The sequence below is a fragment of the Tachypleus tridentatus genome, chromosome 5 (assembly GCF_004210375.1).
Source record: "Tachypleus tridentatus isolate NWPU-2018 chromosome 5, ASM421037v1, whole genome shotgun sequence".
In the NCBI taxonomy this organism is placed as follows: domain Eukaryota; kingdom Metazoa; phylum Arthropoda; class Merostomata; order Xiphosura; family Limulidae; genus Tachypleus; species Tachypleus tridentatus.
Window position 1 is genome coordinate 11588324 of NC_134829.1, and position 72089 is coordinate 11660412.

Below are 72089 nucleotides of genomic sequence, written 5' to 3' on the forward strand. Positions count from 1 at the left end.
ATGGGAACATTACAGCCATTTCTTCATGCGTAGAAGACTGTTATCTCTAGAAAATGACCAAGTAACAAAGGATTCTAGAACAAAATCAACATAACTGTCTGACAATATGTTATGTGAAAACTGCACTTAACATAATAACTGACTAATTGATAAAAAACTTGTATTGAAATAAGAAGATAGAAACCGCGTGCTATACTCATGAAAAAGTAGGAACACAAATGTGTTTAATCTATTTCATACCAAAAATGATACATTAAAATCACAGTTTCAATGTGTATTTTATATGTTACAATGAACAATCTCCTTTATATATGTAAAAACGGCTGGTTTGGGTTGAGAAAATTTGTTATCCAGAGGAGCGAACAACGTTTCGCTCCTCTGGATAACAAATTTTCTCAACCCAAGCCAGCCATTTTTACATATATATTTTTCTCTACAAGTGGGTTTTCTCGTCATCACTGATTAACAGTCTCCTTTATTGGGTCCCTCGCTAGAAAAATGTAGTAAATACGCAGAATGTCTATATATCACACGTCAACAAGAAGGTATATGAAATTTTCATTCAAATGTGTTCAGTCGAAAATTGATATTAATTAAATGTTGTGTTGAGAATTTAATTAGTAGGAAAAGTTTTCAGAACACAGAATAAAGATCGCCAATCATATAATATGTATTTTTATGTGTATATAATTATTATACCGTTTAAAACTGATCAATTAGCTGACTTGTTTTGTATTTGAGTAACAGTTTTTAGCTCACATTATAATCTATTATATTAAAATTAAATTATATTAAATTAAAATGAACCCTTATTATGCTAATTATTGAAGCTCGATATTTGCGGTAAACACAGCGCAAATGGATCGTATTTAATTAATTTATTTTATTTCTCATGGCTAAGTTAAGGTTTATACGTCATTTTAATAGAAGTTTTGCATGTAAGATGAATGCAGTTCGATTGATATGTTTGTAATCTTAATAAAATTTATTATAGTGAAATATTATTTTTAAAATATTAAAATAAGATTGTGTTTGCAGTTTTATTTTTAATTATTTAAAACGCGAAAGGTGTCGCGCTAGTCTGTGTTAAGTGTTCAGAACTTTGATTTAGGCTCAGCCGACTAGTTATTTAAATAGTTGTTATCATAAAGGTTAGTAACGGTGTCAGTTGGTTTTATTTAGTGATAAAGTATAATTTAAAGAATGAAAATAGAAGAAGTAAGAAGTACTACAAAAGCACAAAGAATAGCAACTCACAGTCATGTAAAAGGTCTTGGTCTTGACGAAAGTGGAATGGCAATTCCGATAGCGGCAGGACTTGTTGGACAGGAGCAAGCACGTGAAGTAGGCCTATTTTAATTTTAATAATAATATTATTAAGGTTAGTAATCTATACTTTACTATTGGTCCCTCGATATTATACCATACACCAAAACAAATTATAAAATATAATTATTAAATAAAAAATATCCTTAAAGCCAGTGCTTATTTAACTTTAAATGTTTCTGAAACCTTCCTTTCGTTTCCTTAAATTGTTAAAATCTTTTGCCAGGAGAAAATAATTTTACAGATGCTCACTTGTTCTTTTGTAACAAACAGATGTGCTATCCTTGGTATCATTTTATTAATATTGCCTGACTAGTGAAATATGTTATAACTTTTTGATATTTAAATTCATTTCTGTAAATACAAATATAGTTGCTCATAATCGGTATGACACTGTTCAGTAAAATAGTATCCTATATATCATACAGACTACTTTGAAAAAAAATAGGATAATTTGAGAAAGCAACAACAACAAAGAAAAAACATCTAGAAAATAATTTTAGATCAAATAAATACAAATTAATAACTTTTAAGGCTGAAATTAAATACATCAGTATTTAATGTTTTTGCTAGAACTTATGTTGACCAAATAGTACAAAAGTGTTATGAATTTTTAATTCTATGCTTTAATCGTGGAACAATGATAGTTTGTATGGCTTATGATAATAAAAATATTTATCATCACTAACAAAAAATGTTAGTGTACTAGTTATTAAAATATTTTGATCATAGTACTAATAAAAATGTTTTTTGTTAATTTTATTAATATAAACAAATGTTTTGTGTATTTTTGTGTTGAAATCTTTATCTTTCCTTTCTTTTAGTTCAAGTATAGATGCTAATAAGCAGATTAATTTAGTTTGCCATATATTTAGAATGATCATAAGTGTAATTAAAATGAATCTTTAGATTGTAAGAATGTAGAGGTAGTGATGTAAGCTATATTGTTAGTGCTTTAATTTAGTTATTTGCTTGAGACAGCTGATGATGTAATAATTTGAAAAATTTATGGAATTTCAAGAAATGTGAGTGTCTTATAAATGCCAGTAATCAATGTGGGGTGATATAGTGGGAATAAAGTGAAGTATTTAATGACTGACTTGTTTCATTGCTTGTTATGTGCTTGGTTAGTAAGGACATTCTGTAAGTTTTATATGTAAATTAGCATATTATTGATATTGGGCTTTCTGCTCAAATTCAGTATCATTACATGAGTGGATCTCAGAATTAATTTTATCAATTAACCAGAATAACCAACTCAACAATATGTCATAACTTTATATAGCTGAAGCACTTTTGGAAGATTCTTTCTGAAGGGTTAATCAGATTTTTATTATGTAGAACATTCATTGACTAAAACTTTGTTCAATGTTTAATCATATTTGTGTAATGTTGCTAGTAATAGGGCAGTCAGTTCAGTCAACGATGTTTTTGACAGGATGTTTGTAATGGGGAAATTGTTGCATGATTTGTCATTTTTATCTCTATTTCTGTTGTTGAAACTATTAAAACTAAAAATTGCATCTAAAATCTATTGAAAAAATTCTCTCTCATGATACTAAATTCAACTTGTTTTCATTACATATCAATTTTCTATCGATGTCAGAATAAGCAGGAATGCATTATGTATTTCTCGCTTGGATGTGTTGTGGCACCATTTTTTTTGGCTGTGAACAAGAAATGCTTGTGCCTTGCAAGGTTTTATCTTATCTACTTGAAATAAACCCTACTAGATAGAAAATTTTCTCAACTTTGAAATGCTGTATGCAAAATGTAAATCTATTCACTATAGCTTCCCATGTCTGGCCATTAAAATGTTTGTGAAAATTTGACATTTCCAAATTGAGGTCTTGGCTGACTTTGAACATCAATTAAATAATAAATTACTGTTATTTGATCATTATTTCACACAAAACTAAAAGTTGTAGTGTGAAAAGCCAAAAAAAATAGTTTAACTATATTTAAGGATAAAAAAATTGATAAGAAACATGCAGATTTGTTCAGTGGGGTGGAAAAAGGTCTTCATTATAATTGTCCTGTCAAAAAAAACAACCTAATTTTTGACATTCAAATGCCTGTAACTTTTGATATATCCAACATATTTTGAAAAATAGTGTGACTGCCCTACTAGTAACTGTTTTAGGCACTAACAAAAGTTAATAAATTATATTTGGAGATTTACATATAAACACAGCATTGTAAAAAAACAATTTAGGTACATTTAGCTGTATTGTTAGTGTGAGGATTATTTTAACAAACTTAAAGATTTGCTTTATGCTACTTAAATATAACTTATGGTTTTAGTTATTTAATTTTTGTTCTTATACTTATTTATTTTTTTGTTTTATTATAGTACACTAATTTGCTAATGAATAATTATTCTTTTTGTTAATGAGACTAAGAAAGAAGAGAATGTTAATTGTTAAAGATAATACATAATCTTTCTTTCACTTCTGTTTGTTTTTATGGCTTTTGGCTTGCTGTACCCTCTCGGTGAGGATTCCTGTACGTGGTGAGAGGGACCTCCCAGGGAAGGTTCTGTTCTGTCTGGTTACCTTCTCTGGGATCTAAACATCCACCCACGTGTTTACCGTGCGTGGCGACCTGTGAAGGGAAGGAGAGGATCCTGGTGGTTGAGGGGTCCAACCCTAACACACCACTTTGGCCTCAAATTCCTGTAGACTGGTGGCCTTTGGGTGGCCCCCCTTGGTTCAATCAGCTGGTCCACTTGGGCTAGAGTCAACCAAGTACCAGTGTTGGAAGTTCTCAACGGGTGTTGTGGACATTGTACCTGATGCTGGTGTTTGGGTATAGTGCTCACGAAACCCTGGCGTTGCTGCATTGCCCTTGCATGACTTTGTAGTGCGTCCCCTTGTAGGGCTCCATGGTGGGTGGGGTCAGTGGGTACCGAAATTTTTTCTTTTTCCTATGGATCTTCCAAAAAATTTAAATAAAATTGTGAAAAAACAGTCAATGGGTAAGCGACCACATCTTGAAGACTGAACAGCAATCTTCAACATCAGTAACACACGTATCTCATTTTCTTATATTACATTCTCTTTCGGAAAAACCTTTAGGGCAAATGTCCCCTTTTTTTATTCAGAAGGGACTAGTGGGACTTGCTGGCTCTCCAAAGTCAGTAAAGAAGCTTCGATTTGGTGACATATTGGTTGAAACATACACATCCCAACACAGTGAACTCCTCTTGAATTCAAAGGCAATTGGGGATATACCTATTGAGGTTACACCTCATGCTACTTTGAATTCTTCACGAGGAGTTATTGTTGAAAGGGACTTGAAGAACGTTTCAGAGTTGGAGATTCTCGCTGGTCTCTCCACTCAAGGAGTTTCTGCAGTGAGGCTCATCTCCACTCGCAAAGATGGAGTTACACTGCCAACAAATACCCTCGTTTTAACATTTACTTCACCACGTGCACCTGTCCCCATCAAGGCAGGTTATCTCATTTGCAGAGTTCGGCCATACATTCCAAACCCTCTTCGATGTTTTCAATGCCAGAGATTCGGCCATTCAAAGACATCTTGTCGTGGTTTCCTGACGTGCTCGTTGTGGAGGCAAGGACCATGATGCCTATGACTGTGACATGAACCCACATTGCGTCAACTGCCATGGTTCTCACCCATCTTACTTTCATTCTTGCCCAAAATGGTTGGAGGAAAAAGAGGTGCAGCATTTGAAAACAATACATAACATTAGTTATCCTGAGGCTCGGAAATTGCTATCCACCACTCCATCTCGAACATATGCTGCTGCACTTCATTCCACAACTACAGTGGGAGTGCAGACAGATCTCTTTGTGCCTCCAAGAGAATCGTTTTCAAAACAAATGAAAAGCCTTTTGACCTCCGTGGTTAAAAAGGTTGATGAATCGACTTCCACACCCATCTCTGTTCCTCCCATACCTTCCAACAAACCTCAAGATCCACGTCCTTCAGTTTCAAATACAGACATTTCTTCTGATACATCTTCTCCCACCATAAGAGACAAAACAATTATTCGTTCGCATCCTCAGTCACTGGATTCCCCTTCCAATAACAAAAACCTGCCCACTCGACCCAGGGCAGGATCCATGGAGGTTGATAACCTCCTCCGACTGAGGACAGTAAGGAAAAAAGACGTGGTCGTAAACCAAAGGGTTCCTCAGCCACTTCACCTACCCATTCTTAAAAATGGCCACCTTGATACAATGGAACTGTCGAGGTTTACGTTCTAATCTGGATGCTATCAAAACGCTGATTGCTTCCTACCATCCTGTTTGTCTTTCTTTACAAGAAACATTTCTCAAATCTGCTGATACAGTCTCCATTCGGCAGTTTTCTCTGTACAGAAATGACAGGTTGTGTGATGGTCGAGTACATGGAGGGGTGGCACTGTTGGTTGATCAGCATGTGCCCACCCTGTCTTTCTCACTCAACACACCCTTGGAGGCCGTAGCCATCCGTGTTTCCTTGTGTCATACCATCACTGTTTGTTCTCTGTACCTGTCCCCTGGAGAGACATATGATCAATCAGACCTTGATGCTCTCATTGAACAGTTGTCATCTCCATTTCTAATCATGGGGGATTTTAATGGACATCATCCCCTCTGGGGAAGTGTTGTTATTGATGGGAGGGGTCGATCTGTAGAGCGGGTGCTCTCTGATCACAATCTTTCTCTTTTCAATACTAGTTCCTCCACTTACTTTCATGTACCTAGTCAGTCCTTTACTGCTATTGATCTCTCGGTTTGCTCCTCTTCATTATTCTCCCATTTTTCATGGAAGGTTGACAGTAATCCACTAGGCAGTGATCATTTTTCGATCCTTTTGAGAGAGACTGGCCGTGGTTGATGCCACCCTACCCGCGTGCCCTGGTGGAAGCTAAATCAAGCAGACTGGTCCACTTTCACTGCTCTCGCAGAACTTGATCCTGCCATCGTAAATCAGCCATCAATAGACAACTGTGTAGCAGCGGTAACTGACTGTATTATACAAGCAGCTGCTCAGCGTATTCCTAAAACCTCGACACGTTTTCCACGATATCCTCGTCCGTGGTGGAATCCTGCTTGCCACACAGCACAGAAGGCTCAAAAACTGGCCTGGGATACTTTTCGTAGATATACCACACTTTCAAACCGTGTTGCTTTCCAACGGGCCCTTGCACATGCTAGGTGGGTAAGACGTCAAAGCCAGAAGGAATCTTGGATTAAGTTCAAAACTAGCATATCTTCTACCACTAGTTCCAAGATCATATGGGACAGGATTCGGAAAGGTTAATGGGCACTACAATTCTGTTTCCCTCTCGATCTTACTTTCTGATGGTCAGGAGGTGGCTGATGTCTGGAGCATCGCTGACACTCTAGGTGAAAGCTTTTGCCGGGTATCTGGCACTTCTGCTTGTTCCTCCACCTTCTTGGGCATCAAGACTTGGGCAGAGCAATCACCTCTTTCCTTTCGAACTGACTGTTTCTTTGACTATAATTGTCCCTTTACCTTGGTGGAACTAAAAATGGCCCTTCATTGGTCTGTCAGTACGTCTGTTGGACCTGATGATATTCATTATGACATGCTGCACCATCTATCTTCTGCTTCTCTTGATGTCCTTCTGATTGTCTTCAACCGAATTTGGCAGGAGAATGTTTTTCCTGATTATTGGCGCGCCAGGCTATTATTTTACCTTTCTCTAAGCCAGGGAAAGATCCCAAGATTCCTTCAAACTACCGTCCAATTGCTTTGACGAGCTATCTCTGTAAGACCTCATAGAGGATGGTTAATGCTCATCTTGTTTGGTTCCTCGAATCAAACAATCTCCTCTCGCCCACCCAGTGTGGGTTCTGTCGACAGCACTCCACCACAGACCAATTAATTCGTCTTGAAACATCTATCAGAGAAGCCTTTCTCAACTGCCAACATCTTGTATCAATATTCTTTGACATTGAGAAGGCTTACGACACAACATGGAGGTATGGCGTTTTGCGAGACCTCCATACATATGGTTTACTACCCATGTTTATTAAAAAATTTTTAATGGACAGGAGATTCCAAGTTCGTATGGGTTCAACACTTTCCCGTTCTTTTGTACAGGAACTTGGAGTACCTCAAGGCTGTGTATTGAGTGTCACACTTTTCAGTATAAAGATAAATGCCATCACTGAACAACTCCCTCTCACTGTTGTGAATGGGCTGTATGTCGACGACTTTCAAATCTCATATCAGTCGTCAAACACGAGATATATTTTGCGGCCACTACAAACTGCCCTCAATCGTGTACGGAAGTGGACTCTGGCGAACGGCTTTAATTTCTCTCTCTCTAAAACCGTATGCATGCACTTTTGCAGTCGACGGGATATTCATCCTGATCCTGAATTTCATATCAGTGAAGTTTTGCTGCCCGTGGTCCCGGAGACCAAGTTCTTGGGGCTTATCTTTGACCGTAAGCTGACCTTTATACCACACTTAAAGCAGCTACGGGTCAATTGTACAAGAGCGCTGAACATTCTCTGTGTCCTCTCTTCCACCACTTGGTGAGTGGATCAACATTCTATGCTAAAGATATATCATGCTCTTATTCGATTGAAACTCAACTATGGACCACTGGTCTGTGGCTTTGCCAGAACCTTGGCCTTAAAGATGCTGGACTCCATTCATCATCAAGGACTTTGGCTTCACACTGGGGCTTTCTGCACTTTTCCAGTTTAGAGCTTATACAATGAATCTCATGAACCTTCTCTACACCTTCGCCGTTTGCAACTGTCTTTACAATATACTTCGAAACTTCGTTCCTTACCAAAACATCCCACCTGGGAATATGTTTTCCTTCCTCGGTGGGCAGTACTTTTTCAGAACAGACGATCTGTCATTGCTCCGTTTGGCCTTCGCATCCAGGCGCAATTGGATGAATTGGGTCTGTCCTTGGATAACATTGCAGATTCCACAGGTTGGCCCATCCCACCATGGCTTATTACAGCTCCCAAATGTGACTTTTCTCTCAGTCACCTAAAAAAGGAAGATACTCCAGATTGGAAGTACCGTCTTTTATTCAATGAATATCTTTCAAACAATCATTCAGTTCCCATTTATACAGGTGGTTCCAAATCAGGTAATTCAGTGGGCTCTGCTATGGTTTGCTGTGGTTCAGTAGTTGCGCGCAGAATCCCCTCTACAGCTTCCATGTTCACTGCTGAACTGTATGCCATATCTCTTGCCCTGGATCATATTGCATCTGAGCAGTACTCCAACTGCACTATTTATACTGATTTGCTTAGTTCTATACTTGCCTTGGAATCACTACATGTTGGCTCACACCCTATTCTCGCTGATATTCAAAACAGACTGGCACATTTCTCATTAACAGCTACTTCTATCCAGTTTTTCTGGATACCAGGCCATGTTGGTATTCGCGGGAAAGAGCTTGCAGACATGGCAGCTAAATCTGTCTGCTCCAGCACCATCACCCCTATGCCTATTCCGTACATGGACTATGGTCTTGTCTTCAAGGCTTGGCTCCGTGCCAGCTGGCAGTCCACTTGGAGTGAGCAACGCGACAACAAACTTTTTCAAATCAAACCCTATATTGGACTTTGGCCATCTAGCTTCCGTAAAGTTCGGAAGGAGGAAGTTGTTCTCACTAGGCTACGCATTGGTCACAGTTTTTTAACTCATCATTTTCTTTTATCTGGAACTGATGCACCAATGTATAGTTTGTGTAACACTCAAATCACTATCAGCCACGTTTTACTTTCTTGCCATCGTTACAATTCTCAACGACGGCAATATTTTAAACATATTTTTTTCCCAGGGTCAATCTGTAACATTGGACAGTGTTATTGGTAATGGTGACTGTCCACCTTGATAACGTTTTTAATTTTTTAATGGCCATTAATCTTTTTAATCTCATTTAAGTGTTGCATATTTATTCATTACACCTTTTGAATTGTGATTCCTTTTTTAGTTTTAATCTCTCTCATTCAATTTGACATTGGACAGTGGCCATAACATTAAATAACTCGACACCAGGACTGGAAAGGCCAACTTCAGGTGACTAACGCTACTGTTTGAACTATCCGTTTGAACTACTCGTTAGTCGTCTTGGCGAGTTGTTATTATACTTTTGCTGCATATCATTTCACACTTTTACTACTATACCTTTTAGTACTGGCCATATTGACTCATAACCCAGAACCAGGACTGGAAAGACCAACTTCAGGTGACTGGCGGTGGTTTTTATACTTACCTGTTAGTCTTCCTGGCAGGTTATGATCATTACCATTCTGCTACAAGTAGTCCTTTACAACTTTGTTGACTGGATGTCAACATTGGTTTTTGCGCCATTTTCTGTTTTAATTGCCGTTTTGTATTTATCTTCAATTACTTTTACAAATTTTACTCCATTTACTTGACTTTTATCTTTTTACTGGACATTTGGTTACTCATTATTATGATTTTGCTATGTGTTTTTTAAAACTCCTATTCTTTTACATTTTGATAATAGCTGCTATGACATACAACCCGGAACCAGGACTGGAAAGGCCAACTTCAGGTGACTGACGGTGGTTCTTGAACTTACCTGTTAGTCTTCCTGGCGGGTTATGATCATTACCATTTTGCTTGAGTAAATACCTTACAACTTCTTATACTCTGCCTTCTATCTTAACATTGTAGACTAGGTGTCAACATTGGTTTTATACTTTTTTGTTTTACCTTCATTTCCATTTATGTCTTTTACTACATTTACTTTATTTTTACATTTTAACCGGATGTTTGGCACAGATAGCCTCGCTGCTTTGTGCCATAAAACACTCAATCAATCAATCATGGCTTGCTGGATTCCTCTTTTCTGTTATTCTTCTACAGCATTGTTTAAAAGTTAATTACCTCATAATTTGTATGGATTTGCAGCACTAAAATTAATTGGTTCTTTATCAGTTTCCTTATCATATTTATTGTAGCACATCTATATACAGTAAATTAAAAATGATAAAGCTTGTAATGCAAGTTATCTTGCCTTCTCAGCAAACCAATAAGATTATTATTAAATAACTTTCACTTATTTATTTTTTCAAGTTTGTCAAAAACTAAAAATCAGTCAACCTGAAAAGCATGTATTTGAAACCATCAGTCATGCATTTCTTACTTGACAGATAAGTATTCTATGTGAGTAAAACAGCTATTTGTGAAAGGTATAAACATTTCTTGACGTTTGCCATTTAATAATCACTGAATTACTTGGTTCTTTTTAAATGAAATGTAAATATTTAAATACTTTCTTTGTTACTGGACAATGTAAAAATATTAACTGGCAACTGATAAGAGATTGCATACTTAATAATAAACCTGACATTGTAGCTCTATTTTATATTTTCATTGTACTTCTCAAAAAAAGATTGTTAGTCCTATTGATAAGAATTTTATTATGGATCTTTTTCTAAATTTGAAACCTAAGCTACTGGAATACTTCTGAATAAGTCTTTGAACTTAACACTGTACATGCCAGGTAGTACTTTTCTGTATTTCCATGACTTGCCATTTCAAAAGTCTTTCATAATTGGTTACTCAGTTAATGCTAATTTCTGTTTTTCTCTGTAGGCTGCTGGAATTGTGGTTGAACTGATTAAAACAAAAAAAATGTCGGGTCGTGCTGTTCTTTTGGCTGGACCACCTGGCACAGGAAAAGTACGAGTTTTTATTTCATGATTTTTTTTATCACTAAACATTTTAAATTTACATGTGTTAGTATGTGTATTTTGTTTGTTTGCTCATTGTTTATTTGAAGTAGCCTTGAGAACTTCCCAAGGCACTTCCTTTTGCACATAATTATAAAATTAACAAGCATAATGTAAGCTTAATTCATACTAAGCTTGCTTTGTTAAAGCAATGACTTGTTTTAGTGACTCATTTACACAGAAGTTTCTAACATTGCTTATGAAGAGGCTGACCATAAATTACTAAAATGATATTGGGTGTTGTTTCACTGTCGTACATACTTCTATGTCATTATTTCATGAAAGAATATATCTGATATCTCTCAAGCTGGAAATACCAAAGATATTGGTCTTAAATAAGAAAATATCATATTTTTCTCTTTAAGTCAGAAGTGAAGTGTAACTAACATACCTGAATAATAGTCTTATGATATGCACCTTATGTTTTAACTATAGACAGCTGTAGCCCTTGCAATAGCACAAGAACTTGGTAACAAAGTCCCATTCTGTCCAATGGTAGGCAGTGAAGTGTATTCATCAGAAGTGAAGAAAACGGAGGTGCTAATGGAAAACTTTAGACGAGCTATTGGTAAGTGTTTGAATAAACATTCAATATCATAATTTTGAATATATTACTATTTTTCTAGATCTAGATATATAATGTTGGTATTTAGTTTTCAGGTATGTCCATCTCTTCCTGACTTTCATTGTTACTGGAACTGATACAGCTGACATAAGATGTATTACTGTAATAGAGAAAACACCCACAATTTTAGTAATGTAAACAAAAAAACAATTCTATAATTATATATCAAAAATAAAATTTAAAAGAAGCTTAATGTTACTATTTTTACAAATTTATATATTTCTCATTGTATTAATTTGACTCTTGTATAAAACAGCTCACTGTACATTACATTTGTTTATAATTTAAAGAAAATTAAATTATTTGTATAAGTTATACATGCTTCCACTCTGTAAATAGTCTGCAAGTTAAGCAATATCAACATTTGTAAATTATTTTTATAAAATTATTCATATTATACTATTATTTATGCCTTTGTTAACACATGACTGTAAACTATCATTACCTATGCAAACAATATGGTGCTCAGTCCTTTTATTTGCTTTTGATGGTTTTTATCAAAATAATTCTTGTTTCATTCCTGCTTTATGTATTTTGTGCTGAGTCTGTAGCTTTTAAAGGCTGACATTTGTTTTTACACTTAGCCGTATTTTTTCATCTATTTATTTTTTTTCATGAATAACTTTTTGTTGTTGGTCAGTTATTAATTGTATATTTACAGTTGCAAATGGTGGATATGAAAGATTAAAATTAGGTGCTTTACAGCACAAAACACAGAGCATGTGTAAGATTCTAAACACATGAGTTGAGGTAGTAATCTTAATATTTCAGATTTTCTGAATAGTAATTGTATTTTTTTTCTGATATAAAGGATTTTTTAAATAATTTATTTGCTTTTTGTTGTAAAACTGAATAAACAAATTTGAACACAAAAAAACTTGTTCATCCTTTGATTATTGTCAGCTCCACAAAGTGACATTAACAATTTTTAAACTTCATAGACTGAAGTCAAACAAGTTAATGTATAAAGAATCAGTTTAAACTTAACAAATAATTACTTAAGTATCAAACTGTGACAACCCTACTTTTTTATACAGTAATATTGTTATAAATTTAAGCATGTTTGTCACATAAATATACCAAAATAAAAACATTTGAATGACTGAACATCTAAATCTTTAACCACTTCAGTTACACATGTCAAACCTGTTAGCTACTTTAATGTGTTCAAATCAGAATCTATTACCTTAATTTTACCAAAGTTATTTCACTGTCGCAATGAGGTACGAAAACACAGTTGTATCAAAATAGTTGGTCTAAGAGGAAATTTTATGATTTAAAAAAAATTAATTTGTAAGTTTTGTTAAAAAAATCATCATACAGAATTTTACAAACTCAAAAATTGCAACGCTAGTAATGTACAGAATAACTACTTTTTTCACCTCTTATTCTGTTTATATTTTGATGATTTCCAAAGGCTTGAGAATAAAAGAAACTAAGGAAGTTTATGAAGGGGAAGTTACAGAATTAACACCATGTGAAACAGAAAATCCTATGGGAGGTAGGTCAAACATTCTAAAATTAGGTTATGCAATCATATAAGAAACATCTACCAGTAGGTTTTTTTTTGTTTGAACCATAAATGAAGTTTTTCATGTAATTATTTGATATGGACTGAAAATTTTTTTTATTGTATTTAAAATCACTAGTGTTTAATAAAAAAAAATAACTTTTACCTAACCAAAATGTTAAGTCAGAGGATCCTGGTGATTGAGGGGTCCAACCCTAACACACCACTTTGGCCTTGAATTCCTGTAGATGAGCATCCTTGGGGTGGCCCCTTTTGTTTAGTCAGCTGGTTTGCTTGGGCTAGGGTCAACCCAAGTATCAGTGTTGGATGTTCTCAACAGATGTTGTGGACATTGTATCTGCTGGTGTTTGGGTATATTGCTCATGAAACCCTGGCATTGCTGCAGTGTCCTTGTTTGACATTGTAGTGCATGCCTTTGTAGGGATCCATGGTGGGTGGGTCAGTGGGCACCAAGATTTCCCTTTCTTTATTATGGATACTCCAATTAAAAATTTTAATAAAATAGTGAAAAAACAGTCTGTAGGTAAATGACCAGGTCTTGAAGATTCTCACCATCTGTACCACCTGTTGTACCTCATTTTCTTATGTTGCATTCACTTTCAGACAAACCTTTAGGGCAAATGTCTCCCTTTTTCATTCGGAAGGGACTAGAGGTACTTGCTGGCTCTCCAAAGTCAGTAAAGAAGCTTTAATTTAGTGACATATTTGTGGAAACATCCACATCTCAACACAGTGAACTCCTCTTGCATATAAAGGCAATTGGAGATATACCTTTTGAGGTTACACCTCATGCTACTTTGAATTCATCAGGAGGAGTTATTTTTAAGAGGGGTTTGAAGAACATCCTATAGTCAGAAATTCTCGCTGGTTTCCCCACTCAATGAGGTTCTGCAGTGAGGCGTACATCCACTCGCAAAGATGGAATTATGATGCTAACCAATGTCCTCATTCTCACATTTACGTCACCACGTCCACCTGCCACCATCAAGGCAGGTTATCTTAATTGCAGAGTACAACCATATGTTCCAAACCCTGTCCGATGTTTCCAATGTCAGTGGTTCGGTCACTCAAAGATGTCATATCGTTGCTCCTTGACATGTGCTCATTGTAGTGGCAAGGACCATGATGCCTATGAGTGTGAAATGGACCCTCATTGCATCAATTGCAATGGCTCTCACCCATCCTACCTTTGTTCTTGCCCTAAATGGTTGGAAGAAAAAGTGCAGCATTTAAAAACGATTCATAACATTACTTCTCCTGAGGCTAAGATTGGTGTCTACCATCTCATCTCAGATGTATGCTGCTGTGCTTCACTCCACAACTACAGTGGGAGTGCAGACAGATCTTTCTGTGCCTCCAAAAGAATTGTTCTCCAAACAAATGAAAAGTCTTTTGATCTCCATGGCAAAAAAAGTTGATGAATCAATTTTAACACCTCTTTCTGTCCCTTACATACATTCCAACAAACCCCCAAGATCCATATCCATTCGTCCAGGTACAGCCATTTCCTTGTATACATCTTCTTCTTTCACCCTAAGATGTAAATCTATTATTTATTCATGTCCTTAGCTGCTGCACAACAGCAAAGATCTGCTCAATCGATCTAGGGTAGGATCCATGGAGGTCGAAAGACCTCTATCGAATGAAGACAGTAAAGAAAAAAATGTGGTCATAAACAGAAGGGTTCTCCATCCAATTCACCTACACGTAAATAAAAATGGCCACCCTAATACAATGGAACTGTCGAGGTTCATGTTCTAATCTGGATGACATCAAACCACTGATTGCTTCATACCATCCTGTATGTCTTTCCTTACAGGAAACATTTCTGAAACCTGCTGATACAGTCACCTTTAGGCAGTCTTCTATGTACAGAAATGACAGGCTGTATGATGAATGAGTGTGTGGAGGAGTGGCACTGTTGGTTGATCAGCACATGCCCACCCTGTCTTTGCCACTCGACACACCCTTTGAGGACATAGCCATCTGTGTTTCCTTGGGTCGTACCATCACTGTTTGTTCTCTCTACCTGTTGCCTGGATAGACATATAATCAATCAGACCTTGATGCTCTCATTCAACAGTTCGTGTCTCCCTTTTTCATCCTGGGGTACTTTAATGGACATTGTACCCTCTGGCAAAGTGCTAATATTGTTTATGGGGATTACTCCATAGAGCATATGCACTCTGATCACAACCTTTCTCTTTTCAACACTGGTTCTTCTACTTATTTCCATGCACCTAGTTGGTCCTTTACTGCTATTGATCTCTCAGTTTGCTCCCCTTCACTATTCTTCCATTTTTTTTGGAGGGTTGACAATAATCCATGAGGCAGTGATCATTTTCCTATAATCTTGAGAGATACTGGCTGTGGTCGATGCCACCAGACCTGTGTGCCATGGTGGAAGCTGGATCAGGCAAACTGGCCCTCTTTCACTACTCTTGCAGAACTTGATTCTGCCATCGTTTGTAAACCATCAGTAGACGACTGTGTGGCAGCAGTACCTGACTGTATTACACAAGCAGCTGCTCAGTGTCTTCCTAAAACCTTGATACGTTTTCTACTATATTCTCATCCATGATGGTATCCTGCCTACTACATGGCACGGAAGGCTCAAAAACACGAGGTATATTGAGTGGAAACTACAGACTGCTCTCAATCGTTTACTGAAGTGGGCCACAGCAAGTGGCTTTAACTTCTCTCTCTCTCTCTCTCTCTAAAACCATTTGCATGCACTTTTGTTTCCAATGGGGTATTCACCCTGATCCTGAACTCTGTATCGGTAAAGTTATGCTGGTTATGTTTCCTGAGACAAAGTTCTTGGGGCTTATCTTTGACCGTAAGTTGAACTTTATGCCACACATCAAGCAGCTATGGGTCAAATGTACAAGAGCACTGAACATCCTCTGTGTCCTCTCTTCCACCACTTGGTGAGTGGATCAACATTCTATGCTAAAGATATATCATGCTCTTATTCGATCAAAACTATGGATCACTTGTTGTGGCTCTGCCAAAACCTTGGACTAAAAGATGTTAGACTCATTCATCATCAAGGACTTTGGTCTGCACTGGGGCTTTCTGCACTTCGCTAGTTCAGAGCTTGTAGACAGTGTCTCATGAACTTTCTTTGCACCTTCACCATTTGCAACTGTCTTTACTATATTCTTCGAAACTTTGTTCCTTACCAAAGCATCCCACCTGGGGTTGTGTTTTCCTTTCTCAGTGGGCCATGCTTTTTCAGAACAGATGGTCTTCCATTGCTCCTTTTGGCATTTGTATCCAGGTGCAGTTGGATGAATTGGGCCTGTCCTTGGTTAACATTGTTGTATCCACTGGTCAGCCTATCTCACCCAGAAGAGAGTAACATGTTCGTAACCTTACAGGTGCTTACTTCAACCCCAATTTTCCTTATCAGTTTCTGTATGTCATTACATGTTAAACAAGGGTTCCTATAAACTTCTCTGAAAACCATCTTGGTTTTCTGGAATTTTGGTGGGGTGCCCGGAAAGAGGGAGATTAGCAGTTGATCCTGTAAGCTTAAACTTGGCAATTATGCTTTGAACAGTAGATTTCAGCATGTTAAGTTGTGTAGCAATGCTGGAAAGAGACACATGAGACTTGTATTTTACAGTAATTCGGTTTTTTAAATCACTGGACAGTTGTTTCCTGTTCACCATGACGACTAAGCAGATAATGATGGAGATGGCGCTAAATTGCTGGAAGTAAATTTTTTTGCTGGCTAAATTCCAATAATTATAAACCCAGTGTCTAGTTTTGGAATGGTATAATGTAGTTTATCTGGCAAACTAAACATTTTTATGGGAATATCAGTTATTTCACATGTTCTGAAATGCACAAACACTTTTTGCTCCTCCTATTTTTGGTTATTTGTTTATAAACATTTTATTTGTTGTTTAATTTACATAAAAATTTATGTAGATTTGTGTTAGTATAATATTTATAATATGTCTATTAGCCTAATTGATACTTTTTAAGTTGTGAGCAAAAAAACTACTCGGGATGCAGCGGTACAAACACTTTCTGTCATAACTGTATAGGATTCAGAGTGCCATTTGTTGAATTTCAGATTTCAAGATTAGAACCTGATTGCAATTATTTGTTAATCAAGCAGAAAAAATAAGCACAAGTGCACAAAAAATCAGTGAATCATTGTTAAAATAAAAAATTTATTGAAAGGTACTTTATAACAGATTCTGTCTTGATAACGGTTGTAATTTTCAGAAAGTTTTTAACACAGGAAGTTGATTGTATTTATTTTTATCAGGGTATGGAAAAACTGTGAGCCATGTGATCATAGGACTTAAAACAGGCAAAGGAACAAAACAGTTGAAGTTAGACCCTACAATCTATGAGAGCTTACAGCGTGAGAAGGTGGAAGTTGGAGACGTGATATATATAGAAGCAAACAGTGGTGCTGTCAAGGTATGTCTTTAGTTTCGTGACAACTACTTGTTTGGTAAACCTTTTGTATTTCTTTTTTCACTAATTTATATTTTTGAAATAACTTTAGTTGATATGCTTAACATAATCTTATCTGTGTAATTTAAAATTATTATAAAATCAGAAATCTGGAAGTAACTTCTGAAATATCTAAAACATTGCAGTTAAAGTTGCCTTTAATTGTAGGTTTTCATCATATGCATTTTAGTTTAACTTGTTCTCTCCCTTAACCAAAGATGTTTTAGTTGTAGGAGTCGAATATGATTTTACTGGTTTAGGTTAAACACACAGCTTGTAGCATACAATCAGATATGATTACAATTTACTTTTCAAACTGGACAAAAATTGACCAAGTTATGACTGGCCACATCATCACATAGCTAATGATGGTGATTTTTGTATAACTAATGGGTCTTCTTTGTGAACCTTATTTACTTATCATTGCATCTGTTTTTTAAAAACAAAGCATAACAGAACTCCAGCAAATAGATGCATGTGCCATTTACTGTGACTAGAACTTTGTTACTTTTCGGCCTGTTATAACCAATCACCATTACCTCCTTAATTACTTGCATGTGTAAGTTTCTCAGATGTTTAACTTGTAGCCAGTGTAGCTATTGTTGATAAGATCACAATGGAATTTTTGACAACACTTGTTGAGGCAAATGCATCTATAAAGCACTTAAAAATAATTTTGCTGGTGAAAGGATAGCAGTAGTAATAGATGAGAAAACCAAAAACAGTTTCCAACCTCAAATGGGTCATAAAGAAAGGTTATAAGTTGATTTCATGATCAAAGAAGGAGAATCTGTTTCCCAACTGAAATAAGTTACCATCATATAGATTGTATATTTGGATATAGCAGGTTTGTGATTTCTCAATGGTGTATGCAATACATTCAAGAAATTACTGGAATTTCTTGTTCCTAGCTTTGATACCCAAAAATACTATTTCACCTCTGGTTGCAGGAGAGCTCTTGTATTAAAATCATGTTTGTATGAAATTTTCACACTTGACATAAATTTTCCATACAAAGTGAACACTTGGCCATCTTGACTCACCTTATAACCACTACATCACCATGAATGTTACATATTGTGACATTGAATGTATTAAATACATCTTCATAAAATATTGCAAACATATAATAACAATTAGAAGTGTGTTGTAATTAAAACAAATTTTTAAATAAAGTATTTTTACTAAAGATCCAAAGATTTGTCTATTCCTTAAGAAGCATTTTATGAATTAGTTTAAGTGAAATGTGACTTTTATGAATAAAAATAATTTTCATTGTACAGTTTTCATACCTTCTTTACATATCCCCTATAACATCCTGAATTAATAACAAAATTTGTTTTGTAAGACCTTATTTTGTTTTTCTACCCATGTAACACTAACTACATTAAATTCATCTGCAGTGTAATATGAGAAAAACATCAAGTAAAATATTTGCCTTTTCTTAGAATGATAGAAGATTATAAGTTACATTTATTTATTCTACTAACTTTTAAGTTCCTAACAGTTTCACGTTTGTTTTAATTTTGTTTTGTTGCTTTTTGAATCTAACTAATACAACAAACATTAAATTACCCACTTTGAGTGAGAAGAGTTTAAAGATGGTTTCACATTTCATCTTGCAACTTCTAATTACATATGGTCTTTAACCCCTTTGCAACAGACACTATAAAATTCACATGTTTGTGTACACTTTGGCACATGTCAAGTATTTATCCTATAACTTCTAATGTTGTATGTATATCTTCAAAAATTTAGAAGAATTTTAGTAATTATTATAAATTTTTTTGTATAAAAATTCAGACTTTTCAACGATGTATCTTTACTAAAGATTTATTTGTTAAAATATTGATTCTGTTTTGCTACTAGTCTGAGGGCAAAGTGATTTTCGTGTCATGATTGAAAAAAGTATTCTTCATCCTAAAAATCTGTCAAATCTTCTATGTACATTTTAAACATTTGTTTTTAGTATAACTTTAACTGCAGAGGCTTTGTCAATTTCACCAACCTTGTAACCATCATAAAAATAGTAAATAAACATGTTTTATGCTTATTTCATTCTATAATTACTACAGATTATAACAAAAACACATGTTTGGGCTAAATAGTATAAACTTTTATAATCTTTTACATTTATATATATTTTTTTTATTACATTGACTTTCCATTCATGCCTGGCTAACAATACAGAAATTACAATGATGCAGTGCACGTGCACTCATGTTATTGTATCTTATAATATAAATTGGCCTGTCTTCGCTGAGTTTTAGTGGAGTACTGTTTTGTAAAATTATTGCATTTCAATTATTATACATATGTATATCAATTATTACTATTTACAAACAAGTTCTTAAACGTGTTTTTCTTAAAACATTGAACAGTAAATGAGGAAGTAAAGCAAACAATTCTCTTGTTACAATCTCTGTACTCAGTTGCTGATTTTCATAGCTTGCAGAAATTTCACATGTGGAGAATGTGAAATGAAATAATATTTTTAGGTTTTATATATACATTTGAATAACCAAAGAAGTAACTATATCAATATCATAAAAATTCCATTAAAACTTAAGTTTAGTTACTTAGTTGTTTTTGTCAAAAAATATGAAAATTTGAGCAGACTAAAGACAACCTGTGTCCTTGAAATATCATTTTGAAAAAATGAGATGGTGTCCTAACACTTGAAAATGACTGAGAAGGCCACAAGGGGACATCCTGAGCTTTTAGTTATTCACTTGTCATGGAAAAAGTTAGGTGGGGTTACTGTATTTGATTCAGTGGAAGAGTGATATTTCAGCAAGTAAGAAGGATAGGATATTTGTTTTATGTTGTAGCTTGTTAATATTGGTAATTCAAGTTCCTAATTCATCTGAAACTATATACTTTGTACTTTGATGTTACAACTATCTAATTTGAACAATGCTGCATTCAACATTTCGTGACACAAAAATTGATGTAGATAAAGCATTAACTTTTAAATTAAGAAATTGAATGTATAATTTTAAAATTTGAATTAGTGTACAGTTTGATACCAAACTTATTGACATAAATTCATAAAATAGTTTGTTTTTTTTTAATTTTGTGTAAAGCTACATGAGGGCTGTCTGAGCTAGCTGTCCCTAATTTAGCAGTGTAAGACTGGAAGGAAGGCAAGTATTCATCACCACTCACCACCATCCCTTGGAATACTCTTTTACCAATGAATAGGGGATTTGACCATCAGTATAATACCCCCACAACTGCAAGGATGAACGTGTTTGGTGCAATGGGGATTCCAACCTATAACCTTGGGTTATGAGTTGAGTGCTTTAACCACCTGGCTATGCTGGGCCTCGTAAAATAGTAGTTCACTAAGATTTTGAATGCAAGTCAATCAACACGATGATATGGCCTTTGATAAGGTTAAGGAGTGAGCATTAAAACTTTATTCATTAATTTACACTGTATTTGTTTTTTTAAAAGTGCATAAAACAAATAAAAGTATATGTTAAAAAAAATAATTTTAACATGTACATTAGCTCTAGCCTGGTTTGGACTTTGATTTCTGCTTTCATTAGTCTTTCTTTTTTTAACTGTTTGTTTTTAAAAAAATATTTTGTGTAGCTTTCAAATGTACATTTTATTATATAAAATATATCAGACACTAGAATAAAATAAACCAGAACTACTGTTTATTGAATTTTTAACAAAGCAATAAATTGACTGTACTTATTCCATTACACTTTGCAGTGACTTCACAGATATCAAGATTTATTTCTGAAATAATGGCTTTCACTAGGAAAACAAAATAGACCATAAGAATCATGTTTCTCACAAAATGTTTGTTATAAACATGCACCAGTAGGTATGAGTGAACAGGTGACTTAAAAAAGATGAATAGTTTTGAGGACTTTCTCTGGTAGGTGTGATATATTTATCCATATTGTGGAAAATAAAGGTGGAAGAAACATGTTTTATATTTTGGCCTGTCAGTGTCCATAGTTTATGTATGTAATTAGTGGACACTTTGAAACTCCTATGAGGGAAGAAAGAAAACGTAAAGAAGAATTCAGACACACAAGTTGTGTGACAGAAGAAAATGAAGAATGAGGATTCATTTAGATATTTCTTTTAAAACTAAGAAACTAAAACTGATGTCAGAATTGGAACTATAAGCTACATTTTGATGCCAAATGTATTCATACTTTGCTAATAATGTAGCTTAAGTTTGAATGTAATTTTATAAAAAGGCTATGACATGATCAGTTTGAGCCACTAGTATCCAAAATGTTAAAGAACTAGCTTAAAACTTTTGAACATATTTATATGGATTTTTGGGTTGAAGAAAGCAGATATTGAATAGTACTGCAGCTTTCATTTCATTATGGTATTGTTCTTTCGAGACAGGTCGCAGGTCAAAGGCTTTGTTATAGTGTTTGTTGACTTGCATTCAAAATTTTATTGAACTACTATTTTATGAATTTATATCAGTAAGTTTGGAATCAAATTGTAGATTATAATTCAAACTTTATTATATGAGTTAATTTCTTAATTTAAAAGTAAATGTTAAAAGAAATCACCAGTATATAAACTGAAAGAACTTGTTCCTACATATATTTTAAATGCTCTGAGGGAAAAGTACAACGTATAATTTGGTGTGTTAAATGCAGCACTGGTTAGAATTTTGTAATGTCAAGAGGTTAAATGTATGGTTTTGTACAAATTAAGAACTCAAATTAGTGACACTGAGAAACTATAATATGAAAGAAGAACTTCATATCTTTTTATTTTGCTGAGATATGGCTTATGTAATAAATTGAATACAGTTACCCTGTTCATCTCTTTCCATCTTTTAGAGACCCAGCATGACTAGGTGGTTAAGGCACTCATCTTGTCATCTGAGGGTCATGGGTTCGAATCCCCATCACACCAAACATGCTCACCCTTTCAGCTGTGGGGATATTATAATGTGACAGTTAATCCTACTATTAATTGGTAAAAGAGTAGCCCAAGAGTTTGCAGTGATGACTAGCTGCCTTCCCTCTAGTCTTACACTGCTAAATTAAGGATGGCTAGTACAGACAACCCTTATGTAGCTTTGTGTGAAATTTAAAACAAACCAAACAATTTTTAGAAATGATCCATTTTATACTTTTATTACAAGATATGACATGTGAATAACCGCTCGACAGCTTAGAATATCCCCCTAGTGGGTTTCTCAGCCATTTTAACCTATGAAAGGCTACCATATTCTTTTGATTCAGAATTTCAAGAAAGTAGGTACTGTCTTTAATCTGCTCAAAGTTTCATGGTTTTTAAGACCTAAATACAGCTTAGTTACTGAGCTTAATAAATTATAGTGGAAATATATGCTACAATTATAGTTATTTATAGTTTTTGGTTATTAAACTATATAAAACCTGAAAATAATTTTGTTTGATATCCTTTCATGCAAAAATTCAATAATGGGTTTTCCTGCTTTTACATAAACATGATTTAATAACAGTACAATCCTTTGCTTAGATGTGATTTAAAAGGGATGAATTTAATGTACAAGTGACACAGCAATGTTTTCTTTGTTTCTTTTTTAAGGAAACACATTTTAACTGTTTTTTTTTTTTTTTTTTGTTACAGAGACAAGGAAGGAGTGATGTGTATGCTACAGAGTTTGATCTTGAGGTAGGTTGCTACATGGTTGTCCTGTATTATAATAATGTTAAAAAAATAACTTACGCATGTCATTTCAGTATGTTACTTGATAAGAATATGATTGAACATCAGAAGAGAATGTTTTTGTTTTCCACTCCCAAAGGCTGAAGAATATGTTCCACTACCTAAAGGAGATGTTCATAAGAAGAAAGAAGTTGTACAAGATGTCACTCTTCATGACCTTGATGTAGCCAATGCTCGGCCTCAAGGTGGACAGGATATTCTTTCTATGATGGGGCAGCTTATGAAACCTCGTAAAACAGAAATTACAGGTTATGTAGTTTTTGGTCATTTTGTAGTTTTAGCTCTCAAAAGATTTTTGGTAATCACTTCTTACAGGTGAATTTAGTTACAATAATATTATTACTTTGGATGTAGGGATGATTTTAGTTAGTGAAACCAAAAACAGTACCTTACATGGTATGGCTTATTTTCAAGTTTCATGTAAGCAAGAGTTGCTTTTCAAGAAAATGTTATACAAGATGCTCATGTTGAATAATGTTTAGAGCAAGTTTGTTCATTCACTTTTTTATTCCTGCAGATAAACTAAGAAAAGAAATTAACAAGGTTGTTAACAAGTATATTGATCAGGGAATAGCAGAACTTGTTCCTGGAGTCCTGTTTGTGGATGAAGTTCACATGTTAGATATTGAATGTTTCACTTATCTCCATCGTGCACTAGAATCCACAATTGCTCCAATAGTCATATTTGCTACCAACAGAGGGCGCTGCACAGTGAGGTAAACTACATGTGTATGTTTACCCTTGTGCAAAGTAATTGAAACAAGACGGAAACTTAAGATTTTTTCAGTTTTTTGCGTTTTATTTCAGAGAATCAAAAAATTACTCGCAAATTAATACATGATATGACTACCTTTATTTTTCAGAAGATCATTAATTCGCTTTGGTATTGAGTCCACAAGTTGACTGCAATCTTTACTAATTTTTGGATCGCTGTACCACACCTCAATTATGGTCTCAATTAGCTTATCTTTCATAGTACAGTCTTTCTTTACAAATTGCCCAAAGATTTTCAATAGGATTTAAGTCAGGAGAGTCACCAGGCCAGTCCAGCACCTTTATTCGTGTTGTAATCTTAAAATTCTTCAAGTTTCGATGTGTGGCAAGGAGCCAGATTTTGCTGAAAAATGCCAGATCCATCTGGAAATCTTTTTCAATTCTGGAATGACTCTTCTCTGCAAAACTTTGATGTACTGTGGTTCTCGCATCATACCTTCTACAACATGTAAGCCTCTGATGCCATAGTAGCTGAAAAAGCCCCAAAACATCTTCAAGGGATGTTTTTCGAACTGATTGATGTGAGATTCTCGAAGTTTCTCACCAGGAGATCTGTGAACATGCAGACTTCTTTGACCCTGTACGAAGAAATGAGTGTCGTCACTGGATAACACCTTCCTCCATTGTTCTTGTGTCCAGTTCTTGTATTTCAGACCCCATTGATACTGTTTTTTCTTCATTGAGTTGGTAAGTTTTTTTTGACTGGTCTCCTTGCCCTTCTAATGCAATTTCGAATGACGTAATATTACTCAAAATTTCATCATATATCCCAAAAATAGATCGACCGTACTGCAAAGTGTAGCTAATGATGCCGTCTGTGTGAAAAAATGACTATTAAAGGAAATCAGCGAGTCCAACAAGCAAACATTGGCCGCCGTGCTGAAAATATTGTAAAATGACCATTTGTTTCAATTAATTTGTACAAGGGTGTAACTTGTAATTTTTTTCTGATGCAATTACACACAGACAGACAGAGAGACAGTACTGATACTGGAAAATGGTTGTTTAATGGTAATGAAATTTACAGTTTTTGTGAATAGTGTTTAATTGTTTTGGCCATGACTATATCTCAGTATATGATTTTAATTCAAGATATGAGAATAAAGACTGACTCTGTTCAATAAATTGAATAAATCTTGTTCCTATATACATTTTAAATGCGATGATTAAAAGTACAGCATAATAAAAGATTGTTTAATTTGTGAAAGTAAAGCCAAAACTCATATCAGGAACAGGTGAAAGTTGGCTTAATTGTGAAGAAAACTGCTGGACTTTATATTCAGAAACAGATGAAAGATTCTTTGATAGATTGTTTAGGTGGAATCTTCATGATCAAATTCATATGAAGGGATGGCAATTGGCTGTTGTAGGAATAAGTATATAGGACAGCATTTCAAAAGTCTTCTGACCTGTGGGCAAAAGGTGGAAGATTTTCAAAATGTCGATTGTTACACATGGAGATACTCTGATAATTTCGTGTAGGGGAAACAACTGAATTTAATATAGTGTTATGATAGATATTTAGCTCTTTACTTCAATAACAAAGGCTCATCAAGAGCTGTTTGCATATTTATATTCATAAATAATTGAATCTGTTAAAGGTTCATTTTATTTCCTTTTCACATGGTGCTGAAGAGGGACCGAAGATGTCATTTCTCCACATGGAGTTCCCCTTGACCTCTTGGACAGGTTGTTGATCATCCGAACTCTCCAGTATTCTCATGAAGAAATGGTTCAGGTACTTAATGTCTTGACAGTCTTGTTTTTTTTTGCTCATTTTGAAAGGACATAAGTTATGTTTCATTGAGACTTGCTCTTTCATGTTTGGATGGGAGCAAAATTTGAACCACTGATTTAAAAAACTAGAAAACTACAAGTTTGTTTGCTCTGGTTTTCTTAAATCAGTGATGCTAATTTGGTTTTGGATTGATTTTTTAGCATGCTCCTAACAAGAATAATAGTGTATTAATACAACTGTCGTAACTTCCTAGGAGGAAATTCATATTTATAAACAAGATGGTATGATTAAGATTCATTGGTGCTTATGTAATGTTAAAATGTTACATTATATATACATATAAACATGTTTCTTAAAATGAGACTGTTTTCAGTTTCAAAATTACAATACAATGTAAATACCAAATAAATAAATAAGATGAGGCTAAAGTTTCAAAATTACAATACAATGTAAATACCAAATAAATAAATAAGATGAGGCTAGAAAACATTCTCATACATTCTACATATTTTGACATATTTTACCATGTTATTCCCAGGAGTGTAATGTTTTGCAAAAATAACATATGCCATGACAGAATCACCAGTTTACATATTAAAGATTTCCCCTCAGTGTGGTTTCCTGTACGTGGTGAGGGAACCTCCCAGGGGAAATGTTCTGTTCTTTCAGTTTACCTCTTCTGGGATCTAAATATCCACCCACATGTTTGCCGTGCGTGGCAATCCATGAAAGGGAGGAGAGGATCCTGGTGGTTGAGAGATCCAATCCTAACACACCATTTTGGCTTTGAATTCCTGTAGATGGGCAGCCTTGGGGTAACCCCTCCCCCCTTGGGTCAGGCAGCTGGTCTACTCTGGCTAGGGTCAACCAAGTACCAGTGTTGGATGTTCTCAGCGGGTGTTGTGGACATTGTATCTGGTGCTGATGCTTGGGTATAGTGCTCACAAAAACCTGGTGTTGCTGCAGTGATCTTGTTTGACATTGTAGTGCATCCCCTCGTAAGGCTTCATGGTTGGTGAGGTCAGTGGGCACTGAAATTTCTTTTTATTATGGATCCTCCAAATAAAATCTTAAATAAATAGTGAAAAAAAACATTCCGTAGGTAAATGACTACATCTTGAAGATTCTGAGCAGCAATCTTCAACATCTATAACACCTGTTGTGCCTCATTTTCTTATACTACTATTTCAAGCCAGCAACTGATAGCAGTGTTTAGAAACAAAATAAGAAAGATCCAGGCCTGTATTGATGCCAATGGGGGTCACTTTCAACATTGTTTATAATTGTCATTCATATTTACCTCCTGTATTCTATATTGAAACATGTCTGTTAATAAATATATATGTGCACAGTGACTTTCCGAACATGCTGTACATCCTTTTTCAGACAAACCTTTAGGGCAAATGTCTCCCTTTTTCATTCAGAAGGGAATACAGAGACTTGCTGGCTCTCCATAGTCAGTAAAGAAGTTTCGATCTGCTGACATATTGGTGGAAACATCAACATCTCGTAACAGTGAACTCCTGTTGCATTCAAAGGCTATTGGGGATATACCTGTAGAGGTTACACCTCATGCTACTTTGAATTCATCAGGAGGAGTTAATGTTGAAAGGGATTTGAAGAACATCCCTTAGTCAGATTCTCGCTGGTTTCTCCACTCAAGGAGCTTCTGCAGTGAGGTGTATCTCCACTCACAAAGATAGAATTATGATGCTGACCAGTATCCTCATACTGACATTTACATCACCACATCCATTTGCCACCATCAAGGCAGGTTATCTTAATTGCAGGGTATGGCTATACATCCCAAATCCTCTCGGATATTTCCATTGTCAGTGATTTGTTCACTCAAAGACATGTCCTGTCCTCCTTGGATACATCTTCTTCTCCCACTCGAAGATGCAAAACGATCATTCATTCATCTCCTTGTTCTCTGGAATCCTCTTCCAACAACAAAGTTCTCCCTTGAATAAAGATAGTAAAGAAAAAAGACGTGGTCATAAACAGAAGGATTCTCTACCCAGTTCACCAAAACATAAATAAATATGGCCACCTTGATACAATGGAACTGTCGAGGTTTACATTCTAACCTGGATGACATCAAATCATTGATTGCTTCCTTTCATCTTGTGTGTCTTTTCTTAGGGAAACATTTCTGAAACCTGCTGATACACTCACCTTTCAACAGTTTACTTTATACAGAAATGACAAGCTGTGTGATGGATGGTTGCATGGAGGGGGTGGCACTGTTGGATGATCAGCATGTTCCCACCTTGTCTTTGCTACTCAACACACCCTTGGAGGCCGTAGCCATCCATGTTTCCTTGGGTCATACCATCACTGTTTGTTCTCTCTACCTGTTTCCTGGAGAGACATGATCAATCAGACATTGATGCTCTCATTGAACAGTTTGTCCCCTTATTAATCCTGGGGGACTTTAACGGACATCATCCCTTCTGGGGAAGTGCTGATATAGATGGGAGGGGTTGCTCTGTAGAGTGTATGCTCTCTGTTCACAACCTTTCTCTTTTCAACACTGGTTCTTCTACTTATTTCCATGCACCTAGTCAGTCCTTTACTGCTGTTGATCTCTCAATTTGCTCCCCTTCACTATTCTTCCATTTTTCATGGAGGGTTAACAATAATCCACGAGGCAGTGATCATTTTCCTATAATCTTAAGAGAGATTGGCTGTGGTCAGTGCCACCAGACCTGTGTGTCACGGTGGAAGCTGGATCAGGCAAACTGGCCCTCTTTCACTACTCTCACAGAACTTGATCCTGCCATCATTTGTAAGCCATCAGTAGACGACTGTGTGGCAGTAGTAACCGACTGTATTACACAAGCAGCTGCTCAGTGTCTTCCTAAAACCTTGATACATTTTCCACAATATTCTCATCCATGATGGTATCCTGCCTGCCACATGGCATGGAAGGCTCAAAAACGGACTTGGGATACATTCCATAGATATCCCACACTCTTAAACCGCATTGCTTTCCAGCTGGCCTGCGCACATGCTTGGTGAGTAAGACATCAAAGCTAGAAGGAACCTTTGATTAAGTTCACAACCAACATATCTTCTTATACCAGTTCCAAAGGGACAAGATTTGAAAGGTCAGTGGGCAATATAATTCTGTTCCTCTCTCGATCTTGCTCTCTGATGGCCAGGAAGTAGCTGATACCTGGAGCATTGCCAATACTTAGCTGAAAGCTTTTGCCAGGTATTTAGCACTTCTGCTTTTCCTTCCATTTTCTTAGCCATCAAGACTCGGACAGAGAGTGATTACTTCTTTCCTTTCGAGCTGATTGTCTCTGACTATAATCATGAAACTAGCTCTTCATCAGTCTGGCAGTACATCAGTTGGACCTGATGGTGTACACTATGAAATGCTGCACCATCTATCTTTTGCTTCTCTTGCTATTCTTCTGATTGTTTGTAACTGGATCTGGCAGGAGAATGTTTTTCTTAAGCTTGGTGCCAGGTTATTGTCCTACCTTTCTCTTAGCCTGGGAAGGATCCCAAGATTCCTTCAAACTACTGTCCCATTTCTTTGATGAGCTGTCTCTGTAATACCTTATGGAGGATGGTTAATGCTCGTCTTGTTTGGTTCCTTGAATCAAACAACCTCCTCTCGCCCACCCAGTGTGGGTTCTGAAGACAGTGCTCCACTGTGGTCCATCTGATTCGACTTGAAACGTCAATCAGAGAAGCCTTTCTCAAATGACATCTTGTATCAATATTCTTTGACATTGATAAAGCTTATGATTCAACATGGGGGTATGGCATTTTACAAGACTTCATATACATGGGTTACATGGTCATTTGCCTATTTTTATTAAAAACATTCTGATGGACAGGAGATTCCAAGATCATATGGGTTTGATATTTTTCCATTCTCTTCTACAAGAACTTAGTCACACATTTCAGTATAAAGATTGATTCCATCACTGAACAACTCCCTCTCACTGTTTCAAACAGGTTCTATGTCGATGACTCTCTCATCTCGTGTCAGTCGTCAAACATAAGGTTTATTGTTTACTGAAGTGGACCACAGCAAGTGGCTTTAACTTCTCTCTCTCTCTCTAAAACTGTTTGCATGCACTTTTATTGCCAACGGGGTATTCTCCCTGATCCTGAACTCTATTGGTGAAGTTGTGCTGCTTATGTTTCCTGAGACAAAGTTCTTGGGGCTTATCTTTGGCCGTAAACTGACCTCTATACCACATGTCAAGCAGCTATGGGTCAAATGTACAAGAGTGCTGAACATGCTCCATGTCCTCTTTTCCACCACTTGGTGAATGGATTAACATTCTATGCTAAAGATATATCATGCTCAAAACTATGGATCACTGGTTGTGGCTCTGCCAAAACCTTGGCCTAAATGATGTTAGACTCATTCATCATCAAGGACTTGGGTCTGCACTGGGGCTTTCTGCACTTCGCTAGTTCAGAGCTTGTAGACAGTCTCATGAACTTTCTTTACACCTTCACCGTCTGCAACTGTCTTTACTATATTCTTCGAAACTTCATTCCTTACCAAAGCATCCCACCTGGGGTTGTGTTTTCCTTCCTCGGTGGGCCATGCTTTTTCAGAACAGATGGTCAGCCATTGCTCCTTTCGGCCTTTGTATCCAGGTGCAGTTGGATGAATTGGGTCTGTCCTTGGTTAACATTGCAGTATCCAGTGGTCAGCCCATCCCACCGTAGCTTCTTACAGTTCTCAAATGTGATCTATCTCTGAGTAATCTGAGAAAAGCAGACACTCCCGATTGGAAATAGTCTGTTATTTGTTGAATATCTTTTGAACCATCCTTCTATTCCTATTTTTACAGATGGTACAAAATCAGATGACTGTATAGGCTCTGCCATGGTTTGTTGTGGTTCAGTGGTTGTGCACAGTATCCCTTCTACAGCTTCTGTGTTTACTGCAGAACTGTATGTCAATTCTCCTGCCTTGGATCACATAGAATCTAAGCAGTACTCAAACTGCACTATTTATACTGACTCTCTTAGTTGTCTACTGGCCCTGGTATCTCTTCACATTACTTCACCCTGTTCTTGCCAATATTCAAAATCGACTGGCCCATTTTTCTTTTATTCAGTTTTTCTAAATACTGGGCCATATTAGTATTTGCTGGAACAAGCTCGCTGACACTGCAGCTAAATCTATCTGCTCTGTCACTATCACTGCTGTGACTGTTCCATACACGGACTATGGTCCTGTATTCAAGGCTCAGCTCCATGGCAGCTGGCAGTCATCTTAAAGAGAACATGAAACAAGCTTTAATAAAAAAAAACCCTATATTGGACTTGGGCAGTTTTGCTTCCATAATTATCAGAAAGAGGAAGTTGTTCTAACTAGACTACATTGGTCACAGTTTTTTAACTCATCATTTTCTTTTATCTGGAACTGTGTGACACTCAAGTTACAATAAGCCACATTTTACTTTATTGCCTCTCAACGACGGCACCATTTTAAATATGTTATGTCCCAAGGTTTGTCCATAATGTTAGTGTTATTGGTGACGGTGACACTGTCCACCTTGGAAATGTTTTTAGTTTTTTAAAGGCCTTTTATGTTTCTAATGTTAAGTTTTTTAACTTGTACACTAGATTTTTTTAATGCAATTCCCTTTTAAGAATCACAGTCCATCTAGTTTGATTTTAAATTAGAAAATGGCCATAATGTCAAATAACTCAACCAGGACTGGAAAGGCCAACTTCAGATGACTAATGCTGCTGTTTGAACTACTTGTTAGTAATCCTGGTGAGTTATTATTAAAATTTTGCTATAAGTCTTTTAAAACTTTTATTACATTTTGAAAATGGCCATAACGTCAAATAACTCAGAACCAGGACTGGAAAGGCCTACTTGATGTGACTGACTGTGGATTTTGTACTTACCTGTTAGTTTTCTGGCGATTTGTGATAACTACAATTATGCTACAGAAAGTCTTTTACAGCTTGTATTACTGTAGTTTTTTTTTAATGCTGTAGACTGGAAGTAAACATTGGTTCTATGCTATTTATGTATTTTTTTAAACCTGGTTTTGTTTTACCTTAATTTCCTTTTATGAATTTTACTGAATTTACTTTAATTTTAGCTTTTTACCAGATGTTTGGCACAGATAGCCTAGCTGCTTTGTCATAAAACACCAAATCATCCAATTCCATGCCATCTCTTGACAATGTTTCCAAAAGGTCTATCACCTGCATTCAATATTTTAAACTTTTTGTTTATCTCAATAGATTTGTGTATTTTCTTACTAATGAAATTTAATGGTTGTGTTAGAGTAACAGTTTTTTTCCCATTAAATTGTGTTGAGTTTCATTGATATGTTCTGCTGAAGGTGAAATAGTAATATTATTGTTTTTAACATTACTTTTAGTTTGTCCTTAGTAATGTTTTCACATTCACATGTATATCAATGTTTTTGAGTTAAATCAGTTTTATATTTATTTATGTTAAGGACTTGGCTATCTTTCTTATTAGATTATATATAAAATATTCTGAATTTTTGTCATTTGACAAGATAAACCATGTATAAATGACAGTTACAAACATTTTTTTAAAATTTTTTCAGCAAGTGGTTTTTACTTTATTTTTATTACTTTTTTATTCACTTGACAACTCCTTCGACAAAATAAGGACTAAAACCTCTTTCTACTGATGTATTTAATTAATATTAGCTCACTATTACTATCATCCTATTTACAACATAGTTTTAGTATCCTTTCCACATAACAGTAAAAAACAGTTTTCTGAGATTGTGTGACGGAACTTTTGGTGTGGTGGAATGATTACAAAGAAAAGTTTTTAATGAATAGTAGTTTTCCAATTTAACCTTATGTTTACTCACTAAAACATCCATAAAAAAATGTTAACAGCTATTTGTCTGAACTTCATAAGTAAATCTGATAGCATTATTAATGTTATTGAGGTAACTTACAAAATGTGAATTCCTCTTTACCATGCTACATGTAAAAAGTGTCATCATAAGTGTTCATAAATAAATTGCATAGTAATGAATCTTGTAGAGTTAAGTTATGTAAATACTTTTTAGATGTTTTCTATGAGAAAAACTTAGTTCTTGTGTGCAATGTATTACATCCTATGAAACTGAAGCTTCCTTTATAAAAGGAAATAAACCTATAGTTGTTCACAACATTCATACTTATCAGTCTGCATTCACTGTTGATTTGGAATATTAATAAGAAAAACATGTCAATTCCTGGTATTTGCACAGTTTGTACTGAAAGGAACAGCTATGTAATTAAAATTCAAAATATTTATTTCCATAATTAATTTTGCTCAAGGAAGTATGTTAAGAAATCATCTGTCAGAACTTGAGATTCAACTCAGCTTGTTTTAAAATATTTTTATGCAGATTTTGAAAATAAGAGCTCAGACTGAAGGAATTGAAATTGATGAAGAATCCGTCATATCGCTTGGGGAACTTGGAACAAAGTCAACATTAAGGTATTGTTCAAAGATGAAAAAGCTTTATGTGAAAGTTTTACAGATGTTTTAAGGTTTTTAAGTGTGACTGTTTTCAGATGATTATAAAATTATAAAACCTATGCAGTTATTTTATATTGTTTAATAAATTAAGCAGAGTATTAATATTCTTGATTCATCTAGGCTCAAAAACTTGTAAACCCCATCAAGGAAGACCCTCCCATATCTGTCTCTCTCTCTCTCATTAACTTTCAAGAGAAAATTCTTAACATAAAGCTCAGTAGAACTGTTTGATTTTGGCACTCATATAATAACAATCTGCAATATTTTCTTTACATCTGAATATAGCATTCCCACTCTAAACATATTTTGAAATTTTTTTAAACTATATATAGCTTCTGTAGAAAGTCAGATGAATTGTAGTAGTTTTGGGACAGTTTATTGTAGTGAGTTATGTTTTATTTGCTTTTAGAAAATGTATATTTGAAAAACTACTATTTTTTGTTTCAGACATAAATATTTGAAAAAACAAACCAACAGTTAGTTTTACTGAAAAATCTCCTTCAGTTTTTTGTTTGAATGCAAACAGGTTCTAGGAATCTGTCAGTGCTACAAATCTTTGTTTCTATGCATATGTTTATTTTAAATAAAAGTAACTAAAATATAAAAAAGTTGATAGAATGCATGGACAGAGTTTTAACATATCTAGGAAAAATTTGGACATAAATACTGTAATAATATACAGGGGTGAAATGTAGCACAGAGATATGGCTCTAAAATATTCCATCCCTAAATGAGAATGAAGAGACTAAGTTTTATATAATTATCAGCAACTCCACTGTACTACATAGAAGTGGTAATTAAAACGATGTCACAATATTTGAGTGGTGTTCCTTTTATGGGCCTTTTTTCAGTATTTGGGACTTTGTTGACATATTTGGACATTTTTTTGATAATACAGTTGTTTCAAAGTCAGCTTTTGATTTTGAGAATGGGGAAGTAAAGTAACTAGTAGCTAATTTTTACTTGAAGTAAACTGAATTCCATACTGCACTAAAATGGTTCATGTTCTTTAAGATAACTAATGTTTTGTGAAAAGTTTAAGTTGAGTGTAGAAGGTATTTTCTATCTCAAACTGAGAATTAAGACTGGAATATATTATTCAGTTGCCATCAAAATAAAACATTTAGTGACTGTCCCAACAACACAGTAGGGTAATTTCAGTTTCATAGAGGTTCCAGTGACTAGTTGGGTATGAATCATGAGATAACTGGGGAATTTCTATAGAATGTATTGAAGAGTGGAAATCTGAGTTTGATACCAAGAGATTAGACACAAGCAGTATGTAATAAAACAACAAGGGTAAAGACAAATCTTAGGTGAGGCACCTATGATGTTAGGTTCTCAGAAGTTTAGCATTGAAACTAATTTTAATGTTTAAGTTAAATAATAAATTAAAGCTGAGTTAAATTATAATCATTCAGTGGAATATTCTTCAAAGTTATTTAATTATTGAAAGGCAAAGGCATTTTCTACAGGAAAAGTGTTTATTTTTACTTCTAAAATAGGGGATGATATATCACTGGGACATTACCTGACTTTCCAGTGGGAATGATCATTGTCTATTTATGTATATTGTGTTAGTTACAGAACTCTTTTCCAGAAGAAAGTACATAGGACACCTTTATTGACTGACTTAAATCCATGAGTAACAAGGGTGAGAAGAGTTTAGTGGTTCCTTTTACACCTTCTATATTAAAAACAAACTACTCAATATGCAGATGAATTTTGAAAGTTTTATTTTCAGCTATGTAGGTAGGAAACATATGCGTATACCTGCAACCTTTGTTAAGCAACATATAAAAACAAGTTTGTTGTGGGAAGGTATGGCTATAGTGACTTGTTTATGTATAACAAAAACATGAATCTGTGAATATCACATCTTTATACAGATGAATATGGTGTTCTACTTTCATAAAACAATAAATGACTTAACTTATTTAATTTGTATTTGTACTTGTTTTTGATATTTATTCAAACTCAACTGTAGTAAGTTGTGAATTTATGAGAATAAGGAATGTAACAATGTATCACACTAATGTGAGAGTCAATATAGGTGGATTTGTGTATAATGAAGAAACCCATTGTGTATTTTTTTTTTGGGTGTAGTGCATTGATTTTTGGATCATAACATTTGACATTAAGGTGTATGTAATATTGCATTATGGTATGACTGATATTTTCATTCACATCATTCTATATTGACCCTGTATAGGTTTACAGAAGGAATAATAGTAATTAACTTCTGTAGCTGTCTCATGTTGCTGATAAGTCCTTTTTGCTGAATGCATTGCAGGTTAACTGAATTACAACATACTATCTTAATTAAAGGATATTTGTTCCCACCCTTAAGATAAAACTTTGTTCAACATCCATCATACAGGTGAAATTCTCCTATATACATGTTATTATCAGTCTTATTGTAACTTAATATCACATACACGTGTTACCACATTATGTTTATTGTTGGATAAAAGTCTGTTTTAAATTTCTAAAAAATATTAATATGCATCCATAGAATTATACATGAGTATTTAATCTATAATACAGTTTTTATTAGGAATTATAAGAGTTAAATATTGTTTCTTCCTTGTCCAGTAAAACCACTGTTTTTTTCACTGTCTAATATTTTAGTGTTACCTCAACAATAATTGCTACATTCTATAACATTGTGTTCATTAGGTATGCTGTGCAGATGCTAAGTCCAGCTTCGTTGTTTGCTAAAGTCAGTGGTAGAGTCTCCATTAGAAAGGATGATATCAGGGAGGTTTCTGAACTTTTTCATGATGCAAAATCATCAGCTAAGATACTAGCTCAACAAGATGACAAATATATGAAATGAAACATTCCTTCATTTTACTCAAATATTTTAAGTCACTATTCTTTACAGTGTTCAGTGTTTATCCTTTCAACTTTTGAGTTTGTTAAAGGTAGTTTTTAAATGTAATGTTGTAGTATATCCTGTGATACATCTGTTACAGAATAATACTTAATTTGTCTGAGTTCATAAGAATGAAATAAACAATCTGGACACAATTTAAAATGAAAGCACTGTCTTTATTTTAACAGTAAAAACAAACACAGCAGGTGTACTTACTAAGATGGTGGACTGTCACTTCTGTGATGGAACTGTTCTTTCCAAGCAGAACTCAAACTTCTATCAGTTTGCTTAAGTTTAACATTCTTAATATAACTGGTAATAAAAAATGTATTTAAAGCAGCTAGTGCTACTTTGTTATTATTCTCATTTAAACATAACAGAGGCTGGAACCTAGAAATAACACTTATCATTGCTGTCTACTGCTGTCTACATTTTTGTACAAGGTGAAGCATTAAAACTGTCACCTATTGGAAAAACAGTTGTTACCTCCAGAGAATGATAACAGAACAAAGGCAGCTTGAACAAAATTCACTTGATGATTTTCTTGACTACATGCACTTTATCAACTAACAAGTTATTTCCTATAAATTTTGTAAAACATTTTTATTATAAGTGTATGTTAATACAATTGACATCAAAACAAAGTAATTTTTAATTCAAATTTTAATCTCATGTTTTAATTTTTTTAATTTAGAAAAATGCCAAATATCCTTTATGTATCATCTTGTTTTATTTGTCAATTTATATTGTACTACACCTACCATGTATCTTTATTGGATTATGAATTAGAACCTTATTTCAGACATTGACAAACTAGAATATAAAATAAGAACTTCCCACCCTTTTTGATTATCTGAGATAGTATATTTATTAAACCTATCAGAGTAGCCCCTCCCATTGTTCCATTTTTTTGAAGTCTTGTTTACTCGTGCCTACATTTATTATGTACATATATATAACTAGTAGAAAAAGAGTACATCCCAAACTACTAAAATCTGGCAATTGTTTGTAATTGGCTTCAAAAATAAAGTTGAATTTTTAATGTAAATGTTGAAGTTTGTTGATTAAGTCATTTCTCAGAACTGAAATGAGGTTTTCTTAAAACTCTCATAGAGCTTAGTTAGGAAACCAGATACATTACAATTATTCTATGTGTAATTTTATAGTAATTTAGTTTTGTAAAATGGAGGAGAGGATCCTGGTGGTTGAGGGGTCCAACCCTAACACACCACTTTGGCCTCGAATTCCTGTAGACGGGCAGCCTTGGGGTAACCCCTCCTTCCTTGGGTCAGGCAGCTGGTCCACTTGGGCTAGAGTCAACCAAGTACCAGTGTTGGAAGTTCTCAACGGGTGTTGTGGACATTGTGCCTGATGCTGGTGTTTGGGTATAGTGCTCACGAAACCCTGGCGTTGCTGCATTGTCCTTGCGTGACATTGTAGTGCGTTCCCTCGTAGGGCTGGGTGGGGTCAGTGGGTACTGAAATCTTTCTTTTTTCGTATGGATCCTCCTTCAAAAAATTTAAATAAAATAGTGAAAAAACAGTCAATAGGTAAGCAACCACGTCTTGAAGACTCTGAGCAGCAATCAGTAACACACGTACCTCATTTTCCTATATTACATTCTCTTTCAGAAAAACCTTTAGGGCAATTGTCCCCCCTTTTTTTATGCAGAAGGGACTAGAGGGTCTTGCTGGCTCTCTAAAATCAATAAAGAAGCTTCGATCTGGAGACATTAGTTGAAACATCCACAACCCACCACAGTGAATTCTTCTTGAATTCAACGGCAATTGGGGATGTACCTATTGAGGTTACCCCTCATGCTACCTTCAATTCATCATGCGTTATTGTTGAGAGGGATTTGAAGAACGTCCCCAAGTCAGAGATTCTCGCTGGTCTCTCCACTCAAGGAGTTTCTGCAGTGAGGCGCATTTCCACTCCCAACAAATACCCTCATTTTGACATTTACATCATCACGTGCACCTGTCACCATCAAGGCAGGTTATCTAATTTGCAGGGTACGGTCATACATTCCAAACCTTCTCTGATATTTCCAATGTCAGAGATTTGGCCACTCGAAGACATCATGTCATGGTTCCCTGACATGCTCGTTGTGGTGGCAAGGACCACGATGCCTATGAATGTGACATGGACCCACATTGCATCAACTGCAATGGTTATCACCCTTCATACTTTCGTTCTTGCCCAAAATAGTTGGAGGAAAAAGAAGTGCAGCATTTGAAAACGACTCATAACATTAGTTATCCTGAGGCTCTGAAATTGCTGCCCACCACTCCATCTCGGACATATGCTGCTGCACTTCATTCCACAATTACAGTGGGAGTACAGACAGATCTCTGCCTCAAAGAGAATCATTTTCAAAACAAATGAAAAGCCTTTTGACCTCCATAGTTAAAAAGGTTGATGAATCGACTTCCGCACCCATCTCTGTTCCATGCATTCCAACAAACCTCAAGATCCACATCCTTCAGTTTCAAATACAGGCATTTCTTCTGATACATCTTTTTCTCCCACCCCAAGAGGCAAAACAATCATTCGTTCACGTTCTCAGTCACTGGAATCCCCTTCCAATAACAAAGACCTGCCCAATCGACCCAGGGCAAGATCCATGGAGGTTGATAGACATCCTCCGACTAAGGACAGTAAGGAAAAAAGACGTGGTCGTAAACAGAAGGGTTCTCCAGCCAGTTCGCCTACCCGTCATTAAAAATGGCCACCTTGATACAATGGAACTGTCGAGGTTTACGTTCTAATCTGGATGATATCAAAACACTGATTGCTTCCTACCATCCTGTATGTTTTGCCTTACAAGAAAGATTTCTAAAACCTGCTGATACAGTCACCCTTCAGTATTATTCTCTTTTCAGAAATTACAGGCTGTGTGATGGACAAGTACACGGAGGGGTTGCACTATTGGTTGATCAGCATGTGCCCACCCTGTCCTTGTCACTCAACACACCCTTGGAGTTCGTAGCCATTCGTGTTTTTTTGGGTCATACCATCACTGTTTGTTCTCACAACCTGTCCTCTGGTGAGACTATTAAACTCGTTGAACAGTTGCCGTCTCCCTTTCTACTCCTGGGGGACTTTAATGGACATCATCCCTTGTGGGGAAGTGCTGTTATTGATGGGAGGGGTTGCTCTGTAGAGCATATGCTCTCTGATCACAATCTTTCTCTTTTCAATACTGGTTCTTCCACTTATTTTCATGCACTATTGATCTCTCAGTTTGCTCCCCTTCATTATTCTCCCATTTTTTCATGGAGGGTTGACAGTAATCCACTAGGCAGTGATCATTTTTCTACACTTTTGAGAGAGACTGGCCGTGGTCGATGCCACCCTACTCGCATGCCCTGGTGGAAGCTGGATCAGGCAGACTGGTTCACTTTCACTGCTCTCGCAGAACTTGATCCTGCTATCGTGAATCAGCCATCAATAGACGACTGTGTGGCAGCGGTAACTTGCTGTATTATGCAAGCAGCTGCTCAGCGTATTCCTAAAAATCTCAACACATTTTCCACGATATCCTCGTCCGTGGTGGAATCCTGCTTGCCACTTAGCACGGAAGGCTCAGAAACGGGCCTGGGATACTTTTCGTAGATATCTCACACTTTCAAACCACGTCGCATTCCAATGGGCCCATGTACATGCTAGGTGGGTGAGATGTCAAAGCCAGAAGGAATCTTGTATTAAGTTCACAACTAGCATATCTTCTACCACCAGTTCCATGGTCATGTGGGACAGGATTCAAAAGGTCAGTGGGCACTACAATTCTGCTTCCCTCTCGATCTTACTCTCTGATGGTTAGGAGGTGGCTGATGTCCGGAGCATCGCTGATACTCTAGGTGAAAGCTTTTGCCGGGTATCTAGCACTTCTGCTTGTTCCTCCACCTTCTTGGCCATCAAGACTAGGGCAGAGGGTTCACCTCTTTCCTTTCGAACTGACTGTCTCTTTGACTATAATTGTCCCTTTACACTGGTGGAACTGAAAATGGCCCTTCATCAGTCTGGTAGCACATCTGTTGGACCTGATGATGTACACTATGACATGCTGCACCATCTATCTCCTGCTTCTCTTGATGTCCTTCTAATTGTCTTTAACCAGATCTGGGAGGAGAATGTTTTTCCTGATGCCAGGCTATTATTTTACCTTTCTCTAAGCCAGGGAAAGAACCCAAGATTCCTTCACACTACCGTCCAATTGCTTTGACGAGCTATCTCTGTAAGACCTCACAGAGGATGGTTAATGCTCGTCTTGTTTGGTTCCTCGAATCAAACAATCTCCTCTCGCCCACCCAGTGTGGGTTCCAACGACAGCACTCCACCACAGACCACCTAATTCGACTTGAAACATCAATCAGAGAAGCCTTTTTCAAATGCCAACATCTTGTATCAATATTCTTTGACATTGAAAAGGCTTATAACACAACATGGAGGTATGGCATTTTGCGAGACCTCCATACATATGGGTTACGTGGCCATTTACCCATGAGATTCTAAGTTCATGTGGGTTCGACACTTTCCCGTTCTTTTGTACAGCAACTTGTAGTCCCTCAGGGCTGTGTTTTGAGTGTCATACTTTTCAGTATAAAGATTAATGCCATCACTGAACAACTTCCTTTCACTATTGCAAATGGGCTGTATGTCGACGACTTTCACATCTCACGTCAGTCGTCGAACATGAGATATATTGAGCGGCAACTACAAACTGCCCTCAATCGTGTACTGAAGTGGACTAAGGCGAACGGCTTAATTTCTCTCTCTCTCTAAAACCGTTTGCATGCACTTTTGCTGCCAACGGGGTTTTCACTCTGATCCTGAACTTCATATCGATGAAGTTTCGCTGCCAGTGGTCCCTGAGACCAAGTTCTTGGGGCTTATCTTTGACTGTAAGCTGACCTTTATACCACACTTAAAGTAGTTTTGGGTCAAATGCACGAGAGAGCACTGAACACCCTGTGTCCTCTCTTCTACCAGTTGGGGAGCAGATCGATGTTCTGTGTTAAAGGTATATCGTGCTCTTATTCGATCGAAACTCGACTATGGATCAATTGTCTGTGGCTCTGCCAGACCCTCGGCCTTAAAGATGCTGGACACCATTCATCACCAAGTACTTCGACTCTGCACTGGGGCTTTCCACACCTCTCCAGTTCGAAGTTTGTACGTTGAATCTCATGAACATTCTCTGCACCTTTGCTGTTTGCAACTATCTTTACTATGTTTTTGAAACTTCGTTCCTTACCAAAGCATCCCACCTGGGGATGTGTTTTCCTTCCTGAGTGGGCCGTACTTTTTCAGAACAGACGATCTGCCATTGCTCCATTTGGCCTTCGCATCCAGGCGCAATTGGATGAATTGGGTCTGTCCTTGGATAACATTGCAGGTTCCACAGGTCAGCCCATCCCACCATGGCTTATTACAGCCCCCAAATGTGACCTTTCTTTCAGTCATCTGAAAAAGGCAGATACTCCAGATTGGAAGTACCGTCTTTTATTTAATGAACATCTTTCAAACAATCATTCCGTTCCCATTTATACAGATGGTTCCAAATCAGGTAATTCAGTGGGCTCTGCTATGGTTTGCTGTGGTTTGGTGGTTGCGTGTGCAGAATCCCCTCTACAGATTCTGTGTTCACTGCTGAACTGTATGCCATATCTCTTGCCCTGGATCATATTGAAGCTGAGCAGTACTCCAACTGCACTATTTATACTGACTCGCTTAGTTCTATACTGGCCCTGGAATCGCTACACATTGGCTCACACCCTGTTCTCGCTGATATTCAAAACCGACTGGCCCATTTCTCACTAACTGCTACTTCTATCCAGTTTTTCTGGATACCAGGCCATGTTGGTATTTGTGGGAACGAGCTTGGAGACACGGTAGCTAAATCTATCTGCTTCGGCACTATCACCACTGTGCCTATTCCGTATGTGGACTATGGTCTTGTATTCAAAGCTTGACTCCGTGCCAGTTGGCAGTCAATTTGGAGTGAGCAACGTAACAAAAAGCTTTTTCACATAAAACCCTTCATTGGGCTTTGGCCATCTTGCTTCCGTAAGGTTCGGAGGGAGGAAGTTGTTCTAACTGGACTACGCATTGGTCACAGTTTTTTGATTCATTGTTTTCTTTTATCTGGAACTGATGCACCAGTGTGTAGTTTGTGTAACTCTCAAATCACTATAAGCCACATTTTACTTTCTTGCCTTCGTTATGATTCTCAACGACGTCACTATTTTAAACATGTTTTTTCCCAGGGTTTATCTGTAACATTGGACAGTGTTATTGGTGATGGTGACACTGTCCACCTTGATAAAGTTTTTAGTTTTCTGATGGCCATTAATCTTTTTAATCTCATTTAAGTGTTGGATATTTATTCATTACACCTTTTTAATTGTGGTTCCCTTTTTACAGTTTCTTTCTCTCTAGTTCAATTTGACATTGAAAAATGGCCAGAACATTAAATAACTCGACACCAGGACTGGAAAGGCCAACTTCAGGTGACTAATGCTGCTGTTTTTACTAGCCGTTTGAACTACCCGTTAGTTGCCCTGGCGAGTTGTTATTACACTTTTGCTGCATGTCATTTAACACTTTTATTACTTTACCTTTTAGTACTGGCCATAATGACACATAACCCGGAACCAGGACTGAAAAAGCCAACTTCAAGTGACTGACGGTGGTTCTTGAACTTACCTGATAGTCTTCCTGGCGGGTTATGATCATTACCATTTTGCTAGAGTAAATACCTTACAACTTCTTATACTCTGCTTTTTCTCTTAACATTGTAGACTAGGTGTCAACATTGGTTTTATACTTTTTCTTTTTTTCCATGATATTTTGTTTTACCTTCATTTCCTTTTATGTATTTTACTACATTTACTTTATTTTTACCTTTTTAACGGACGTTTGGTGCAGATAGCCTAGCTGCTTTGTGCCATAAAACACTAAATCAATCAATCAATCCATCTTTTTGCTCTGTATGTCCATCTCTCCCCTCACATTTTTTATTCATCTTGGGATACATTGGTAGCTCCTCACAGTCATTCCAAACTTATATCTCTTACTCCATCTCTGAGTCTCAACCATCTCTCTTCTTTCTCAGCTTTCCATCACTTCTGATCCACTAAATCAGACTACTGTTTTTTTGGGATAGGACATTCTTTTTTATCATTTCATGTGAAATTATCTAGTCTACCTGTGTGTGCCATTATATGGGATGTACTTACAACCTTGATCAATCTCTCACCTTTGACTTCATTACTTTGTCATGTAATCCATTTCTTTCATGAAATTGTTCTTCCATGATCTGTAAGTTATTTCCTGATGTAACAGTTTCTTCTTTCTACCCTCTTTCATTCCTTCTTTATTGACTACCCTCCATTTTCTTTGCATGATGGATTATTATTGTGCTCTTACTCAAATCCCTATCGAACATCCTATTCCTCATTGCCTTTGTATGGATTTTTACACTGTTGTTTCTTCCTGCTTTCTCTCTCTCTCTCTCTCTCTCCACTATCACTGAAATCCACTAGTTCCTACACCTTGTATATGCTTCTCCAATGGTGAATGTTTGCTGTCTTGAGTCTATCTTCAGGTTTTCTGCAGGCTGGCATGTGAACTACCTTACAATTGTTAGTTCACATTAAACCATATATGCCATCTGGCTATTTCGTTTCCTGTAGTGTACAGACTTCCACCAGTGGGCATTTTTCTATTTACCCTGAAACTGTAATGTGTATGAATGCTAGTTTGCTCATTCAGTACCAACTGTGAGATGTGGTTCTCCTCACTAAAGCTAATGCTATAATACTTCAGTAATCCATTCCATTCACTATCATAGAAATATTCAGTAACAGAATTTGGCATCTGTCTGATTCTTTGTCTAATGCTTGATGGCTTTTTATATAAGGTTTTGCAGTCATTTACCACACTGTCTCTAGAAGACCTTTCTGACAGTCCTGTGGGTGTGCAGCAGAGAATTGGGTACATTTTCTGGGATTCTCCTTCTAGTGGAACATGGAAGACCCTTGCCACTTACCTGCTCCAAACCACTTGGTTGGGGAACCATGGAGAGTCCTTACTAATTGGGATCTAAACTGGGGGTTAGAAGAAGTGTCACTCTACAGTCTGAAGGGGACTTATCTATACATCACAATCTCCAAGTGCAATTTAAACATGTATTGCTATCTCATGCTCAGATATTACCTCTGCAAGGACCTGAATCCTTTATATCTGATGTCAGAATAGAGGATATTCTTATTCATTTGTGATGTATAACTCACACACTTTACTTCCACAGCATAGCACATAGTGTCTAATGGTTGAGTTGTGGTCATATGAGTATCCATACTAATTGTATTCAGTAAACCAGTATGTATGCACTGTTCCCTCCTTCAGTGAATGGCGAGGGGTGCAAAGTGTAAACAGTAGAGGAGCTGTGTACAAGTACTTGGTCCGAATGCATTTCTCTCACAACTGATTTTAACCTTAAAAAGCTGATGTTTGAGGAGGTCCATGTTGCAGTATGAATGAGCCCCAACCTATTCTACCCATACTTAAAACACCCTGCAGGCATTGAGTGAGATGTCTCCCACAGGTGGAGCCTCTGCCATAGGATGTCTAACTCCATGAACTTCATTCAGACACTTGCTAAAGAGATCTCATCTGGGTAATTTTCACACTGGTCCCTCCACCATTTCAGTGTGTGATTTTAGCTTTGTGTGTGTGTGGAGGTCGGTGATTGTATCAAAAGTTATTTCCCTTAAGTGAAAAAGTATTACTGACAGATACACAAATTTATAGACTTCACCATCCATCATACCTATTTTTCTCGTACACCTACAATGAGACTTTGTCAAATAATGTAATATTTCGAGTGTGAATCTATAAAGTGCATTTATGTAAGAAAGTGTGTTGCATTTATTTTGGTAAATTTTAGGTAGGAGTTTTCATCACGCTGGTGCAATGTAAGTCTCTCGGTTAGACTGACGTCATTTCAGGGAAAAATTAGCTTTGTGTATGGAGGTGAACACTTATAAGATATACGTTTTGAATTGAGGAAAATGTGAACATCAATGTACAATGCAGTAACAAATCCATTCGTAGTAAAATAGTTACACGTATAAAATAACCTCAAATAAAGAAACGCAAATTCAATGTAAAAAATTAATCTTAATACTGATGTTACAAATTTACCAGCAAATAATACTTTTTCATAAAATAATTATTTAATAAACAATTTAACTTAATGCAGGACACAAAATGAAAAATTTCTTTATGGCTCGACATCAATATATTGTCTCAAAATAACTTTTAACATTGAATACAACTGAAGAATAAAAAGCAGTATCTAACACCAACAGTTAGATTCTTAAAGGTAGAGATTATTATACTATTAGGAACTTAAGTTCCATCTCTAGATGTATTTACACTCTGTCTCTCATCCAAGTTAAAGACAGCTTCCATATTTGCATCTAATTGTAGATACGAATGTGACTGGTGTAGTTTGTACATGTTTTGCATGCCATCATAGCCATTTTGGGTAATGTATCTGAAATATGAAACTTGTTCATGTTCTTCATTTGTATGTAGTGGGATACGTCATCCTTGTAACTGACTAATATTGCCACACTTTTTATTCTTGTGCCAACCATAAGCTTGTGAGATTAGCGTGGCTGGATACTTCACTCTATTTTATATCTCGTGCTTTGAAAGTTTATTATCTTTATTATTCTTGCTTCCTGTACCTGAGTTTGATCATAACTTATCTGCTTGAACTCAGTCTGAGTGCTGCTTTCCACTGTGGAGTGTTTTTTTTACAGAAGTTGCTGTCTTGACTATGCACAACTGTACACGCCCTGTGGTTTGTGTTGAACAACTTGATAACTGGTGACCTCCTAGTGTTGATGGTGGTTCTTCTCGAATGGTAACTCTATATTGCTTCCATCTTCTAATGACAGTATGGTCCACAAATCTACCTTGTACGTGTGGCACTATCATATCTAGCAATCAGTTCAGACTTGAGCCCAAGAGTTGGCGATGGGTGGTGATGACTAGCTGCCTTCCCTCTAGTCTTGCATTGTTAAATTAGGGACGGCTAGCGCATTTAGGCCTTGTATGGCTTAGCGAGAAATTCAAAAACAATTCTTAACATTTCGACACTTATTAAAAACGATTATTAAATTTACATAGGTGACTAAGCTATATGTTTGAGATTTTGTAACACTAAAAATCTAGTTTTGTTATTGTAGTGGTAGAGCATAGATAGCCCATTATGCAAATTTGTACTGAATAACATATAAAACAAAACCCTATATTTTGACCAATTTGGTGAAGTTAATTTATGCACTTGTGAAACTTCACTGTATAAAACTTAATTTATTATTTTATTATAAAATAGGCGACAAAATATCGGTAATTAACCAAGATAAACCATATATATTTTAATTTGTGTTATTTACAAATATGTATTATCGAGCTGCCAATTTGTCAGAGGAAATTAGCCGTCAGATAAATTTGAAGAACGTAGCCCAGAATGTAAGATGTTGGACTAAAATATATATGAAATACCAATGTTAATTTAGCTTTCATAAAAATATGGTACAATGAAGTTAGTATACAATTTTTGTTACACTTTCTACTCGGATAAAGGCTCTTACTGACCTTTGTTCATTACTATGTTGGTTAATTAGAGCTTCTTGAGGAAAATTCAGTTTATATCATTTTGAAACGAAGAAATATTACACTTCATCTGATATATAATAACACAGAATACTGATTGTGGCTCTTGTATGATATAAAGAATGGAGAATACCTTGATAACTTTGTTAGGCCTGGCATGGCCTAGCGCGTTAAGGCGTGCGCTTCGTAATCTGAGGGTCGCGGGTTCGCGCCCGAGTCGCGCCAAACATGCTCGCCCTCCCAGCCGTGGGGGCGTTATAATGTGACGGTCAATCCCACTTTTCGTTGGTAAAAGAGTAGCCCAAGAGTTGGCGGTGGGTGGTGATGACTAGCTGCCTTCCCTCTAGTCTTACACTGCTAAATTATGGACGGCTAGCACAGATAGCCCTCGAGTAGCTTTGTGCGAAATTCCAAAACAAACAAACAAACAAAAACCTTGATAACTTTGTTACATTACTCTATCATTGGAACAATAAGTATCACTAATATATAGGTAAACGTTTCTCTATACCGTGACACTCTTCTAAGTTTCGTAATCTCACAACAAAAGGTATAGTCTACAAGAATATAGTATCTGTCATTTACATTAAATCACATTATAAAGAGCATTTCTATAAGATAATATTTAGTAATTTGTGTTCTCACTTGCCTTTTAATTTTTATTTCTGATTTCCTTTTTTGTATAAATTGAAAAGATTTCAATCAGAATAATTTATTAATTATAATCATACTTTTGTTGTTAAGTGTCAAGTCACATTGATAGCATAACGTCAAACTGATGAAAATGTAAGTTTTAATTAATGCATAATATTTCATGATATCTCCTTTTTAGGATGATTCAAGTGGTTAGGAAATGTAACTAATGATTTAGTGTTTTAAAGCTTTTTGATTAAATATAGTCATATTGAGACATCAAGCAGTAAGTTTTAATTATTATATTGTCCTTGTAAGAGCGACACAGCGGTATGTCTGCGGACTCATACTGCTAAAAACCGGGTTTCAATACCTTTGTTGGGCAAAGTACAAATGACCCATTTTGTAGCTTTGTGCTGAATTCCAATCAATCCTTTTAAGATAATTTAACTGGTCAGGAAATTTAATTAATAATTTAATGATAATCGTGTATATTAGTATGATTTAAATAGTTAGGAAAATTAATGAATTAATTAATAAGGGTTTTATACCAATTAAATACATTCTTGTTGAGACATGTTATACTGGTTCCACTTCGTGAAATTATGATGCCATGCTCTCTAATTGTAGAACTAATAGTTAATCATCTGTTGTGGCAGCCTGGCAACACGTACATAACAATGCACCCTTTGGTGACACGTTGTGGAACTATGATGTTGTCATCCTCAATAACATAATGTCACTTCCCTTCCCTCCCTCTCTCCTGAAGTAGCCGTGAGGCAGCATCATTTGGTCGGTATGGTACACCCCTAACTACTCATGCAGGTGTTTTTACACTTAATTAAAATTTTGCCAGTAAGTTGTATTCAGTTCTAAACTTGTGATAACCCTCACTTCAGGCTAGGTTGCATATTACAATTTCCATTCTATAAAGTTGGCTTGATTTGCATCTCTATTATTTAATATGTGAGACTTAGACGATACTCAAGTGAAGAAGTGTGACAAATGAACTTGTAGTAAATCTCCCATTGAATATGTATTAAAAGTGACCACTCATCTATTTAATCTAGATACCATCTTGAAAGTTTAGTATACAATATATCCGTCACTTGTGTTGAAAATATAAGCAGTACTTATAAGGTTACTAACATAAATAGTACGACCCTAGTATTCTTCATACGTGGTTGTACAAGTAAACTGAAAAGAGAGAGAGAACAGTACACTCTGGTTTTAACGAGGACGGAAGTAACAAAGATTTAGTTACAAATAATACGAGAATTAAACTTTCAAGTTAGTTTTCAGGGGGAAGGTATCAAGAAAAGCTGTTGTTAAATGCTAAAAAAAAAATGGTAATTTTTAACGATAAAAATAAAAAGGAGAAATAGGTGCTACTAAATTCAAAGAGTTTGGTTGTCGTTAAGCACACGTAAATAGCCCCATGAGCTATTTGTGCTATGTCTACCACAAGTATCGAACCCCAGTTTTTATCGGTGAGAGCCCCAAGATTTACCACTAGACTGTGTTCCAAACACAGAAGATAAGATTATTCTCACACACAGTTGAAGATAAAAGTTACTACCAACTTGCTTCCAAGGGCAAAAGTTAAAGAAAGTTGTAACTAGTTCCATCACAAAAAAGAAGGCAGAAGAAGGAGGAAAACTGCCAATAAATTTTATAGGAGAAAGGTTTCCAAAAGTAAAGCCGAAATAAAAATTGCTTCTCTAAATATTATAGAATAAATTAAATTATTGCCAAAGGGAGGAGGATAGTGAAAACTGCTGATACGTCCTAGAGAAGAAGAGGAATTGTTTCCAAGGGCAGGCAGGTAACAACTACTACTTAATCTAATGCATACAATACATGAGTATATGTTTAAATCGCCCTGAAAATGGCAATATCACACAATAGTTAAAGTTATATTTATACAACATTTTACATCGTCAACAAAAGATTTATTATGCAATAACACTTTCACTAGTTTTTGAAAAATTTACAATTTTGCAACATACATTTAACAGTATAAATATATATTTAACTGAAACGAATATTAATGTTTATTTCTGTTTCTTTAGAATTAAGCACAAAACTACACAATGGACTGTGTTCTGACTGTCACGGGTATCGAAACTTGGATTTTAGCAGTGTGAATTTGCAGACATACCGATGTGCCACTGGGGAGCAACATCAATATTAAAATCAATATATAAAAGTAAATTAATTCACCATTCTGACTGTAGGTTTAAATCATCCTAAAAGTGGCAAATTCATACAATAATTAAAACTTGCACACTAAGTTGAGTTCATACAAAAAATAATTTACACTTTACATTATCTCATGTTTTTCAAATGCAGAGTCCTAAAAGAAGTTATTACATTTTCTTATTATTAATTAGTCCTACAAGGATAGTACAATAATTAAAACTTAATCAAATGATTAAAGATTTTTAGTATCAAATTATTACATTTCCTGTCCTAAAAGGACTATATCTTACTCAATCTAACGCAGACAATACATGGCTATAAGTTTAAATATATCATACAATAGTTAAAACTTATATTTTATACAACATTTTAGATCGTAAATAAAACATTTCTTGTGCAATAATATTTTCACTAATTTGTGAAAACATAATTTACACGTTTTACAAGGGCTGACTTTCATATATACTTAATCACTATTATTATCGTAGGATTTTAAGAAATATACTGTAACAGTACAAGTTATCAACGTGCAAGTTTAATTTCATTAAGATTCATTACTGTTTTCACGTGAATGAACTTCAAAAAATCTTTATTAGTTTTTATTTTTTCAAAGAACTCGCTGCAACTCAAGTCAATATTAAGTTTACAATGCAACGGTCCTTTTACTGCTGATTCATTCATTAGACTTCTTTCTTGAGACCAAATGCTATTTATCACTGAAAATACTCTTTCGATAGGGCAGAAGTGCTTGGTAAACAGAAAATGTACTCTATAACTTGCCTGAGATTAGATACAGAAATACTTTGCTTTTTGAAGTGGTTGAAAAGTTTTACCCATTTTTCTTCACAACTTATTTCTTTTGCTATCCACTTGTCACATTTTGATGACCAGAAGAATTTACCAAGAACAACTTCATCAAACAGATCATCAACATTAGTTGCAGCATTTCATTAATTTTTTTCAGCAGCTGTTTCTATGTCAGGCCACACAAAAATACTGTTTTTTATCCAAACAGAGTATTCCTCACCACCAAAACTTTTCCTACAGCTCAGTATAAGACAGGCAGCAATAATAAAAAGTGGTAAATTCCTTCCTAATCAAGTCTACCTGGCATCTTCCTCTAGCACACTGAGTACTTTGATTGTACCAAAGGGAGTAAAGTTATTGTATTAAAGTTATTTCTTTCAGATTAGTTTTCAACTTATTAAGTCGTGCAACAATATTACTGGCAGTTCTTTTGTTTTCTCCATGGCTGAAATCACTTTGTTGAACAAGCCTAGTTGTCCATAAACAAACCATAGATACATTTCTCCACATTTACTCTCTAAAAATTTTTTTTATCAACAAGTGACACTGTTCTTGTGAACGAAAATATGATTTCAGTCCTTCAGAAATCTGGAGAATTCTCTCAACAGCTGGTTAGAAAGACAGAAGTCGCATACTTCCATATTGGAGAACCTTCTTACCTGTAAAGTTTGACCACCAAACTTTCCACTTCAATAGGAGGGACATTAACTACAGGTTGGAGATAGTTATGAGCACCACAACCAACACCCACAAGTTCCTTTTTCAATCGATTATATACATTGTTTTATCCTTTCTCTTTACACCTCCAAAATTTGTATTGCAGTTGTCACCATAATAAGCAACAATATTTTTATGATAAATCAATTTTTTTAAAGTGGAGACCAAACAATTCGTCAAAATTTCTTATGTCACTCCAGAAATCGACTGAAAGTCTAAAAGTTTTATTTTTACTCCTTCCTCTGGCAAAAAATATCACACCATGACAGGTATAATTTTGGCATATTTTCGGTTTGAAGCATCTGCTGCAAGTGAAACGAATTGAACATCTGTTAAGTCTCTCTTCAATTCCTTTGCTGCTAAAGGAACAATTGCATTCAAAATAATAGCCTCATTATTCGTTTTGGAAGAACTGAAGTTTGGTTCAAATAATTTTTGCTGTCAGTTTAGAAGAACAATCAGCTGTTTTAAAGCTTATGGTATGGACAACACTGTGGTGAGCAAAGGTTGGTTCTTTAGCAACTATTAACAAGTCACTCTCTTCAGGCACAGTTTTTTTTAAAGAACACATCAACTCTTGAACTTTGAGCAGCTACTGAAAGACTAGATGCATGTTTAGCGCTTTTTAAATGGTCTTTTGTGCCTGAGCTGGCACCATGTGAAACAGAGAACTCAGATGAACACTGCAAACATTTGACTCTGTCCTTCTTGCCACAACTTTTTCAAGAATGGATATTCTTTTTGTAATTCACTGTTGAATGTGCACTTTCTTCTACAAGCTTTGGACATTATGACTAGGATTAATTTATAAAATAAAAGAACTGTATGACTAATGTAATAAATAAAGCAATAACAAAGCACTAACACTTGCTCAAAGAAAGCTTTGTATATACTTTTTTATATGCAAAAACGGCTCGTTTGGGTTGAGAAAATATTTTACATAGAAGAGCGAACAACGTTTCGACCTTCTTCGGTCATCGTCAGGTTCACAAAGAAAGAGGTAACTGTGAACCTGACAATGACCGAAGAAGGTCGAAACGTTGTTCGCTCTTCTATGTAAAATATTTTCTCAACCCAAACGAGCCGTTTTTGCATATAAATTTCTCAACTAGTGGGTTTCTCGACATCACTTTGTATATACTGTCGCTTTCCGTTTGTGCAGCTGCCGTTATGCGCGTACCCCAATAGTAGCCTATTGATGAATCATTATACTTGTACAGGTACCATATTAGCTGTCTGTGAATTTAGTTTGAAAATTTGCATGTTACAGCACTATGGCTCCCTTAATCCGTCAACTAATAAAATGAAAACATAAAAATTATTTTTTGTCAACATCAAGTCAGGACTCTATGCAGATTTTAACATTTTCGGTTTATCCTTTTTGGAGTTTATGCCTTTTCATCAAAAACCAGGACATTCCGAGACAGTTTAGTGTCAACCAGGACAAATTAGTAAACCAGATTGGACACCGGGACAAACCCTTCAAACTGGGACATATGGTAAGCCTATATATTCTTACAGCATAAGTATCACTACAGGAAGCCAAATGTATATTCACAATACATGATGGTTCAATAGGAAATCATTTTCTACTTCTAGGGTAATATTTTCTGTTTTTGATTTAGAACTCATATATTTGTCGTTTAAATATAATAGATTAATATATATAGAGATGTAATCATTTAGGCACTTATAAAAATATCAGTATCATCCATCTTACGATGAAAAATTTTATCTGAGGGTCAAATTCCTGTTACAGCATAATAATATTTAAAATCTACAAATAACACAATTGAAACAAATTTTTATATTAATTAAATAATAAAAGGTGACTAATACAGAAGAAAAAACTTTTACAATAGTTTTATGATTGTTGATATCTCTATATCACAATACAGTACGTACACCAATTCAACGTTGAGCAGTGTTTAATTTTATATATTAAGTTTTGTTGAAATGTCATGGTCCAAAAAAAATTATCAGCAGAGTCTAGAATTCGCAAAATAGCTTTACGTGATGCAAGTTGGACTTCCTGACAAATGACTGCACATTTGAAATACTCCCCGAACACTGTTAAGTACATCCTAGGTCATGAAACCTAGACAGGCTAATTTTAAAATAGAAAATGAAGAAATAGAATACCTAAACTCAGTGACAATGATATTAAATATCTCTGTTTAAGAACTGCCACTGATTTTAAGCATGAAATAAACAACCATGTACCAAACGACAGAAAAGTGTCCAAATCTATAGAATCAAGGAAAGTCAGCGAAAATGGGATATTTATTTTGACCTCCAAATATTGTAGGAGACTGAAATTTGCTACAAAAGTACAAAAACTGGACTGATGATGATTGGAAAAAGGATGTTATGGACAGATGAATCCAAATTTGAAATGTTTGGTTCAAAGCGTAGATTGTACGTTCGGCGGAAGGAAGGTGAATCATACTTATATAAAACATGGAGGAGGAAGTGTGATGATGATTTGGGGACGTTTTTCAGTTGAGGACAACAGGTATTTGTAAAATAGGTAGAACAACAGACCAGCGCAAGTACCATCAGATACTGATCCATCATAGTGGCTTGCGTATTATTGGTAAAGGATTCTATTATCAAGAAGATAATGACTCCAAACACTCATCCATCCTATACGGACATTATTTAACTATGGAAAAAGCTGCTGGAGTCATTCAAGTAATGTAATGGGCCCCAGAGAGCCCCGATCTCAAACCAATTGGCATTTGATAGATCATAACTTGCCAAATCAAAAGTTATTTGAATAAACTTTATGTAAGTGTATTAGATACATTTGGAGTAAAATCCCATAAGGAAACTTTGATTAAATACGTTACAACAATGATTCAAAGATTGCCTGCAGTTATTACAGCAGAGGGGGGTAAACACAACATATTAACTGTTTACTGAAGTCAAGTACTTCCACTGAGTTTCTGTAGTACTAAATATGAAAAGTAACAAAATGTTGATGGTTTACCTGTAATTTAACTTCCATTTTTCTTTGAAAGTAGCCTAATATATAATTTTTGATTTTATCTTAACACTTTTGCACAATGCTTTATATATATATAGAGAGAATATTAATACTGAAGAGTTAAGTGAAATAAAATTAAACAACATCGAAAGAAAGAACTGCGTTGAAAACAGCAAATACAGACCTCTGACTAACGTTAACTTGTTATAAACAAAACAGACGGAAACAAAAATAAAAAAAGTGCTGCATCAATTGCAATAATTCCCAGGGTACAGGCTATAATGTGGGATATAAAATTTACCTTAGGTTTTGGAGGTAACTGAGGAAGTAGGACCCATATTGTAGCAGGGATACACCGTTTATGAGAGCTCAAGCCCACATCTATACTTACTGTCTGTAGACAGTTGTGGGAAGGCTACTGCTCTCCCAAGTAAAGAAAAGGAAGAAAAATGAAAAAAATAATTCACAGCTCATCACGATAGAATTAACTATATGTAATGTATATCAATTTAGCATAACTAGAGAATACGGTAGAGTTATAGTATTAAAATAATGTGAAATTCAGTAGCTGTTAACTTGCACTGACTACAGATTGTTTATAGTTTACAGTTAGTAAGACTTGTAACAGTATTTCCATCATTAAAATACAGCATATATTATTCATTTGATGCAGAGTCTCTCCAGTCTGGTGTATAAATAGTGTAACCATTAGAACAACTTTAGTAATAATACCGCAGCGTTTAATATAAAAATATTATATATGTAATTCTAGTGTAGAAAAAAAATCGAAAATTAGAAAATTGTCAGTGGTAACACCGCAGAGTTTTATCTAAGATATAATATATTACTTACATAGACTTTTTCCAGTCTATTGAAAGAATAATGTTACGAACTAGAACAGAGAAACATCCGTCATAACAAAAGACCGTTTTTTTTTTATATAAAGTATACTATTCTTACAAAATGGGGCCCGTCATGACCAGATGGGTTAAGGCGTTCGACTCGTCATCTGAGGGTCGCGGGTTCGAATCCCCGTCGCACCAAACATGCTCGCCCTTTCAACCGTGGGGGCGTTATAATGTGACGGTCAATCCCACTATTCGTTGGTAAAAGAGTAGCCCAAGAGTTGGCGGTGGGTGGTGATGACTAGCTGCCTTTCCTCTAATCTTACACTGATTAGACATCCTTAATTTGGACGGCTAGCGCAGATAGCCCTCGTGTAGCTTGTGCGAAATTAAAAAAAAATCTTATAAGATAGACTGTCTCCAGCCTGATATAGGAAAAGTATGAAAATACAAAATCATCAAGTTTGATACGTGTGAATTATGTACTTGAAGTTTACTTTCTGTATGGTACCAACAATCTCCTGGCAAAGCGTAATTGCACAGTTTTAAGAGGCTTGTCTGCCTTATCTGAAGGATAATTAAATTTGGTTTGTTTTCTTGTGTTTGTGTAAGGAGAGAATGTAAATACTTCATTATTTAAGGTTAACGTTTGAGAAATTATCTAATCAAATGCAAGCGAAGGTCCCTGTAAAACAGTATTCCTCTTTGTATATAACTGTATAAATAAGAAGTACACTTTATTAAGCACAAAGATTCATGATTTCAAGTGTAATAAATCGCCAGGTTATTTATCTTTAATTTTTTATGCTTTCGAAAGATGGATTTTTCTTCTTCAGGGGGAGTACATACATTACTTGTTAATGCCTGTAAAATATGTGGCCATTATTCAATATCAATAACGTAAATAATAAATGGTATGACACATTTTTCAATATTTAATGTTTACAAAAAGTTTCTTTAAAAATTATTTTGATGCCTTTCACACACACAATGTACACTGCAGATACTGTAATTTGGTAAAAAGATATATCCAGGCTCTGTCTATTGGTGCACCCAGAAGCGTAATACTAGTGGAAAGGCATTTTCAAGGTTTGTTTTTTTTTGTTGTTTTCACTGTAAAAGATACATATATATATATATATACACGCTATTATATAATATGGTAATCAATACGATGAAACAATAAAGTCACTTGATGTTATAACGCTATTTTGGAAATGTATACGGGCTATTTGCGCTCTGTCCACTGGAGGGTATCGGACTTTGTAAGTTCGTAAAATTAGTGCTAGCCTCAGGGAGACGCCTTTAGAGGCAAGTGTTAGCTATTCAGGATTCGTGAAAATTGCGTAAAACAGCAAAAAATTGTCAATAAGTCATAAGAGTTGTCATCAGCAATAATGTTCAAACATTGTAACACTTCCTTTTCATTACTTCTACAAGAAATAATCTTAAGAGCAATCAGATTAGCATCAATACAGTAAGTCCTCTACGGAAACCCTTGTGTAATATAAAAAAGTGGGAAACGTTTCAAGGCACAGTCTCGCATTTCCTGTTTCTTGCATGCAGCACTATTTCTCTTCTATAAACTTATTCCAACTCACTTTCTTTGTCACAAGCTATTTTTACAGTAATTTACTGATTTTAATTCGTCTCTCTGTGTGATTATGTTTTATCATCAGTATTCTAGATTTTTCCAACGATAACCTTTTGAATATTTTTTCGCTTTCTTTTATGCACCGTTTTTTAATTTTGGTCCCATTTTATCGTCGAATTCTCCATAATTCTATTCATTCGAGAATGGATTTATTTATAAAGTTTGCTTTTTTCTTAAATTTCTCATAACCTTTATTAAAGTTTTCACTGTTCTTTATCGCCTTCCCATTATTTCATTTTCCTTTCTTATTCTTTTCTCTCCCATCCAGTTCTATGCTTCTTTGTCTTTATTTCCTCTTTTCTCACTTTTGTGTTTAATAGTTTTTCTACAATTTTTTTCCTCTCAAAATCACAACACCTTATTCGATGAATAAGTTACATATTGCATATAAAAATGTTGACGGATTTATTTCAGTCATATTTGTTTCACCTTATCAATATTTATTATTTTTTGCTTATGCCATTGAAGGTGAACGGAGGTTATGTTTTCATTCCTGTGTGTGTATTTATACGTTTCCCAAAAGAGATTTGTCAAAAACAGCTGAATGGATTTAGATGAAAGTTGGTACACCATTGAACTATGATCCAATTTAGAAGTGATTAGTTTTGTAGGGTCAAAGTGACATAGAGATCACGAAAATAACAACAACAAACAAACAAAAAATGAAAAAAATAGTAAAATGTCTCTAAACAAATATGATTGATTTTTTTCCGAGTTTCACGTCAGTAGGTATTCTAATAAAAACATATTTTTAAAATAATCATTCACAATGCTTGATGTGTTGTCAAATAATTAGCATATAATACCCTTTTAAACTCTGTTATAGTAACTGGGGCAAATTCGGACAAGACATGAAGTTTGTTTTATCTAAAAAAATTATATTTCATCCAAGTGTTTGACGTTCTAATACGTATATTTAATCGATTCCAAAAATAAACCCTCGGTGGCGCTGTGCTTAAAATCAGATTTCAATATCCATTGTGGGCACAGAACACATGATTAATTGTGTAGCATTGTGATAAATAATATAAAATCTTAATTTTTTATCCTCTCTACGTATTGATTAAGAGAATATGTTTAATCATTTTGCAAACTCTTCCCACATGTAGTGGAGAATTTGGACTCATACTAGGTTAGAAAAAGTCGTTGAAAATAATCTTTTTGTGAAACAAATTCGAACTCTTTATGCCTTTAAAGAAATGTATTATCATTTGGGCCTCTTTATTATTGAGTAACTACAGTAAATGACTGAGGATATCAGTACTTTTACTGGAACATATAAATAACTGTCTTATTTTAGAAATTCCCTTCCTGAGTGTCTACATTGACCTAGAAAAAGAAAGACTTTGAGGCTTGTTATTGGTTCCTCGAATCTGGTTGAAGTCAGCAGTCTTGTTTTCATTGTTTAGATAAACGAAAGTGTTGTGATTCATCTTTTATCACCTGAAGAACCCCCAAGATCAGAATTCTTGGAATATAGCACCTAAACACTAGCAATGAACAACTTTATTAACTTTCTGTCAGGTTCTGTATATGGGCCTGATTCTTTGCAGTAGATGTCTGTGACTGGTTAGCGATAACTTTCAAGAATAAACAAATAATGTACATTCCACTTGTTTTAAAATTACGCATTAATATAAGTAAAACGTATATAAAAATGTTCATCACATTGTTGATTATCACTTTATATCCAGAGTTTTACACACTTTTCTTTTCTTAGTCAAATTCCATATACGTTAGTTCAGATGGTTTAAAAATACAATTTGACAAGACAATTTATTCTTTCTAGTCTGTTATTACAATACAGTCGGTGATAATTTCACTTTAAAATCACCAATATAACTGTTAGGTACCAAAGTTGTATCCAGAACTTTAAATAATTGTCTCTTCGTTGTCAAAGACCACACAGCTGGTTCAGTTGCCTAAGAACACAATTGACAAGACAAAGTATTCTTCTCAACTCTATTGTTACGGTACAACTGCGATAGTTCCACTTTAAAAATAACCATCATACACTCTTTATGGTTAAACTCACAATAACTTAGTCTAGATCTATCTCTATGCTCATTTATATACCAACAGAGGTCTAGAAAATTCCACATACTACTAGATATTGTGATGCAGTAATACTTAATTGTTACGATGAGAAAGCTCAGAAGGTTATAGTAACATACTGCAATAGTGTAAAAATGACAAATTCACAACATTTAAGTTACAAAACGTATGATTCATAAATAGTCACATGAACAAGCCTGAGCTAAACTATCGCTTCTAAAAATAACTAAATTTAACATTCACACTACACAAAATGTCAAAATCATAATACTCACATTAAACTGGAATAGCCATGTATATCTAAAAATAATCTCATTTTACAGGAAAATATTTATAATATTTCTTATACAATGTACAAAGATATATTCATAGAGTATGCACCGGCATTTACAATCCTCTTAATGGCCTCAATAGCTGCACATGTTAGATCTCTTTCCCTCTCAAAGTACTTCTTCAACAGATTAATATGGTAGATTTTGATCTCCCTGTCCACTTTCATCTTGTAATCTATTCTGTTAACCGTTTCTTGCACTACAAAAGGCCCTTTTTATTGCAGTGTGAGTTTGTTTTGTTTCTCCGACCTTGAAACATCGAATTTTGGCCTTCTTGTCATGAAAGTGCCTTTGATTGCCTTGAGCTCGATACAAATATACTCTCGTGTGTTGACAGGCTTTCTTAGTCGATTTCTAAGGTCTAGCACATTTTGATACGTGTTCATCCTTCTGACTCTTCTCCTGTTCACAGTTCTTTCAATATCTACAATGAACCTCCTATTGTTTTTCCATGCAGTAACTCTTATTTGTAGGACTTCTTGGTAAACAAATAATACTACTTGTCTTAGTCATGTGGTCTCTTCTGGCACATTTTCCCCAGCATGCTATTTAAGATTTTATTGATTCACGGAGTCTATTATATATCGGTTGTTGTGGCTTAAAACTTTTCAATGTAGTATGGAGTGGCCACTTGTATTCTTACTATGACAAATTTCACACTGTCTCATCAATCATCACACACAGATCTATCTTGCCCATTATCTGAGTTTCAAATACTAGCCTGATTCTTACTACAGCACCCAATGCCTCATGGGAGTTATGCTTCTTATTCCGCACATATCCTCCACCTAAAAGCATGTTATAGTTTGTTAGCACCTCTCAAGTTTGTCTTATGCTTCAGTCACTACTGGAATTGATGATCAGTTTCACACTATCATTATGTTAATACCCTATTAACACATGATAATAGCACTTCCTTTTTGTGATGGATCTAACAAGTAGTCTCTTTTCTGTTTCTTCTGGCAGTATCATTTATGGTGACAGTCACATTCTTCTTGTATATTACCAACATCATCTTTATAGGTATCTCCAATTGTTTCTGATGAGTTTTTTGCTCTTACTTGTTGTTGACAGTTTCGCACTTGTTTTCACTGCGCCCCACTTTATAACAAGCATAGCATTTCTTTTCCCTTTCTATGTTGGCTTATTGTCACCTTTAGTGGCATACTGCTTCTGGTCAGTCGCTCCTGGTTTTTGAATGATCATTCTTGTGCTTACCAATTAAAGTCCCTCCACGAGCTTCCATATACTGTTCTGCCAGCTTGACCATCTCCTCTACGCCTTTTGGTGTTCTCTCCTTCAGGAACAATGACATGCCAGTAAATCAGTAAATCATAAGCAATTGAGATTGCTTATCTCTAAAGTAAATAGAAAAGACCTATTTTTTCTTTAAGCTTTGCTTTTGTGACCTGGGTAATGAAATTTTTAAATTTACCAATTTTCTAGAACATTCCAGGTAGATTCAGTGCTGAGTAGCTGATAGAGAATTTTCTCGAAGTTACAAGAATTTTCAAGAACTTTCTGGAATGTAGTAGAACTTGCAATATTTTTCTAGAATGTTGTAGAACTTACGAGAATTTTCAAGAACCTTTTAAAATTTTCTAGAACTTTCCATAGTAATATATATATAGGGGCTCACCACTCACCACTTTAGACGCATTTTGCTATGTATGTGGCCAATTTATCAAGAAAACAACAAAAAAGTATTCTGTGGCAGCATCTGTTAAAATGTGTGAAACCTACAAGGCATATTTCGACATGCTTGTCAGGGATCAAGGTAAACCCTGGGCATCTCATTTTACCTATGAACACTGCAAAAACACTCTAGAAAGTAAGAGGGACAATTTTTGTTTGCTTGAATAGTAAGATTTTATATTATACAAATTTTAGACCTTTTAAAATTTAAATATATTTTAATTTATTTTTTAATTTCCAATTTTTGTTCATTTCTGTATAACTTTAGTATAAATACATGTAAATATTGATTCATATGTTGTTTTATTCAGATTTTATGTAAATAAAAATGTGCAAATTTGTCTCTTTTTACATAGAAAATAGGTTAATTTTTAAATTTCATTATCCAGGTCACAAAAGCAAAGTTTGATGGGAATAATGGCCATTTTCTGTACTTTTACAACATAAGCAATTAAGAAATAACACATACTATCCAGGAACAAAATTTGTGTTACACAGTGTTATTTATTATATATTCTGTTATCACAATACATCTTTCACTTTAAAGATCGCACTATATGTTCTTGATGGCGAAATTCACAAAATTGCAGTATAAGTCTATCTATCTTTTGAACTAAAATTTTGATGCATATTTATAGTCTGAGTGAGGACTAGAACGTTTGACACACTATTAGATATCGTGATGCAATAATACTCAATTAAAACAACAAGAAAACTGAAAAGGTTCTAGTAACATGACGCGATATATAACAATCATCGGTTCATAACTATTGAACTACACAATGCATGATTGGTAACAGTTATTTGAGGAAACGTGTGATAAACTATCGTTTCTTAAAATAACTAAACTGAGCACTTGCGCTGTATAAACTACATACATCATAGCACTCGTATTAAACTGAAACACATATTAAACAAACACAAATATCTGATATTTCATTTCTCAAAGTTGAACCCAAATCCAGTTGCCATTCCCATAATCTCTGATTTCTGAACAAAAATGTTTTTGACATAATCAGACACAGAATTTTATCATCCTTGATTTTGTGTGTCTGTAAACCTTTGACATGACCCGGCATGGTCAGGTGGTTAGGACACTCGACTTGTAATCTGAGTGGCGCGGATTCGAATCCCCGCCACACCAAACGTGATCGCCCTTTTAGCTGTAGACATGTTATAATGTGACGGTTAATCACACTATTCGTTGGTAAAATAGTAGCCCAAAAGTTGGCGGTGGGTGATGATAACTAGCTGTCTTCCATCTAGTCTTACACTGCTAAATTAGGAACGACTAGCGAAGATAACCCTCGTGTAGCTTTGCGCGAAATAAAAACAAACAAACATACAAGCAAACCTTTGATATGGTCACGAATGATAGATTTCTTAATTGTGTATTCCTAACCAGTATTTTGAATGCCCCAAACTCTTCCGTTTATGGCTTCAAAGGCTGCTTCTAGTTGTTCAAGATCAACAGTTTTCACTGTGCATTTTCTAAAGACTTTCTTGTACTTTTGAAGCATGTCTGCAGTAGAAAACTGTGACAACACTATAAAATTAAGAAAACAACTTAATTGACGAGAAAGATTAACTAGGGTATCATTATCTTGTATGTGGACATTGGTTTAGGAATTTATATTTAAGCAAGGATTCATTTTCAGTTGGCAACAGAAGTTATTAGAAAATTAAAAATTGAAAAATAATAACTACTTATAATAAATTATCAAGCAGAGTAGGATACTGCTAAATCACTATTTTCAGTATTATTAAGAAAACTAGAGGTAAAAAAATCACCAACACAAAAATATCTTATTTCATGAAAAAATACAACTCCTTTAATGTTCTCACTTATCCACATTTAACCTAATTTACTCTGCTGAACCTGCAGAAAGTAATTCATAGGTACAAGGTAAGAAATTTTATACAATGTATAACTGTAAACATGAAAGCTATTGGTAAAGAAACACAGTGAAAATTACTGGGTTTCTACTTTTTTCCATTAATCCTAATCTCAGATTCAGTTTTTGAAATAACTTTCTGCTCATATTACATACATATGTATCTATGTATATAATTTAAAGACAAAATTTGGACTCCTTCAAAATGTATCAACACTTTTTCTTAAACCTTCTTAAATAACCGCAAACACCAAACCTAAAGAAAATTCAATCCAAAGGTCAACTATCCTTACAGAAATAATAGGGATTTATTAGCTGTAAACGACTGCTATCCTGCTAAAACTTTTATTTGTGTCCCATAATCCTACAATTATCGTCAATAAGTGCAAAAGTACGATCTATCGACATTATCATTTGTTTAAAAATCTTAACTTCAATCAGATCCCCTTTAATTCTTATTTTTCAGCATAAAATAGTTTTAGAAATTTTAACCCAGGCTTATATGGCAGCCTTTCTATCCCAAATATCATCTTAATAATTCTCCCTGAACCTTTTCCAATAATTTAGTCTTTAAGGTAAGACAGTCAGAACTGAACACAATACTCCGAATGTGGGCGAACCGATGATACACACGTTGCAATTGTAACCTCTTTAGACTTGTATTAAATATTTATGTAATTACAACCTAGAAATTACATTTGTCCTACCGCAAGCAACAGCACTCTTCATGAATGACTTAAGGGGCTGATAAACCAGGACACCAAGGTCTTTTATTTTCATAACAATGTTAAGATTATTCCTATTCAAATCATACACATAATTTAAATTATGATAAGCTATGATACAGTACGTTGTATTTATTTTAATTAAAAAACTATCTAACGTCGCCTAGCGCGTTAAGGCGTGCGCTTCGTAATCCGAGGGTCGCAGGTTCGCGCCCGAGTCGCGCCAAACATGCTCGCCCTCCCAGCCGTGGGGGCGTTATAATGGTACGGTCAATCCCACTATTCGTTGGTACAAGAGTAGCCCAAGAGTTGGCGGTGGGTGGTGATAACTAGCTGCTTTCCCTCTAGTCTTACACTGCTAAATTAGGGACGGCTAGCACAGATAGCCCTCGAGTAGCTTTGTGCGAAATTCCAAAACAAACAAACTATCTAACGTTCATTCACCCAAGTCTTCAAATAATCCAGATCCTTTTGTAAGACATTAACATTGTTTTCATAGCTAGCAACACTAAAACATTTATATCGTCAGCAAATTTAAATAATTTCTTGACTATTCCTTCATCCATATCTCTGACGTAAATACCAAAAAAGAGCAAAGGGTGCAACACTGAATCTCGAAGTGTTCCACTTATCATAATAATGTAGTTTTACTGAATTCCATGTGTAACAATAAAATTCAAGAAATTATCTTACTACTAATCCTGACGAGGTCGCAATAGTTAAACGTTGACTGAAATAAAGTTATTCATTATTAACTAGAGAGTAAATGTGTGTTTTTTCTATATATACTGCCATACTCCAGAATATTTTCATGCTCAGATGAGATAAATAAAGTTTTTTTAATTATTCAAAAAGAGTAAAACATTATAAAACCAGAGGGGCACTCAATGGAGTGCATATCTTCTCCACGCAGTGTTGACCATATTCGGCCCTCGAAATATAAAAAAAAATACTGTCCGTATGTCCGTCGTTACAACGATCACGAACCATTTCTGGCAGGACAGTGATAAATAATATTCTAAATAATTCCGTCAAATTGCATTAAAATATTATTATTTTTGACTAAATTCTAAAGAGAAAAATAGGGTTAAAAATAAGAAAAAATCGTTTCTTATGTTAGCACAGTGATTCCCAACATTTTTTATGCCCCGCACGCCTAAAATATTTTAATATGTTCTCGCACCCCTCACACTAATTATTTATTCAAGAATAAAGATGAAGGTGGCCAAAACAAATTTTTAAAATTAGTTTTAATGATATATAAACAAAACCGAAACATTTGAAAAAGAAAAAATATTACAACAAACTAAAAGTTGCATAAACCCTACATGGTCTACAAAAAATAAATGTTCATCCATGCATGAAATGAAATTTCTTTGAATTTGAAATGTTCAAATGTTCATAAGCCAATTTAAATTTAATGACTCTTTTGTTCCTGTTTATTTCTTACGAGTTTTTCAAAGCGTGGCACTTTGCTGCTGATAGCAATCCGCAAGTCTGCCTGTTCACTCAAGCGATTTCTAGATTTTGTCTTGATGGCCAAAAGGGCACTAAATCCTAAATCTCATAAGTATGTCATCGCGAAAGGGATGAGCACATTTAATGCTTTTTTACAAAGTCTTTGAAACATGTCCATTACCGAACACCAATATTGTTCCAAAGTTTTGCTTTCAAACTGCATTTCAAGAACTCGATTTGGCGGTGGTTCAGAGCGCGACCCCTAATCCAGTTGACGGTCTTCACAGAAGTGTCAAGGACCTTTTACAACTTTGGAAGCAATGTTTTTGATGCCAAAGCATGTCGATGAAAAAACAGTGAGTTCCTTGCATGTGCGGAATCTTTTGTTTCATCAGTGTCAAAAATCCTGATTTATTTCCTAGCATAGCAGGGCACCATCGGTACATACAAAACCAATAATTTGGATATCTAAATCATATTTCGCAAAGAAGATCTTCACACACTGGAAGACATCTTTCCCTTTTGTGGTTGTTTTCAGATCTTCACAGAACAGGAAATCTTCCATTATGGCACCATCATGGACATACCTCACTAATGCGATAAGTTGACTGCAGTTTGGAACATCAGTTGTTTCGTCCAATTGGAGAGAGATTTTCAAGGGACCAGCCCTGATATATAACGTGGTAATGTCCGAACACAAATCACCAATTCGGTTTTGAATAACATTATTTAATAACGTCACTAATTTAAGCTTGTTTGAGGCTTCTTTTCCCAGAACAATTGTTGCCATTTCTAATGCACATGCTTTATCACCTCTTCTGCAATTGTATGGGGCTTCTTTGATTTGACTACTTTATATGCCACGTGGTAGGAAGCCATCACCTGTGGTTTGTCAGCAGATATAAAACCTAATTTTGGAAGGGTTGCTCGAGAATCAAAGTGGGCCATTTTACCTTTCAACAATTCAACATCACGGCCTGCAACAGCTGCTGCACCATGCCGGTTGTTGAAGTGTTCCTGCAGCTTAGATGGCTTCAAATTTGTGTTTGAAAAGACATCGTCACAAAGCATGCACTGGGGTTTTTGCAGATCCTCAGTTGTTCCGATGCAAGTGAAACCAAACTTCACATAATCATCATTCCATTTCCTTTTCTTTGACATAATGAAGTTTTTTGCACGAATACAGAATCAACAACGCATTGACTACCATAGCATCACGCATTGGTTTATATAATATGCGAAACTTTCTAGAACATTCTCGAATATACGTCACATGACGTCATCGATTAATTCTGGATACTTCTATAAGTTTCTCGAGTCACGATCAAGTGTATACATAACATAAATAAATAATATAACTTTAAGACGGCGTTCACGAACGTTACCTAATTAGTTGTGCCGAGTATTTAGGTCACGTTTACGTTTCGTGTGTTGTTTGTTTACAGTTGTACATTAAGATTTCGGTCTGCGCCGGTGACGGTAATAATTGATTCCTTTCATTACAACCCACGATCCCTACCACACCTACATGATTTCAGAGTTCATCCTCTATTGTAGCGAGAATTGTACACCGATACCACAACACATAAATACAGTGAAATTCAGTTTTATCAGCATTTATATCATAGTTGTTTCTCATCTTATCATTAAAGGATCTAAGTATTTCCTTGATAAAGCCATGTATAACCTCATTGGCATTTTTATGCAGTTTTACACTCTGCTGTATGGCTATCACCCGGATATGAGTACAGAAGGCTCAATGGCTCATTAAGATATCTTCCAAACATCAGTAATGATGGCGTGTTACCTGAAGCTTTCTGTTATGCCGGTTGATAACTTATAAGTATGAGTGAGTAGTGAACTGATTTGAAATAACAAATGACATTGTAAGTGTTTTTAATTCCAAAAATTAACCATATTTGCACAAACAAAGTTGATTCAAAGTTTCATCCCTGATTTGAGCAAAATTCCATAGGCATCCCAAATATTCAAACAAATTAATTGACAAATCTCCTTGCTATAGTTTATTTTTTCCTGGCTAGAAACACCATATCTTCTGGTCATTTGGTGAAATAGCCCATCATCATCACAATGTAGTTATTTCCATTGTTATTCTATGGTAGAGGGCCAAGCTCATAAACAGCAACTATTTCATGAGGCACTCCAACACAATACTACTGTAGTTGTTTACATTACTTCTTCGACAGACCTTTTTGTTCACAACATGGTTCACACCATTTAATCTAATTCTTATAGGTTTCTCGCATCAACCTTATTAAAATGCTCTCTTACACACTACAGCATCTTCTTAATATCTAAATGTCCTGCTGTTGGAAGGTTGTGGAGATCATGAAGTACTTTTGAATGTAGTGACTCTATAACTATCATTTGTAATTGTTGTTTTTGTCACTGGTAGCTTCCCATTTCTGGCAATAAAATCCTTCTCATGGCGTTTTCTGAATGTATGGAACAATTGTTTGACAGTAGATATTTCGGCACTATTCTTGATCCACTGAATAATGGTTTAAGACTCATACTGTTTGAACAAATGTTGCTTGAGGTTTGATCCATGTTAGTTCTTCATCATTTGCGAATGTTCTATCTTGGAATATATTCTTTTGTAGCTTAGGTTAGTAGTCCTTAATACCTTGTGGTTATCACAATGTTTATATTTTTCATTAATACATTACTTCTGATCTTTGGGATTGTTATACTTCACCAGCCATTTTAAAGCAGCATGATCTGCTTAGAATATAAACTTTTGTTACATAAGTAATGATGGAAATGACTTAGGCCACGAAGAGTGTTCAGTAATTCATTACTACTGGTATAAAACCTCCTTTCTGAAGCATTTATTGATTTGCTGTAACAGACAATTTCTTCCTTTTATGTTTTACTTTTGCTTCCTTTGCAAAATTACTGGAATTTTTATCTAATACGAGTATGCTAATATAGAAAGAATGGCTCACTTCTTTCAGTTTTTGAATGTTTCTTCAAACTCAGGAATCAAACAAAACTTGTATATTTTTCAAGTACTTCGTGCAGAGAATGAAATATATCAGAGAATGATTTCAAAGAATCATAATATTAAGAGCACAGTCCAAAAAAACCTTCTTACTTCACATAAGCTTTTTAGTGTTGACAAATTTTGGACATATTCAATTTTATACGAGTCTGTAGAAATTCTCTTTTCACCTCTATGTGTTGCAGAAAACTCACTGGTTGATGAAACAGCCTACATTTCTCTGAATTAGGTTTAAGGATTTTTTACCAATCCAGTATCTTTGGTAGTCCAAAGAGTGTATACTCTATTAGTCATTGAAATGTATTCGTAGACTGTGAAATTCTTTGAAGCAAGTCTAGCCTTATATCAATGTTTCTGCATGAAGTCAGATCCCATTATATATTATTTTTACGTCATTTACCTATATACCTTGTTCTTTAGAGAAGCCTTCAAGAATGAGAGTTCTTCCAATTTTCTTCTTGTTGGAACTTTTGAAGACTTATTATTTGCTTCAGTTATTCTTATTACTTGATTTGTAGAAGTAATTTCCTATCTTTCTTCATCCAATAAGGTTGAATATGCTTGAAGATTTCCTGTCAATAAATTCTATAATTCTTGGACCAATTTCTTTGATAGTGAACTTTTTTTCAACTGGAACATACAGAGTATTCACTATTGAGCTTTGCTCCTTAACTACAACTTATTGTCTTCTGATGTTTAATTAACTCTCTGCTGCTCGTTTGGTCTGATTGGGTCTTAAACTAATTCTGAGGGTATTTTGTCCGTAGTAAATTATGGAACTGAATTAAGTAGAGAAAAAACTTTAGAAGAAGAACAAGGGTACTCAACTGAACACCAAGAGCACTCTGGTTTTAGATGTATTTTGTAGTTTACCTTTTACTTATAATTAAAGTTACTTGCAATTACTTGTAATTATTATTGTAGAATTTTAGCAGCTTTTCTAGTTGACAATATTACATAATGTCACAACAGCACTAATCATAATTGAAGACCGATTGGATTTTTCTATTCCACATTCTATAGTAAGTGATGTTTTAATTTGGAATTCTTCGGCGAATGCAGAAGAAACTGTGGCTGGCATTTACAAATTAATTTTGCAGGTGGTTTTTTTTGTGTCATTCATTTTTTCTACCTCGTGCATTTTCTGTTGAAAACTTTCTGTACTTCCTCAAATTTGTCACTATTGTCTTTCACACCTTTTTTTTTATACAAAGTGGGTTTTTCAAATTCATCACAATGATTACTTCAAAGTTGTGTTAACCTAAACGTTTTTCTGTTATTCTACTTATGTCTTTCCAGTATGCTCCCTTACTTGTCCACTACCGTAAATTTATCTTATGTGCAACTATTTCCAAATTTTGTAAAACAAATGCAAAAATCGTCGAAATTAGAAATAATATTTCTTTTCTCAGACAATTCCGCTCTGAACTGTTAATTCTCAATTTTATCAAAGCCAAGTTATTCAAAAGCTTGAACCAATTTAGAGGTGTTGTCCAAAACATGCAACAAAAGCTTATAAAACCTTTCCTAAATACCAAATATCAAGAACTAAACTACTTATTAAAACGTAAACAATAATTACACCACCAACTTGCTTGCTACCCCACACCAGATGAATATAACAAGATACCACGAACCATCAATCAAAGCACCGTCGTATTAAATGAAGAAAAGAAAGCTGTATGGAACAAAAAACTGAACAACTGAGAAAACTACAACATGAGAGAAAATACAACAATGAAGCCCAACCTAATCCATCGATCAAATTGTCCACCAAACAAAACTAAACTAAAACTTTTGAACAAAGATCTATTTAAAAGACTAGTGGTTCACTACACAAAAGAAGAAAAAGCTACTTTCATCTTTTATATGCAAAACCGGCTCGTTTGGGTTGAGAAAATATTTTACATAGAAGAGCGAACAACGTTTCGACCTTCTTCGGTCATCGTCAGGTTAACAAAGAAAGAGGTAACTGACCGGAAGCTGACCACATGTTTGAAAGGGGTTGTGTAACTGTGTGTCGAAATGTAGAGGGCGGTATTAGATGTTTGAATATATAATTTTATTTATTTTATTATATTAATATAGGTATAAAGGCGTTCCTTTATATTGGTTTATTTTGGGTTTAAGTTGTTGTATAAGTAAGTCTTCTTTAATTTTGCGTTTGTTTTATAATATAAAATATTATAAAATATAAATATCTTGTCTTTAATAAACTTTGCTTATTAACTCTACTTTAAATGTCAAATCTTTATTTGAACTCATTTCTTAGATTCCTGTCTTTCTACCTTTTGACCTTGCTTTATTTATCTGATTCTCTCTTCTTTGTCTTTTTTAAATATTCTGTTGATGTCTCTTTGTTTTATTTTTATTTTCTGTAAATTTGTTCTTCACTTCCTTTTGATTTTTAATCTAGTTTTTCTAATTTTCTATCTCTTTCTTTGTCTTTTTTAAATTTTCGATCCTGTTCTTCTAATTTTCTGTTTCTTTCTTTTTAGACTTCTTTGATGTTTATGTCTTTTTCTTTCTCGTCTTCTTTTGAATTTTTACACTATTTGTGTATATGCCTTCAATTTAAAGTTGATTCTAGATTCCTTTATATTTTTACTTAGATAATCCTACTTTTGATCCCAGTGAGGTAATGTATTTAATCCTTTTCGGCAGGTTATTTTGGATTTTTCGATAAAAAATGTGCAAAGTCATTCTACTAGAAGGTTGAAGTTAGCTTCCCTTGCTTATTGATCGACTCTTAATCTGAAGGTCGTGGGTTCGAATCTCCGTCACACCAAACATGCTCGTCCTTTCAGTCGTGGGGGCATTGTAATATGAAAATCAATCCCAATATTCGTTGGTAAAGGAGTAGCCCAAGAGTTGGCAATGGGTGGTGATAACTAACTGCCTTCCCTCTAGTCTTTTACTGTTAAATTAGGGACGGCTAGCGCAGATAGCCCTCTTGTAGTTTTGCGCGAAAGTCAAAACAAACGAAACCCTTTCTTATTGGAGGAATGATTGTGTACAAAGGGCATAGAATTAAAAAACAACAATGTATCAAGCATATCTACCCAAATTAAAAAACAACAATCTAAAACCCTTAAGCACAGTGAGTAACACTTTCTATGGCTTCTTTAACTCAAGTTTCAGAAATTTTCAAATACACTTCAATAACCACAAGTACAGACGAAGCAAAGAAGTTTTCAATACACTTGAAACATAATAAATATTGTCAAATTCAGGAATTTCCCAATGCACTTTAAATACCATAAATATACTCATGACAAAATATTTTCCAGTATTCTTAAAAAAAATCACATCATATGAATCCACAATCTTTATTTTGTTTTTAACATTTCTTCATTCGATACACTTCCTAATATGTTAAAATTTTGGGCAATTGAAATAAAGTCACAGTCTTGTAAATAATGGCGAAACATTTCTGATTGATTGTATGGTAAATAGTATGCATGATCTTTATTTTTTAAACTCATACACTAAGTTGTAGGATTCACGTAACCAGGATTTAAATGTAAATTGTTAATTTATATAAGAGCAATGCATTTTCGGAATTCTGTCTTTATACTTTCGCTTGAAGTAGCAAAATATTTAAATAATAGTTCTTATCCTGGTTTATTACGTATTCAAGAATTTATGTGAGGAAGTTCAAAGTGTAAGAAAACTTCCAGCCAATGATATAGATCTCGAATTAAAGCAGAATGGAATTGCTATACTTAACAGGCGACAATTCACTCAGAATTGAAAGTTAAAGTAGAAAAATATTCATATAATACGAGGTCTGTTCAAAAAATACGCGGACTGTTTGAATTGCGCGGCTCCAGTTGGTTCCAGGGGAATCTGCTTGGTGTCGCTAGGTTCGCACAGATCAGCTGATTACGACGCCATTTCCCGATTGCAGATATCTTCATTTGTGTATTAGCTACGCGATTTTAAGTGAAGTGCGATTTTTTCGTTTGGCGGATTTCAGAATGAATGACCTGAAGGAGCAACGACTTGCTGCGAAATTTTGTGTTAAACTTAGAAAATCTGCGACTGAAACTTTTGCT

The 72089-nt window shown here is 35.1% G+C and overlaps 1 protein-coding gene across 1 annotated transcript; it reads left to right on the plus strand.

The window, feature by feature from the left end:
- Positions 1 to 1057: 1057 nt before the first annotated feature.
- On the plus strand, positions 1058 to 36463 carry pont (RuvB-like helicase pontin). The gene is made up of 11 exons (XM_076501194.1): positions 1058 to 1344; positions 10909 to 10995; positions 11481 to 11613; positions 13088 to 13171; positions 17487 to 17644; positions 23291 to 23335; positions 23469 to 23637; positions 23907 to 24105; positions 25799 to 25901; positions 33290 to 33381; positions 36103 to 36463. The coding sequence occupies exons 1-11, from the start codon at positions 1204 to 1206 to the stop codon at positions 36260 to 36262; spliced, it is 1371 nt and encodes a 456-aa protein (XP_076357309.1). The 5' UTR covers positions 1058 to 1203; the 3' UTR covers positions 36263 to 36463.
- Positions 36464 to 72089: the final 35626 nt, after the last annotated feature.

Coding starts and splice junctions, on each gene's coding strand:
- pont (XM_076501194.1), top strand. CDS start 1,204: ATGAAAATAGAAGAAGTAAGAAGTACTACAAAAGCACAAAGAATAGCA. Junction 23,336..23,468: donor CTACAGAGTTTGATCTTGAG/GTAGGTTGCTAC, acceptor CCACTCCCAAAG/GCTGAAGAATATGTTCCACT. Junction 33,382..36,102: donor GGAACAAAGTCAACATTAAG/GTATTGTTCAAA, acceptor TGTGTTCATTAG/GTATGCTGTGCAGATGCTAA.